Below are 72089 nucleotides of genomic sequence, written 5' to 3'. Positions count from 1 at the left end.
GTTCTGCAGGTGGGGACCACAGACCACTTCTCAGTTCCTATGCTTCCTGGCTGATGTTTTGGTCACTTTTGAATGCTGGCAGTGCTTTCACTCTAGTGGTAGCATGAGACGAAGTCTACAACCCACACAAGTGGCTCAGGTAGTGCAGCTCATCCAGGATGGCACATCAACGCAAGCTATGGCAAGATGGTTTGCTGTGTCTGTCAGCGTAGTGTCCAGAGTATGGAGGCGCTACCAGGAGACAGGCCAGTACATCAGGAGACGTGGAGGAGGCTGTAGGAGGGCAACAACCCAGCAGCAGGACCGCAACCTCCGCCTTTGTGCAAGGAGGAGCAGGAGAAGCACTGCCAGAGCCCTGCAAAATGACCTCCAGCAGGCCACAAATGTGAATGTGTCTGCTCAAACGGTCAGAAACAGACTCCATGAGGGTGGTATGAGGGCCCGACGTCCACAGGTGGGGGTTGTGCTTACAGCCCAACACCGTGCAGGACGTTTGGCATTTGCCAGAGAACACCAAGATTGGCAAATTCGCCACTGGCGCCCTGTGCTCTTCACAGATGAAAGCAGGTTCACACTGAGCACGTGACAGACGTGACAGAGTCTGGAGACGCCGTGGAGAACGTTCTGCTGTCTGCAACATCCTCCAGCATGACCGGTTTGGCGGTGGGTCAGTCATGGTGTGGGGTGGCATTTCTTTGGGGGGCCGCACAGCCCTCTATGTGCTCGCCAGAGGTAGCCTGACTGCCATTAGGTACCGAGATGAGATCCTCAGACCCCTTGTGAGACCATATGCTGGTGCGGTTGGCCCTGGGTTCCTCCTAATGCAAGACAATGCTAGACCTCATGTGGCTGGAGTGTGTCAGCAGTTCCTGCAAGAGAAAGGCATTGATGCTATGGACTGGCCCACCTGTTCCCCAGACCTGAATCCAATTGAGCACATCTGGGACATCATGTCTCGCTCCATCTACCAACGCCACGTTGCACCACAGACTGTCCAGGAGTTGGCGGATGCTTTAGTCCAGGTCTGGGAGGAGATCCCTCAGGAGACCATCTGCCACCTCATCAGGAGCATGCCCAGGCATTGTAGGGAGGTCATACAGGCACGTGGAGGCCACACACACTACTGAGCCTCATTTTGACTTGTTTTAAGGACATTACATCAAAGTTGGATCAGCCTGTAGTGTGGTTTTCCACTTTAATTTTGAGTGTGACTCCAAATCCAGACCTCCATGGGTTGATAAATTGGATTTCCATTGATTATTTTTGTGTGATTTTGTTGTCACTACATTCAACTATGTAAAGAAAAAAGTATTTAATAAGATTATTTATTTCATTCAGATCTAGGATGTGTTGTTTAAGTGTTCCCTTTATTTTTTTGAGCAGTATATTTCAAGGCCTACCTTCAAACTCAGTGCCTCTTTGCTTGACATCATGAGAAAATCAAAAGAAATCAGCCAAGACCTCAGAAAATTAATTGTAGACGTCCACAAATCTGGTTCATCCTTGGGAGCAATTTCCAAATGCCTGAAGCTTCCATATTCATCTGTACAAACAATAGTATGCAAGTATAAACACCATGGGACTACGCAGCCGTCATACCGCTCAGGAAGGAGAGACGTTCTGTCTCCTAAAGATGAACGTACTTTGGTGTGAAAAGTGCAAATCAATCACAGAACAACAGCAACAGACCTTGTGAAGATGCTGGAGGAAACAGGTACAAAGTATCTATATTCACAGTAAAACGAGTCCTATTTCGACATAACCTGAAAGGCCGCTCAGCAAGGAAGAAGCCACTGCTCCAAAGCCGCCATTAAAAAGCCAGACTACGGTTTGCAACTGCACATGGGGACAAAGTTAGTACTTTTAGGAGAAATGTCCTCTGGTCGGATGAAACAAAAATACAACTGTTTGGCCATAACTGTTTGGCCATAATAATGATTATGTTTGGAGGAAAAAGGGTGAGGCTTGCAAGCCGAAGAACACCATCCCAACCGTTAAGCATGTGGGTGGCAGCATCATGTTGGGGGTGCTCTGCTGCAGGAGGGACTGGTGCACTTCACAAAATAGATGGCATCATGAGGTAGGAAAATTATGTGGATATATTGAAGCAACATCTCAAGACATCAGTCAGGAGGTCAAAACTTGGTCGTAAATGGGTCTTCCGAATGGACAATGACCCCAAGCATACTTCCAAAGTTGTGGCAAAATGGCTTAAGGACAACAAAGTCAAGGTATTGGACTGGCCATCACTAAGCCCTGACCTCAATCCTATAGAAAATTTGTGGACATAACTGAAAAAGCGTGTGCGAGCAAGGAGGCCTACGTACCTGACTCAGTTACTCCAGCTCTGTCAGGAGGAATGGGCCAAAATTCACCCAACTTATTGTGGGAAGCTTGTGGAAGGCTACCCAAAACGTTTGATCCAAGTTAAACAATTGAAAGGCAATGCTACCAAATACTAATTGAGTGTATGTAAACTTCTGACTCACTGGGAATGTGATGAAAGAAATAAAAGCTGAAAGAAATCGTTCTCTCTACTATTATTCTGACATTTCACATTCTTAAAATAAAGTGGTGATCCTAACTGACATAAAACAGGGAATGTTTACTAGGATTAAATGTCAGGAATTGTGAACAACTGAGTTTAAATGTAGTTGGCTAAGGTGTATATAAACTTCTGACTTCAACTGTAGATTGGGACTTTTGTCAATGTAATTGTCTGCATCATTTCCAATCCCCCATATATTTTTTTGTATACAGTGAGGGAAAAAAGTATTTGATCCCCTACTAATTTTGTACGTTTACCGACTGACAAAGAAATGATCAGTCTATAATTTTAGTGGTAGGTGTATTTGAACAGTGAGAGACAGAACAACAACAACAAAAATCCAGAAAAACGCATGTAAGAAATGTTATAAAATGATTTGCATTTTAATGAGGGAAATAAGTATTTGAGACCTCTGCAAAACATGACTTAGTACTTGGTGGCAAATCCCTTGTTGGCAATCACAGACGTCAGATGTTTCTTGTAGTTGGCCACCAGGTTTGCAAACATCTCAGGAGGGATTTTGTCCCACTCCTATTTGCAGATCTTCTCCAAGTCATTAACTTCTTTGGGATAGGGGGCAGTATTTTCACGGCCGGATAAAAAAACGTACCCGATTTAATCTGGTTACTACTCCTGCCCAGAAACGAGAATATGCATATAATTAGTATATTTGGATAGAAAACACTCTAAAGTTTCTAAAACTGTTTGAATGGTGTCTGTGAGTATAACAGATCTCATATGGCAGGCAAGAAGCTGAGAAGATTCCATACAGGAAGTGCCCTGTCTGACAATTTGTTGTCCTTCTGTTGCATCTCTATCGACATTACAGCATCTGTGCTGTAACGTGACACTTTCTAAGGCTTCCATTGGCTCTCTAAAGCCGCCAGAAAGTGGAATGGGGTGTCTGCTGTCTCTGGGCAAAGTACAGGAGCAGAGTTTGTAAAAGGTCAGCCTGGTGACAGTGAGACTGGAGATGCGCGGTCATGAGAACTCGCCATGTTTTTCTTTCAGTCTTTCAATGAATACAACGTTGCCCGGTTGGAATATTATCGCTATTTTACGAGAAAAATAGCATAAAAAAATATTTTAACCTGTTGGGTCTAGGGGGCAGCATTTGCACGTCTGGATAAAAAAAATGTACCCGATTTAATCTGGTTACTAATCCTACCCAGTAACTAGAATATGCATATACTTATTATATATGGATAGAAAACACTCTAAAGTTTCCAAAACTGTTTGAATGGTGTCTGTGAGTATAACAGAACTCATTTGGCAGGCAAAACCCTGAGACATTTTCTGACAGGAAGTGGATACCTGATGTGTTGTATTGAGTTTAAACCTATCCCATTGAAAAACACAGGGGTTTAGGAATATTTTGGCACTTCCTATTGCTTCCACTAGATGTCACCAGCCTTTACAAAGTGTTTTGAGTCTTCTGGAGGGAGATCTGACCGAACAAGAGCCATGGAACGGTGATGTCCCATTAGACACCTGGCGCGCTACTTCATGTTGGGTACCCTCGTTCCAATACGTTATAAAAGGCTATGCATTCGTCCACCTTGAATATTATTCATGTTCTGGTTAAAAAAGGCCCTAATGATTTATGCTATACAACGTTTGACATGTTTGAACGAACGGAAATATTTTTTTCCCCTCGTTCATGACGAGAAGTCCGGCTGGCTTACATCATGTGCTAACGAGACGGAGATTTTTGGACATAAATGATGAGCTTTTTTGAACAAAACTACATTCGTTATGGACCTGTGATACCTGGAAGTGACATCTGATGAAGAGAATCAAAGGTAATGGATTATTTACATAGTATTTTCGATTTTAGATCTCCCCAACATGACGTCTAGTCTGTATCGCAACGCGTATTTTTCTGGGCACAGTGCTCAGATTATTGCAAAGTGTGATTTCCCAGTAAGGTTATTTTTAAATCTGGCAAGTTGATTGCGTTCAAAAGATGTAAATCTATAATTCTTTAAATGACAATATAATATTTTACCAATGTTTTCTAATTTTAATTATTTAATTTGTGACGCTGACTTGACTGCCGGTTATTGGAGGGAAACGATTTCCTCAACATCAATGCCATAGTAAAACGCTGTTTTTGTATATAAATATGAACTTGATAGAACTAAAAATGCATGCATTGTCTAACATAATGTCCTAGGAGTGTCATCTGATGGAGATTGTAAAAGGTTAGTGTATCATTTTAGCTGGTTTTATGGTTTTGGTGACCCTGTCTTTGACTTGACAAAACATTACACACAACTCTTGTAAATGTACTGTCCTAACATACTCTAAATTTATGCTTTCGCCGTAAAACCTTTTTGAAATCGTAAAACGTGGTTAGATTAAGGAGATGTTTATCTTTCAAATGGTGTAACATAGTTGTATTTTTGAAAAATTTGAATTTTGACATTTATTTGGATTCAAATTTGCCGCTCTTGAAATGCACCTGCTGTTGATGGAGTGCACCACGGGTGGCACGCTAGCGTCCCACCTAGCCCCAAGAGGTTAAACAGCGTTTGACATGCTTCTAAGTACGGTAATGGAATATTTTGAATTTTTTTGTCACGAAATGCGCTCGTGCGTTACCCTTCGGATACTGACCTGAACGCACAAACAAAACGGAGGTATTTGGATTTAACTATGGATTACTTGGAACCAAAACAACATTTGTTGTTGAAGTAGAAGTCCTGGGAGTGCATTCTGACAAAGAACAGCAAAGGTAATCCAATTTTTCTAACAGTAATTCAGAGTTTAGGTGACCGGGTGGAACAGGGTTCCGCTAGTGGGACGTCTGTCCTCAACAGGTTAAGGTTTTGAGGCTGACGTTTGGCAACGCGAACCTTCAGCTCCCTCCACAGATTTTCTATGGGATTAAGGTCTGGAGACTGGCTAGGCCACCCCAGGACCTTAACCTCTTGGGGCTAGGTGGGACGCTAGCGTGCCACCCGTGGTGCACTCCATCAACAGCAGGTGCATTTCAAGAGCGGCAAATTTGAATCCAAATAAATGTCAAAATTCAAATTTTTCAAAAATACAACTATTTTACACCATTTGAAAGATAAACATCTCCTTAATCTAACCACGTTTTACGATTTCAAAAAGGTTTTACGGCAAAAGCATAAATTTAGAGTATGTTAGGACAGTACATTTACAAGAGTTGTGTGTAATGTTTTGTCAAGTCAAAGACAGGGTCACCAAAACCATAAAACCAGCTAAAATGATGCACTAACCTTTTACAATCTCCATCAGATGACACTCCTAGGACATTATGTTAGACAATGCATGCATTTTTAGTTCTATCAAGTTCATATTTATATCCAAAAACAGCGTTTTACTATGGCATTGATGTTGAGGAAATCGTTTCCTCCAATAACCGGCAGTCAAGTCAGCGTCACAAATTAAATAATTAAAATTAGAAAACATTGGTAAAATATTATATTGTCATTTAAAGAATTATAGATTTACATCTCTTGAACGCAATCAACTTGCCAGATTTAAAAATAACCTTACTGGGAAATCACACTTTGCAATAATCTGAGCACTGCACCCAGAAAAATACGCGTTGCGATACAGACTAGACGTCATGTTGGGGAGATCTAAAATCGAAAATACTATGTAAATAATCCATTACCTTTGATTCTCTTCATCAGATGTCACTTCCAGGTATCACAGGTCCATAACGAATGTAGTTTTGTTCAAAAAAGCTCATCATTTATGTCCAAAAATCTCCGTCTCGTTAGCACATGATGTAAGCCAGCCGGACTTCTCGTCATGAACGAGGGGAAAAAAATATATTTCCGTTCGTTCAAACATGTCAATCATTAGGGCCTTTTTTAACCAGAACATGAATAATATTCAAGGTGGACGAATGCATACTCTTTTATAACGTATTGGAACGAGGGTACCCAACATGAACTCGCGCGCCAGGTGTCTAATGGGACATCATCGTTCCATGGCTCTTGTTCGGTCAGATCTCCCTCCAGAAGACTCAAAACACTTTGTAAAGGCTGGTGACATCTAGTGGAAGCAATAGGAAGTGCCAAAATATTCCTAAGCCCCTGTGTTTTTCAATGGGATAGGTTTAAAGTCAATACAACACATCAGGTATCCACTTCCTGTCAGAAAATGTCTCAGGGTTTTGCCTGCCAAATGAGTTTTGTTATACTCACAGACACCATTCAAACAGTTTTAGAAACTTCAGAGTGTTTTCTATCCATATATAATAAGTATATGCATATTCTAGTTACTGGGTAGGATTAGTAACCAGATTAAATCGGGTACATTTTTTTTTATCCAGACGTGCAAATGCTGCCCCCTAGCCCCAACAGGTTAATGTGCTTCTTCTTGAGCCACTCCTTTGTTGCCTTGGCCGTGTGTTTTGGGTCAGTGTCATGCTGGAATAACCATCCACTACCCATTTTCAATGCCCTGGCTGAGGGAATGAGGTTCTCACCCAAGATTTGATGGTACATGGCCCCGTCCATCGTCCCTTTGATGCGGTGAAGTTGTCCTGTCCCCTTAGCAGAAAAACACCCCCAAAGCATAATGTTTCCACCTCCATGTTTGATGGTGGGGATGGTGTTCTTGGGGTCATAGGCAGCATTCCTCCTCCTCCAAACACGGTGAGTTGAGTTGATGCCAAAAAGCTCCATTTGTTTTCTTGGTGACTATGGTCCCAGCTGCCTTGAGATCATTGACAAGATCCTCCCGTGTAGCTCTGGGCTGATTCCTCACCGTTCTCATGATCATTGCAACTCCACGAGGTGAGATCTTGCATGGAGCCCCAGGCCGAGGGAGATTGACAGTTCTTTTGTGTTTCTTCCATTTGCGAATAATCGCACCAACTGTTGTCACCTTCACACCAAGGTACTTGGCGATGGTCTTTTAGCCCATTCCAGCCTTGTGTAGGTCTACAATCGTGTCCCTGACATCCTTGGAGAGCTCTTTGGTCTTGGCCATGGTGGAGAGTTTGGAATCTGATTGATTGATTGCTTCTGTGGACTGGTGTCTTTTATACAGGTAACAAGCTGAGATTAGGAGCACTCCCTTTAACCTCTATGGGCTAGGTGGGACGCTAGCGTGCCACCCGTGGTGCACTCCATCAACAGCAGGTGCATTTCAAGAGCGGCAAATTTGAATCCAAATAAATGTCAAAATTCTAATTTTTCAAAAATACAACTATTTTACACCATTTGAAAGATAAACATCTCCTTAATCTAACCACGTTTTACGATTTCAAAAAGGTTTTACGGCGAAAGCATAAATTTAGAGTATGTCAGGACAGTACATTTACAAGAGTTGTGTGTAATGTTTTGTCAAGTCAAAGACAGGGTCACCAAAACCATAAAACCAGCTAAAATGATGCACTAACCTTTTACAATCTCCATCAGATGACACTCCTAGGACATTATGTTAGACAATGCATGCATTTTTAGTTCTATCAAGTTCATATTTATATCCAAAAACAGCGTTTTACTATGGCATTGATGTTGAGGAAATCGTTTCCCTCCAATAACCGGCAGTCAAGTCAGCGTCACAAATTAAATAATTAAAATTAGAAAACATTGGTAAAATATTATATTGTCATTTAAAGAATTATAGATTTACATCTCTTGAACGCAATCAACTTGCCAGATTTAAAAATAACCTTACTAGGAAATCACACTTTGCAATAATCTGAGCACTGCGCCCAGAAAAATACGCGTTGCGATACAGACTAGACGTCATGTTGGGGAGATCTAAAATCGAAAATACTATGTAAATAATCCATTACCTTTGATTCTCTTCATCAGATGTCACTTCCAGGTATCACAGGTCCATAACGAATGTAGTTTTGTTCAAAAAAGCTCATCATTTATGTCCAAAAATCTCCGTCTTGTTAGCACATGATCTAAGCCAGCCGGACTTCTCGTCATGAACAAGGGGAAAAAATATATTTCCGTTCGTTCAAACATGTCAAACGTTGTATAGCATAAATCATTAGGGCCTTTTTTAACCAGAACATGAATAATATTCAAGGTGGACGAATGCATACTCTTTTATAACGTATTGGAACGAGGGTACCCAACATGAACTCGCGCGCCAGGTGTCTAATGGGACATCATCGTTCCATGGCTCTTGTTCGGTCAGATCTCCCTCCAGAAGACTCAAAACACTTTGTAAAGGCTGGTGACATCTAGTGGAAGCAATAGGAAGTGCCAAAATATTCCTCAGCCCCTGTGTTTTTCAATGGGATAGGTTTAAAGGTAATACAACACATCAGGTATCCACTTCCTGTCAGAAAATGTCTCAGGGTTTTGCCTGCCAAATGAGTTCTGTTATACTCACAGACACCATTCAAACAGTTTTAGAAACTTTAGAGTGTTTTCTATCCATATATAATAAGTATATGCATATTCTAGTTACTGGGTAGGATTAGTAACCAGATTAAATCGGGTACATTTTTTTTATCCAGACGTGCAAATGCTGCCCCCTAGCCCTAACAGTTTAAAACCTGTTGAGGATAGGGGGCAGTATTTTCACAGCCGGATGAAAAACGTACCCAAATTAAACTGCCTACTACTCGGGCCCACTAGAATATGCATATTATTAGTAGATTTGGATAGAAAACACTCTGAAGTTCCTAAAACTGTTTGAATGATGTCTGTGTGTATAACAGAACTCACATGGCAGGCAAAAACCTGAGAAAAATCCAACCAGGAAGTGGGAAATCTGAGAATTGTAGTTCTTCTTTTGAATCGCTATCGAAACTACAGTGTCTGTGGGGTCAAGTTGCGCTTCCTAAGGCTTCCATTGGCTGTCAACAGCCTTTAGAAAGTTTTTCATCTTTCTCCTGTTACTGGGCAGAGAATAGTAGCTCAGTCAATGAGTGGACTGCCTGAAGACAAAGGGCTTGGTTATGCGCGAGCCCGCGAGAGCGCCGTTCCTTCTTTTTCTCCTGGAATGAATACACTATTGTCCGGTTGGAATATTATCGCATTTTTAGACTAAAAATACCCTAAAGATTGATTGTAAACAACGTTTGACATGTTTCTACGAACGCTAATGGAACATTTTAACTTTTTGTGTCTCGATTTGCGCTCGCGCATTATGCCTTTGGATAGTGATCTGAATGCACAAACAAAACGGAGGTATTTGGACATAAATATGGAGTATTTCGAACAAAACGAACATTTCTTGTGGAAGTAGGAGTCCTGGGAGTGCATTCCGCCGAAGATCAGCAAAGGTAAGGAATGATTTATAACACTAATTTAGAGTTTTGTTGCGGGTAGCTGTATAGCTTGCACTGATGGTTAACCTCTCTAGGCTAGGCGGGACGAATTCGTCCCACCTACGTAACAGCCACTGCTATCCTGTGGCGCGATTTTCAAAACCTTAAAAATCCTATTACTTCAATTTCTCAAACAAACAAGTATTTTACAGCCATTTAAAGACAAGACTCTCGTTAATCTAACCACACTGTCCGATTTCAAAAAGGCTTTACAACGAAAGCAAAACATTAGATTATGTCAGCAGAGTACCAAGCCAGAAATAATCAGACACCCATTTTTCAAGCCAGCATATAATGTCACCAAAACCCAGAAGACAGCTAAATGCAGCACTCACCTTTGATGATCTTCATCAGATGACAACCCTAGGACATTATGTTATACAATACATGCATGTTTTGTTCAATCAAGTTCATATTTATATCAAAAACCAGCTTTTTACATTAGCATGTGACGTTCAGAACTAGCATACCCCCCGCAAACATCCGGGGAATTCGCTAACATTTTACTAAATTACTCACGATAAACGTTCACAAAAAGCATAACAATTATTTTAAGAATTATAGATACAGACCTCCTCTATGCACTCGATATGTCCGATTTTAAAATAGCTTTTTGGTGAAAGCACATTTTGCAATATTCTAAGTACATAGCCCAGGCATCACGGGCTCGCTATTTAGACACCCGGCAAGTTTAGCACTCACCATAATCATATTTACTATTATAAAAGTTTCATTACCTTTTGTTGTCTTCGTCAGAATACACACCCAGGACTGCTACTTCAATAACAAATGTTGGTTTGGTCCAAAATAATCCATCGTTATATCCGAATAGCGGCGTTTTGTTCGTATGCGTTCCAGACACTATCCGAAATAGTAAAGAAGTGTCACGCGCATGGCGCAATTCGTGACAATAAAATTCTAAGTATTCCATTACCGTACTTCGAAGCATGTCAACCGCTGTTTAAAATCAATTTTTACGACATTTTTCTCGTAGAAAAGCGATAATATTCCGACAGGGAATCTCCTTTTCGGCAAACAGAGGAAAAAATCCCAAAGGCGGGGGCGGTCGGGGTCACGCGCATAAGCTAGTGTCTCTTGATCGGCCACTTGAGAAAGGCGATAATGTGTTTCAGCCTGGGGCTGGAATGACGACATTCTGTTTTTTCCCGGGCTCTGAGTGCCTATGGACGACGTGGGAAGTGTCACGTTAGAGCAGAGATCCTTAGTAAATGATAGAGATGGAAAAGAAGTTCAACAAATGGTCAGACAGGCCACTTCCTGTAAAGGAATCTCTCAGGTTTTGACCTGCCATTTGAGTTCTGTTATACTCACAGACACCATTCAAACAGTTTTAGAAAATTTAGGGTGTTTTCTATCCATATGTAATAAGTATATGCATATTCTAGTTACTGGGTAGGAGTGGTAACCAGATTAAATCGGGTATGTTTTTTATCCAGCCGTGTCAATGCTGCCCCCAGCCCTAACAGGTTAAGCTATGTACTCAGAATATTGAACAATGTGCTTTCTCCGTAAAGTTATTTTGAAATCTGACACAGCGGTTGCATCAAGGAGTAGTGTATCTATAATTCTTTAAATAATTGTTATATATTTTGTCAATGTTTCTGATAAGTATTTCTGTAAATGAATGTGCTCATTCACCGAAGGTTTTGATGGGAATACATTTTCTGAACATCACGCGCCAATATAAAATGCTGTTTCTGGATTTAAATATGAACTTGATCGAACAAAACTATTGTGTAACATGATGTCCTATGAGTGTCATCTGATGAAGATTGTCAAAGGTTAGTGCTTCATTTTAGCTGTATTTTGGGTTTTTGTGACACATCTCCTTGCTTGGACAATGGCTGTGTGGTTATTGTTTGTCTATGTACTGTCCTAACATAATCTAATGTTTTGCTTTTGCTGTAAAGCCTTTTTGAAATCGGACAATGTGGTTACATTAAGGAGAAGTGTATCTTTAAAATGGTGTAAAATAGTCGTATGTTTGAGAAATTGAAATTATTCGATTTTTGATGTTTTTATATTTTGCGCCCTGCTGTTCCATTGGATGTTGGCTAGGCATTCCGCTAGCGGTCCTCAATTAAGAGTGTGCTCCTAATCTCAGCTCGTTACCTGTATAAAAGACACCTGGGAGCCAGAAATCTTTCTGATTGAGCTTTTCTCTCAAAAACAAGGACATTTCTAGGTGACCTCAAACTTTTGAATTGTAGTTTGTATATATATATATACAGTACCAGTGAAAAGTTTGGACACGTTCTCATTTAAGGGTTTCTCTTTATTTTTACTATTTTCTACATTGTATAATAATAGTGAATACATCAAAACTACGAAATAACACATATGGAGTCATGTAGTAACCCAAAAAAGTGTTAAACAAATCAAAATCTATATTACATTTGAGATTCTTGAAATTAGCCACCCTTTGCCTTGATGACAGCATTGCACACTGGCATTCTCTCAATGTCACGACTTCCACCGAAGTCGGCTTCTCTCCTTGTTCGAGCGGCATGCGGCGGTCGACGTCACCAGCTTTCTAGCCATCGCCGCTCTATTTTTAATTTGATCCATTTGTTTTGTCTTGTTCCCTGCACACCTGGTTTTCATTCCCCAATCACACTGCATGGTATTTATTCCTCTGTTCCCCCTCATATCTTTGTGTGAAATTGTTTGTGTTATGTGTTTATTGTTGACGCACCAGACTGGTTTGCTTATACCGTGTTGTTCAAGAAGATGTTTATTGTGAAACATAAATTATTGTGACTGTTTTGCGCTTTTTGCACTTTTGCCTATGGGCTGGAGGTTTTGACGCAGTTGCGTCTGTCTGTTGGTTTCTCCTGCCTCAATAAAGTGTGCGCCTATACACTACTCTCTGCTCTCCTGCACCTGACTTCACTACCAGTACGCACACACCTGACACTCAACCAACTTCACCTTCCACAACCTTCCATGAGGACAAATCTCTGCAGCACTCTACCAATCAGGCCTTTATGGTAGGGTGGCCAGACGGAAGCTCTGGTCTGATGAAACCGAGATTGAACACTTTGGCCTGAATGCCAAGTGTCACGTCTGGAGGAAACCAGGCACCGCTCATCACCTGGCCAATACCATCCCTACGGTGAAGCATGGTGGTGGCAGCATCATGCTGTTGGGATGTTTTTCAGCAGCAGGGACTGGGAGACTAGTCAGGATCGAGGGAAAGATGTATGGAGCAAAGTACAGAGAGATCCTTGATGAAAACCTGCTCCAGAGCACTCAGGACCTCAGACTGGTACGAAGGTTTACCTTCCAACAGGACAACAACCCTAAGTACACATCCAAGACAATTCAGGCGTGGCTTCGGGACAAGTTTTTGAATGTCCTAGAGAGGCCCAGCCAGAGCCTGGACTTGAATCCAATCGAACATCACTGGAGAGGCCTGAAAATAGCTTTGCAGCAACGGTCCCATGCAACTTTACAGAGCTTATAGGATCTGCAGAGAAGAATGGGAGAAATCCCCTGCATACAGGTGTGTCAAACTTGTAGCGTCATACCCAAGAAGACACAATGCTGTAATCACTGTCAAAGGTGCTTCAACAAAGTACTGAGTAAAGGGTCTGAATACTTATGTAAATGTGATATTCCATTATTATTTGTTTTATAAATTAGGAAATATTTCTAAAAACCTGTTTTTGCTTTGTCATTATGGGGTATTGTGTTTAGATTGATGAGAATAAAAAACAATTTAAGTTAACCTCTTACATCTAGACATTCCGCTAGCGGAACACCTGCTCCAATATCCAATGATGGGCGTGGCGCGAAATACAAAGTCCTCGAAAATCCGAAAACTTCAATTTTTCAAACATATGACTATTTTACACCATTTTAAAGACAAGACTCTCTTTTATTTAACCACACTGTCCGATTTCAAAAAGGCTTTACAGCGAAAGAAAAACATTAGATTATGTCAGCAGAGTACCCAGCCAGAAATAATCAGACACCCATTTTTCAAGCTAGCATATAATGTCACAAAAAACAAAACCACAGCTAAATGCAGCACTAACCTTTGATGATCTTCATCAGATGACACTCCTAGGACATTATGTTATACAATACATGCATGTTTTGTTCAATCAAGTTCATATTTATATCAAAAAACAGCTTTTTACATTAGCATGTGACGTTCAGAACTAGCATACCCACCGAAACTTCCGGTGAATTTACTAAATTACTCACGATAAACGTTCACAAAAAACATAACAATTATTTTAAGAATTATAGATACAGAACTCCTTTATGCAATCGCTATGTCCGATTTTAAAATAGCTTTTCGGTGAAAGCACATTTTGCAATATTCTGAGTAGATAGCTCGCCATCACGGGCTAGCTATTTTGACACCCACCAAGTTTAGCCCTCACCAAACTCAGATTTACTATAAGAAAAATTGGATTACCTTTGCTGTTCTTCGTCAGAATGCACTCCCAGGACTTCTACTTCAATAACAAATGTTGGTTTGGTTCCAAATAATCCATAGTTATATCCAAATAGCCGCGTTTTGTTGTGCATTCAAGACACTATCCGAAGGGTGACGAAGGGTGACGCGCCCGACGCGTTTCGTGACAAAGAAATTCAAAATATTCCATTACCGTACTTCGAAGCATGTCAAACGCTGTTTAAAATCAATTTTTATGCGATTTTTCTCGTAAAAAAGCGATAATATTCCGACCGGGAGTCGTTGTTTTCGTTCAAAGACTGAAAATAAAAACATGGTGTCGGCTCGTGAACGCGCCCCCAGTCTCATTGTTCTCTGATCGACCACTATCCAAATGCGCTACTGTTTTTCAGCCAAAGACAGCAGAGTCATCATTCACCGTTCTGCCGCCTTCTGAGAGCCTATGGGAGCCGTAGGAAGTGTCACGTTACAGCAGAGATCCTCAGTTTTCAATAAAGAGAGTGTAGAAGGCCAAGAAATGGTCAGAGAGGGCACTTCCTGTAAGGAATCTTCTCAGGTTTTGGCCTGCGAAATGAGTTCTGTTATACTCACAGACACCATTCAAACAGTTTTAGAAACGTTGGAGTGTTTTCTATCCAAAGCTAATAATTATATGCATATTCTAGTTTCTGGGCAGGAGTAATAATCAGATTAAATCGGGTACGTTTTTTATCCGGCCGTGAAAATACTGCCCCCTATCCATAACAGGTTAAACAATTTTTGAATAAGGCTGTAACGTAACAAAATGTGGAAAAAGTCAAGGGGTATGAATACTTTCCGAAGGCACCTTATATCCGACAATACCTTTTCAATTCTATGCGCTGCACATTTTTCTACCTAAGGACCAGCCTGGATCATCTAACAGAAACCTCAAATCCAAAAACAAAAGCCTTCTCAGCTCATACACACCACCGTCAGGTTATCACTGAGTTTCCGCTCTCCTCTCTCTGTCACCCATTGAGGTGAATAGTGTACTCCGTCATGGAACAACGTGTTTGCACACAAATCAGGTTTGTTTCTTCTGAGATTCCTCCATTCTGTCTCGCCATTAGATTTCACAGTTTATTTAGCATTTTCTACTGTTTGTTTTGCTGGTGTAATTTGTTGTTTTGGCCGCTCCCGATCTGGCTAACCAGCCAGTAGAAAAAAATAACAGAGAAAGCTACTTTGATTGCTGCTTGTCAGAAACTGGCAAGCCTTATCACAGGATGGGTGGATGGATAGATGATGGGTGAGTGGGTAGATGGGTGTGATTGTGAAGCGTGTTGGGATTGATTCAGGGCAACGTGTGTGTGTGGACATACGTGTGTGTGCATGCATGCTTTTATGTACGTGCGGGCGTGTGTGTGTATGCTCGTGTGTGTGTGTGTGTGTGTGTGTGTGTGTGTGTGTGTGTGTGTGTGTGTGTGTGTGTGTCGGGGGGGGTGTGAGGGACAGTCTGTGGATGGGAATGATTAATGGGCTCCTCCAGCATGAAGGAGTCACATCCTGGGCCCCATAGGCTGAACAGGAACACAGGGACACGCTACCCCTCCCTCCATCCTTTCCCGTCTCTTCCTCGCTTACTCCCTCCAAACCCTGCTTGTTTTCACACCTGCTTGCGGCCTTGACCACACTGCACACTGCTGAGAAGTTTCTTTCTCGCTCTCACTCTTACTTTCTTTCTTTCTTTCTCTATCTCTCTCTCTCTGATCCGTGCATCTGTACTGTGATAAAATGGGGCAGCACCGCAGAGAATGGTCCGTAATGAAAGCGGAAAAGAAAAGGGGGCTTGAGGGGGCGAGTGCAACGGAGCAAAAGTGTACAAATGTTTATGTTTGAATTGACAAATCAAGATGTGAGGTAATTGATGATTGATGAGGATTATCCCAAGGCTTTGACGCCCTGAGTTGTCAGGGTGAGGCGGGGCGGAGGGTGGTGTGTGTGTGTGTGTGATCAGAAGGCGAGGGGAGCCTAAGGGGCGGAGATGGAGAGCAGCTATGGTGTTCAAGGTTTTAATAGTGGTTTTCTCTAAGGACTCAGTGAGCTCAGAGCTCCAGGTGTCCTGTCGGATTGACTGTAGTTTCTGGTCTGGGTGACTGAGAGGGGTTGAAAGTGGGAAGTGTGGGGGTTTTGGGTGATTGGCGGTGGGTGTAAGGGTGGTTATGAGTGGAAGGTTTTGGATGACTGAGGGGACTGTAAGGGCAGAGGAGTGGTGGGTTTTGGGTGACTGGAGCCTGGTGTGTAAGAGGATTGGTTTCAGTAACTCTGACTGATCGACAGACCCGTTGTGGCATGTGTCACATGTGTTGTAGGAGGGGACAGGGACTGCGGCTGGCCTGAGTGGCTGGTCTTCTGTCACGTATGGGCAATCCTTCTGGCATGCTGCCACAGGTAGAAACATATGCTTGTTTGTTAGTTTGTGTGTGTGTGTGTGTGTGTGTGTGTGTGTGTGTGTGTGTGTGTGTGTGTGTGTGTGTGTGTGGAAACTGAGGTAGTGTGATTAATGAGTGTTCCAACTTCAGGGGACAGCCATGGCAGGGTGTGACAAATAAACACTGTAGACCTGCATCCTTTCTCTCAACACGACGCACGCATGTACACACACACACACACACACACACACACACACACACACACACACACACACACACACACACACACACACACACACACACACACACACACACACACACACACACACACACACACACACACACACACACACACACAGTTCCATTAAACCGGTCCTGACAGTGAAACACCTGTCTTCTGTGCCAACAACAGCATTGGCTGGCATCCATTTATCTATCAGACTAATCATGAAGCATTGAAACAGCACTTCCCTTTTCATCTGGGCTTGATCCTAATCAGAGCCAACTGTCTGAGTCATGTGAACAGTTACACACACACACAAACACACACACATTCATATACAACCACACACACACACACAGAGAGCGAGACAGACATACACACACATACATACACACAAAGTGTGCATGCTACTATGTGCATGTGTGGGTAAAGACTCAGCTTTGTGAGTTCTGCTGATAACAGCAGTAAGACGGGGGAGACTGTTCAAAGAAGTTCAGCACCATGCGTGGCTCTCCTTCAATCCACTTTATAGTTTCTCCAGAAGAATTATCCCCACTGTGATAGCTATTATTAGTGGTGTAAAACCTAGCCTATGCAAACGAACTCTGACAGGACAAATGAAAGTCATCAAAAGTGCATTCTCGCTTTCTCTCTCTCTCTCTCTCTCTCTCTCTCTCTCTTTTCCACTCTCTTTCACTCTCTCTCTCTCTTTTCCACTCTCTTTCACTCTCTCTCTCTCTTTTCCACTCTCTTTCACTCTCTCTCTCTCTCTCTCTCACACTCTCTCTCTCTCTCTCTCTCTCTCTTTTCCACTCTCTTTCACTCTCTCTCTCTCTTTTCCACTCTCTTTCACTCTCTCTCTCTCTCTCTCTCTCTCTGTCTCTCTCTCTCTCTCTCTCTCTCTTTTCCACTCTCTTTCACTCTCTCTCTCTCTCTTTTCCACTCTCTTTCACTCTCTCTCTCTCTCTCTCTCTCTCTTTTCCACTCTCTTTCGTTCTCTCTCTCTCTTCAGTTTGTAAAAGGAAGAAGGGGATTTAAAGTCCCTGAAAAGCTCTGAAGAGAACATTGAGAAGCAGAGAATTAAAGAGGGGGACAATAAAAAGACTGCTATATGTAGTTGAAATGAGCTCAGAGCTCTGCTCTAAAGTATCCATTCACCGCAGAAATACTTGGAAACAGAACTTTTCCTTTAGATAAAGAGAACCAGCTTTGTCCATGTCCATTCCTACACAAATGAATCATCATATTCTCTGCTAGAGTTAGGAGGGCTTAAATCGCATGTCTTGACCTTTAGCTACAGAAGTGCAATAGTTGACATTCTAATACCAACAACCATTTACCCTAGCAACCTTTTGTCTTTAATGTTCTCCTTGCAAAGGGCAAGTCTAACTGTTAATGACGTGGTGTGTTATGACACAATAATATATCCCACACCATGTAAACCAACCCCAGGGTCGTAAATATAATGCATGCTCTCATCTTTAAGTATGGAGGCCATGTTGCATTGACACACACAAACACACACACACACACACTTGCACACACACATATAGAAGTGAGCGCATGCATGGATTCCTGCTCTGCTGTACTGGTACAGTCCACATGCCATTCCAATGCGATGAGGGGGGGATTGATATCTGGGGGGCACATAATCATCAGACTCGAGGGCCTCGGCTGTCCCACTTTCTTTCCCCTCTGCCAGTGCCATGAGGCCCAGACACTGCCTGCCTGACATCCCTGGAAAGACGAGAGAGGGAGAGAGAAGACGGAGAGAGAGAATGGGGAAGGGACAGAGAGTGAAGGGAGGAGAGCAATGGAGATTGAGAGAGTGAAAGAAAAGGGAGAAGCAGTGGAGGTAGAGAGAGAGAGGGAGGGGAGACGGATATAGAGACTGGGGACTAGCACTAGTTGTGGTTATTCCTGGGGTCTGACGAGTGTTTTGGCAGCTCTGCAGTCTGCTCTTATCTCCATTCAGTCCCTGCTCAGACCTCTGCACTCCTCAGCGATAATGGCCTCATATTAGGACTGAGCCCTGGGCACAGGGAGGCAGACATGCAGGGCTGGGAAAGGTTAGCAACTACAGGAGGGATAGCAGCTTGGATGACCACATTCGGAAGGAATATCCCCTGTTGCTCAGCAGGGGAGGGTGGAAAGGAAGAGAAGATGACACACCCCATCACACACTCACAGACAAGAGTAAATATAGATGCACACAAAGACACACTAACATTTTATAAACATGCCATCTACAGTTGGATGGAGCCTGTGAGCCTACATAGAGAGCAGTAGCAGTAACAGCTGTGTGTCCAGTGGGCCTGCAGCCACTGTCTCTCCACTGGTACTGGCACATTAGCAGACAGACAGACAAACTTGCAGGCAGACAGATAGTGCCCCCTGCCTCCCCCCTAATCTGGCCTAATGCCTTCACAGTACTGAAAGAGGATGTGTTCGCAATGGCACCCTATTCTGTATATAGCGAACTACTTTCCACCTTGTCCCCCATGCTGTTGACCCATTCATTCAGTATCAAATCCTTATTATAATCAGCATGGACAAAGAGTGACACACACACAGCTCTGCCCAGAGTAGGTATTGGTCACATGCAACTCATGGAGTGCAGACCCCTTGTACCTCCCACCCACGAGCACCTGTTCAATCTAACACCCAAGAGACTCTCTCTGTGTCTCTCTCTCTCTCTCTCTCTCTCTCTCTCTCTCTCTCTCTCTCTCTCTCTCTCTCTCTCTGTCTCTCTGTGTCTCTGTGTCTCTGTGTCTCCCTCTCACACACACACATGCACACACACCCCACCGAAGCACCAAGCTGTCCCACTGTGATAAGCTCAGTGGCATTTTCATCAGCGGACCGCTTCTCCGCTCTGATTGGACCATTATCATAAGAAAGACTTTCTGGATCGAGGAAGCCTCTGGACGCTGATTCATGTTCAAAATTGGGATTAGTTAATCTGTCCCCTCAAATCCCCTCAAACACACGAGGAACAAACATTCAACAGATAGATAACCACCACAGCTTTGGTAGAGAGGAGAAGGGGAGGAAGAGGGGAGAAGGGGAGGAAGAGGGGAGAAGGGGAGGAAGAGGGGAGAAGGGAAAGTGTGTAGATATTTCAATATTCCACCCATGTCCATTTCTATTTTTTTCTCTTTCTCTCTGCCTTTTTAATGTCTCTGTCTGTGTGAGCTTCTTTCAATCTCACTTACCCACTCCTTTCTCTCTGCCTTTTTAGCTAGCCAAAAACAGTGGGGTACTCCCCTTGTGAAATGATATGTTGAGAGAGAGAACTGTGAGTTTTTGAAGGAAAATATGACAGTAGACAGACAAACCCTGTTGTTTTGTCATTGCTTGACATCTGAAATGTTATCTTTCTCCACAAACCGGGGAGTGTTTGATGTGGCAGAGAGAAGTAGAGGGGCTCCATACGAGCAACAAAAGCCAAAAGAGAATAAGGATTTAACTCCCAGATGAAAAGAAGAATAGCATCTCTGAAAACGATCTTGATCTGTTCTGTTGTTGGTTTAAAATTCTCTGCTATGAGGCTGACCACTTTGTTTTCAGAAGGAGAAACGGGTTGTAATGCAAATCTAACAGACCCAAAGGAAACCAAACACCACCAACATCCTTGAGTCAGAAGAAAGAAGAGAGAAAAAGAAGAGAAATAAGGAATGATACTGAAGATGAAAGGGACTTCTACAATCAACGTACACCTCCATTTCTCCCTCCCTCCCTCCGTCCATCCATCCCTTCCTTCTACTCTCACTGACATGAAATGGCCTGTCTCACGTCAATTGAGCACAAAGCAGTCCAATTTCCAGGTAGGTAAATGAGAGATTATTTAAATGCTGACCCTAAACTCTGCCTGCATCCCAAATGTCACCATTTCCCTATTTACCCCATAGGGCTCTGGTCAAAAGTAATGCGCTATATAGGGAATAGGGTGCCATTTGGGACACATATCCTGTCACATGGCCCTGGCTGAGGAGGAGATCTCAGAGGGTTTTAATTTCCCTCATGCTGAGGGAGCTTTAGCTAATCAGTCTTCTCCTCATTTCTCCTCTCCACAACTTCAAAGTTCAACGTGATTTAGCTAGAGATGATCTTCAGCTCTGCAGAGCCAATTTGATTTGTGCTTTAGCTACTTTCGTTTCTAGACAGGCTGGGTAGATAAATGAACAAAGCGTTTTGAATCCCTAGACTGAATGACATGTCTGTCCATTGTACTGTACACGTGTGGTATTAAAGTTTAGTTAGTTTGGCTGAGCAGCACAGGGGAAAATTATAATTGAGTTGTAGAAAGAAAGATCAGGATTTAATGCAATAGACCCACTTGGTTTAACAAGTTGCAATTCACACTCAAGCTTCTTTTATATGAAAGTCACTTTGTGACAACATGCTATCAGTATGGTGAGAACCTGATTTGATAAAATAATGTATGCCATTTAGCAGACGCTTTTATCCAAATCGACTTACATTCAGGTGTTCATACATTTTACATAGGGGTGGCCCCGGTAATTGAACCCAGAATCCTTACATTGCAAGTGCCATGCTCTACCAACTGAGCCACAAATAAAGTATAATTAATGTCCTGTATGACTATTATTGCTAAGCATAATGTACTCTGACTGTGCTATCTCTCCCCTATAGTGTAATAGTGCTTCACTCCTGCCCATAAGAACAGCTGTAATTGTTACACTCAAAATTATTAGACCATCCTATAAGACCATTAAGCATAATATATTTCCACTAAGAACTATCTTCCCATAGTGTATTGGTGCTTCACTCCTTCCCATAACCACCCTCTCCATTCCCATAACCACCCTCTCCCTGGAGCGAGTGGAGGGAGAGAAATGAGCTTCCCTCCTCGCTTTATTGATTCCAGAGGTTATTAACACATAGTCAAAAAAGTAATCACCTTATTAGGAGCAGATTGCAGCGCCAGCGCCTTCCTGCCTGACTGCCAAGATGCATCCCAAATGATACCCTATTTCCCATAGGACTCTGGACAAAAGTAGTGCACTACGTAGGGGATAGGGTAACATTTGGGACAACACACGCTCTGCTCACTCTACACTCAACCTCATGTTCTTACAGTAAATGAGAAAATCACCATATTATTCTGAGGAAAGATAATCGGTTACATTAACGAATGCAGCAAGAGGCCTTGTTACACCAATGTAATTAAAGTAGGAGAGAACAGGGAATCATGATTATCACTTGATTCATGAAAATTACCCTTTAATTATTCCTACCAGTGTTTACATCATTAAAACGATGTAATCCGAGGGTGATATTAATGTCGAGTTAAATTGGGAATGCAAATTGATGGAATTATGGATTCTTAATCACATGTAACTTAACAGGGAATTATTAATTATTAGTAAAACTATTCGGCCTATGCTTAGTTCACATATTGTAATTTAAGGAATTCATTTATACGGTGGTGGGATCCATTAGAGGACTTATGGAGAATGATGAAGAACCTTGATTTACTGTAAATGTTCAACATGTCTCCTCGGGTCCTAGAATTGTAGTGTGTCAAATCATATTCATACCCGCCCCACAGACACACACACACACCCCAGTGCACATGAAAAACGTGAACATTCCCTGTCTCTCCTTATAATCTCCCTTCGTATGTCTCTGCACTTTGACACAATGGCCACAAAGAGAGGCCCATCTTCACCTTTACTGCAGCCTCAGAAAAAGGGCCAGACCAAGCAATCAACCCACCATTAACGCCTCAGCTGTGCTCTCAGATATACAGTTGAAGTCGGAAGTTTGCATACACTTAGGTTGGAGTCATTAAAACTTGTTTTTCAACCACTCCACAAATTTCTTGTTAACAAACTATAGGTTTGGCAAGTCGGTTAGGACTTGGTGCATTACACAAGTACATTTTCCAACAATTGTTTACAGACAGATTATTTCACTATTCCAGTGGGTCAGAAGTTTACATACACTAAGTTGACTGTGTCATTAAACAGCTTCGAAAATTCCAGAAAATGATGTCATGGCTTTAGAAGCTTCTGATAACCTATTTGACATAATTTGAGTCAATTGGAGGTGTACCTGTGTATGTATTTCAAGGCCTACCTTCAAACTCAGTGCCTCTTTGCTTGACATCATGGGAAAAGCAAAAGAAATCAGCCAAGACCTCAGAAAAAAATTGTAGACCTTCACAAGTCTGGTTCATCCTTGGGAGCAATTTCCATATGCCTGAAGGTACCACGTTCATCTGTACAAACAATAGTACGCAAGTATAAACACCATGGGACCACGCAGCCGTCATACCGCTCAAGAAGGAGACGCGTTCTGTCTCCTAGAGATGAATGTACTTTGGTGCGAAAAGTGCAAATCAATCACAGAACAACAGCAACAGACCTCGTGAAGATGCTGGAGGAAACAGGTACAAAGTATCTATATCCACAGTAGAACGAGTCCTATATCGACAGAACCTGAAAGGCCGCTCAGCAAGGAAGAAGCCACTGCTCCAAAACCGCCATAGGAAAGCCAGACTACGGTTTGCAGCTGCACATGGGGACAAAGATCGTACTTTTTGGAGAAATGTCCTCTGGTCTGATGAAACAAAAATAGAACTGTTTAGCCATAATGACTGTTGTTATGTTTGGAGGAAAAAGGGGGAGGCTTGCAAGCCGAAGAACACCATCCCAACCGTGAGGCACGGGGGTGGCAGTATCATGTTATGGGGGTGCTCTGCTGCAGGAGGGACTGGTGCACTTCACAAAATAGATGGCATCATGAGGGAGGAATATTATGTGGATATATTAAAGAACATCTCAAGACATCAGTCAGGAAGTTAAAGCTTGGTCGCAAATGGGTCTTCCAAATGGACATTGACCCCAAGCATACTTCCAAAGTTGTGGCAAAATGGCTTAAGGACAACAAAGGCAAGGTATTGGAGTGGCCATCACAAAGCCCTGACCTCAATCCTATGGAAAATTTGTGGGCAGAACTGAAAAAGCTTGTGCGAACAAGGAGGCCTACAAACCTGACACAGTTTTACCAGCTCTGTCAGGAGGAATGGGCCAAAATTCCCCCAACTTATTGTGGGAAGCTTGTGGAAGGCTACCTGAATCATTTGACCCAAGTTAAACAATTTAAAGGCAATGCTACCAAATGCTAATTGAGCGTACGTAAACTTCTGACCCACTGGGAATGTGATGAAAGAAATAAAGCTGAAATAAATTGTTCTCTCTACTATTATTCTAACATTTCAAATTCTTAAAATTAACTGGTGATCCTAACTGACATAAGACAGTGAATTTTTATTCTGATTAAATGTCAGGAATTGTGAAAAACTGAGTTTAAATGTGTTTGGCTGAGGTGTATGTAAACTTCCGACTTCAACTGTAGGACAGACACTTCAAAAAATCATTTTTTTGGGGGGGGACTATATGTTGTTCCATGTAGTGAATCTGTTTTTCAATGCATTTGGATGGGCTAATAGCAGTAAGGCCAAAGCATTTTTTTAATCAAATAATTATTTAAAATATATATTTTTACTTTTCAAGGGGTCTTAAAATTCTAAATGAAATAGCTAAATGATCCTTGGTATTACCTTCTTAAAACAATTCCATATAGCTTTGTAGAACCCCCCTCTCCCGCCTTAGACAGTTCTTAGAGTCTTATGGGTTAATGTCGAGTTAAATTGGGAATGCAAATGAATGTAATTGAGTATTCTTAATCACATGTAACTAAACATAGAATTAATTATTGTTCGTAAAACTATTAGGTAAATGCTTAGTTCACATATTGTCATTTACAGAATTAATATTTACGATAGTGTGATCTACTAGAGGACACACACCCCAGTGCACATGAAAAATCTGACCATTCCCTGTCTCTCCTTATAGAGGTAAGCCCAGAGCTTTATTTAATCTCCCTTTGTATGTCTCTGCACTTTGACACAATGGCCACAAAGAGAGCCCCATCTCCACCTTTACTGCAGCCTCAGAAAAAGGGCCGGCCCAGGTATTCAACCCACCATTAACCCCCCAGCTGGGCTTTGAGAGGGCAGAGAATGGAGGGGTTACACCATTAGCTCCCTATAGTACATCCATCCACCCATCCCTCCACATCCCTCTACCCAACGCCACCCCTTCAACAGACCAGCACCCTTTTGTTCCATTGTCCTCAGAGTGACGGATTCTGGTAACAAACAGAGGGCAAGAAAAAAAAAATAAGGGTCCAGGGTTGGGTGTTTGATTGGCAACTCAGCTCTGCAACCTGTCAACACAGGGAATTAATGAATAAGAAGGCAACTTCTTAAAAAGACCAGGCCTGGCCTGAAAACAAGGGTACGTCCTGAAAGGAAGAGGACAAGACTGACCACTGATATAATCAGAATGATAAAGAATGAAGTCCTGAGTCCTGATTCGTCTTCTCTCTGGTGGTTCATCCTGATCTGGGACTGTAATAAATGAAAGCAGAGGGAGGAGAGGGGAGGAGGAGAGTAGGTAGAAGGCCAGGTTTAGTTAACCCAGGGTTTCCCAAACTCAGTCCTAAAGGCTAGAGCTGCCGCTTTCAAGGACTGGTACACTCATCCCGCTACGACCTCCGACAAGCAATCAAACAGGCAAAGCGTCAGTGGAGGACTAAGATCGAATCTTACTACACCAGCTCTGATGCTCGTTGGATGTGGCTGGGCTTGCAAACTAACACAGATTACAAAGGCAAACCTATCCGCAAGCTTCCCAGTGGTACAAGTCTACCAGATGAGCTAAATGCCTTCTATGCTCAAGCTCTTCTATGCTCGCTTCGAGGCAAACAACACTGAACCATGCATGAGAGCACCAGTAGTTCCGGATGACTGTGTGATCTCGCTCTCCATAGTCGATGTGAGTAGGACCTTTAAACATTTACAAAGCCGGGGGCCAGATAGATTACCAGGACACGTACTCAGAGCATGCGCTGAACAGCTGGCGTTTGTCTTCCCTGACATTTTCAATTTGTCCCTGACCCAGTCTGTAATACCTACATGTTTCAAGGAGACCACCACAGTCCCTGTGCCCAAGAACGCCAAGGTAAACTGACTAAATGACTATCGCCCTGTAGCACTCACATCTGTAGCCATAAAATGCTTTGTAAGGCCGGTCATGGCTCACATCAACACCATCATCACAGACACACTGGACCCACTCTAATTTACATATTGCCCCAACAGATCCACAGATCACGCAATCTCCATTGCACTCCACACTGCCATCTCCCATCTGGATAAGAGGAACACCTATGTGAGAATGTTGTTCATTGACTACAGTTCAGCGTTCAACACCATAGTGCCCTCCAAGCTCATCACTAAGCGCAGGACACCTCCCTCTGAAACTGGATCCTGGACTTGCTGATGGGCCACACCCAGGTGGTGAGGTAGGCAACAAGACATTCGCCACGCTGACCCTCAACACGGGGGCATTCTTAGTCCCTTCCTATACTCACTGTTCACACATAACTGCGTGGCCGCGCACGACTCCAACACCATCATTACGTTTTCTGACGACATGACTGTGGTAGGCCTGATCACCGACGATGATGAGACCGCTTATAGAGAGGTAGTCAGTGACAATAACCTCTCCCTCAGCATCAGCAAGACAAAGAAGCTGATCATGTACTACAGGAAACAAAGAACTGAGCACACCCACATCAACATTCATTTACAGGAGCTCTAGTGGAGTGGGTCGAGAGCTCAAAGTTTCTCAGTGTCCAAATCACTAAGGAATTAACATGGTCCACACACACCAACACAGTCGTGAAGAAGGCACGACAACGCCTCTTCACCTCAGGAGATGGGCCCTCAGATCCTCAAAAAGTTATACAGCTGCACCATCAAGAGCATCTTGACTGGCTGCATCACCGCTTGGTATGGCAACTGCTTGGCATCCGACCGCAATGTGCTACAGATAGTAGTGTGCGTATGGCCCAGTACATTACTGGGGCCAGGATCTCTGACATCCAGGACCTCTATACCAGGTTGTGTCATAGGAAGGCCCTAAAAATTGTCAAAGACTCCAGTCACCCAAGTCACAGTCTTTTCTCTCTGCTCCCGCACAGCAAGCTGTACCGATGCACCAAATCTGGACCCAACAGGACACTGAACAGTTTCTACCCCCAAGCCATATGACTACTAAGTAGCTAACCAAATTGCTACCCGGAAAATGCATTGACCCGCTTTGCACTAACTCTTTTGATTCAACACATATGCTGCTGCTACTGATTATTACATATCCTGTTGCCTAGTCGCTTTACCCCTACCTATACAGTGCCTTCGAAAAGTATTCAGACAACTAGACTTTTTCAACACACAATACCCCAGAATTGCAAATGTATTAAAAATAAAAAACAGAAATACCTTATTTACATAAGTATTCAGAAAATGTGTTATGTTGTGGCTTTACTTTCATTAATCTGATGACTGTTATTTATTTAATCCACTAACTATGTTTAATTGTTACCTGAATAAATTAATCATGTAACAATTAAATCATTAGGATTTGGGGCACCACAGAATAGGTTGTTTAACCTGTTATGGCTAGGGGGCAGTATTTTCACGGCCGGATAAAAAACGTACCCGATTTAATCTGATTATTATTCCTGCCCAGAAACTAGAATATGCATATAATTATTAGCTTTGGATAGAAAACACTCCAAAGTTTCTAAAACTGTTTGAATGGTGTCTGTGAGTATAACAGAACTCATTTGGCAGGCCAAAACCTGAGAAGATTCCATGCAGGAAGTGCCCTGTCTGACAATTTCTTGCCCTTCTTGATTATCTCTATCCATTACAGAGGATCTCTGCTGTTACGTGACACTTCCTACGGCTCCCATGGGCTCTCAGAAGGCGGCAAAAAGCTGAATCGTGGCTTTGCAGGCTCTGGCTGAAAAAAAGTAGCGCGTTTGGATAGTGGCTGGTCACAGTACTGTGAGACTCAGGCTCGTGTCCGAGTCGACCCCATGCTTTGTTTTCTTTCGTCTGTTTACCTAAACGCAGATTCCCGGTCGGATTATTATCGCTTTTTTTACGAGAAAAATGGCATAAAAATTGATTTTAACCTCTATGGGCTAGGTGGGACGCTAGCGTGCCACCCGTGGTGCACTCCATCAACAGCAGGTGCATTTCAAGAGCGGCAAATTTGAATCCAAATAAATGTCAAAATTCAAATTTTTCAAAAATACAACTATTTTACACCATTTGAAAGATAAACATCTCCTTAATCTAAATTTAGAGTATGTCAGGACAGTACATTTACAAGAGTTGTGTGTAATGTTTTGTCAAGTCAAAGACAGGGTCACCAAAACCATAAAACCAGCTAAAATGATGCACTAACCTTTTACAATCTCCATCAGATGACACTCCTAGGACATTATGTTAGACAATGCATGCATTTTTAGTTCTATCAAGTTCATATTTATATCCAAAAACAGCGTTTTACTATGGCATTGATGTTGAGGAAATCGTTTCCCTCCAATAACCGGCAGTCAAGTCAGCGTCACAAATTAAATAATTAAAATTAGAAAACATTGGTAAAATATTATATTGTCATTTAAAGAATTATAGATTTACATCTCTTGAACGCAATCAACTTGCCAGATTTAAAAATAACCTTACTGGGAAATCACACTTTGCAATAATCTGAGCACTGCGCCCAGAAAAATACGCGTTGCGATACAGACTAGACGTCATGTTGGGGAGATCTAAAATCGAAAATACTATGTAAATAATCCATTACCTTTGATTCTCTTCATCAGATGTCACTTCCAGGTATCACAGGTCCATAACGAATGTAGTTTTGTTCAAAAAAGCTCATCATTTATGTCCAAAAATCTCCGTCTTGTTAGCACATGATCTAAGCCAGCCGGACTTCTCGTCATGAACGAGGGGAAAAAATATATTTCCGTTCGTTCAAACATGTCAAACGTTGTATAGCATAAATCATTAGGGCCTTTTTTAACCAGAACATGAATAATATTCAAGGTGGACGAATGCATACTCTTTTATAACGTATTGGAACGAGGGTACCCAACATGAACTCGCGCGCCAGGTGTCTAATGGGACATCATCGTTCCATGGCTCTTGTTCGGTCAGATCTCCCTCCAGAAGACTCAAAACACTTTGTAAAGGCTGGTGACATCTAGTGGAAGCAATAGGAAGTGCCAAAATATTCCTCAGCCCCTGTGTTTTTCAATGGGATAGGTTTAAAGTCAATACAACACATCAGGTATCCACTTCCTGTCAGAAAATGTCTCAGGGTTTTGCCTGCCAAATGAGTTCTGTTATACTCACAGACACCATTCAAACAGTTTTAGAAACTTTAGAGTGTTTTCTATCCATATATAATAAGTATATGCATATTCTAGTTACTGGGTAGGATTAGTAACCAGATTAAATCGGGTACATTTTTTTATCCAGACGTGCAAATGCTGCCCCCTAGCCCTAACAGGTTAAACAGCGGTTGACATGCTTCGAAGTACGGTAATGGAATATTTAGAAATCTTTTGTCACGAATTGCGCCATGCTCGTGACCCTTATTTACACTTCGGATAGTGTCTTGAACGCACGAACAAAACGCCGCTATTTGGATATAACGATGGATTATTTTGAACCAAACCAACATTTGTTATTGAAGTAGCAGTCCTGGGAGTGCATTCTGATGAAGAACACCAAAGGTAATCAAACTTTTGTAATAGTAAATCGGAGTTTGGTCAGGGCTAAACTTGGTGGGTGTCTAAATAGCTAGCCGTGATGGCTGGGCTATCTACTCAGAATATTGCAAAATGTGCTTTCACCGAAAAGCTATTTTAAAATCGGACACCTCGATTGCACAAAGGAGTTCTGTATCTATAATTCTTAAAATAATTGTTATGTTTTTTGTGAACGTTTATCGTGAGTAATTTAGTAAATTCACCGGAGGTTTGCGGGGGGTATGCTAGTTCTGAACGTCACATGCTAATGTAAAAAGCTGGTTTTTGATATAAATATGAACTTGATTGAACAAAACATGCATGTATTGTATAACATAATGTCCTAGGGTTGTCATCTGATGAAGATCATCAAAGGTTAGTGCTGCATTTAGCTGTGGTTTTGTTTTTTTGTGACATTATATGCTAGCTTGAAAAATGGGTGTCTGATTATTTCTGGCTGGGTACTCTGCTGACATAATCTAATGTTTTGCTTTTGCTGTAAAGCCTTTTTGAAATCGAACAGTGTGGTTAGATAAAGGAGAGTCTTGTCTTTAAAATGCTGTAAAATAGTCATATGTTTGAAAAATGGAAGTTTTTGGATTTTTGAGGAATTTGTAATTCGCACCACGCCCTATCATTGGATATTGGAGCAGGTGTTCCGCTAGCGGAACGTCTAGATGTTAGAGGTTAAAGAGTTGCCAACTCCCGAATTAAACTCTACAAGGTTTATATCTATTTCATCAATAAACAGTCATCTTATTAATCATTACCTCTTATCATACCATCATTCTGAACAGTTGTAACCTGGTGCATCTGCAAAAACCCCAGCCTTACTCATGATTCAGTGCAACACTAATTGGTTTAATTATTTATTAGCTAGCTAACAGAAATGAGAAAACAGGATAACATACACACTTAATACATGAGACAAAGGTCCCTAGCGGACTTTTACAATATGTTGGCTTTCCCCACCACGACATGGAGAGGGAGAGGGAGAGAGCGAAAAAGACACTTATCACCAATACATTTCAGAACTATTCTCACATTAACCTCTATGGGCTAGGTGGGACGCTTGCGTCCCACCTACTCAACAGCCAGTGTAATCCCGTGGCGCGTTATTCAAATTCCTCAAAAATGCAAAAACTTCAATTTTTCAAACATATGACTATTTTACACCATTTTAAAGATAAGACTCGTTAATCTAACCACACTGTCCGATTTCAAAAAGGCTTTACAACGAAAGCAAAACATTAGATTATGTCAGCAGAGTACCCAGCCAGAAATAATCAGACACCCATTTTTCAAGCTACCATATAATGTCACATAAACCCAAACCATAGCTAAATGTAGCACTAACCTTTGATGATCTTCATCAGATGACAACCCTAGGACATTATGTTATACAATACATGCATGTTTTGTTCAATCAAGTTCATATTTATATCAAAAACCAGCTTTTTACATTAGCATGTGACTAGCATGTGACTAGCATTCCCACCGAACACTGCCGGTGAATTTACTAAATTACTCACGATAAACGTTCACAAAAAGCATAACAATTATTTTAAGAATTATAGATACAGAACTCCTCTATGCACTCGATATGTCCGATTTTAAAATAGCTTTTCGGTGAAAGCACATTTTGCAATATTCTCAGTAGATAGCCCGGCATCACAGGGCTAGCTATTTAGATACCCAGCAAGTTTAGCACTCATCAAAGTCACATTTACTATAAGAAAAATGTTATTACCTTTGCTGTCTTCGTCAGAATGCACTCCCAGGACTTCTACTTCAATAACAAATGTTGGTTTGGTTCAAAATAATCCATAGTTATATCCAAACAGCGGCGTTTTGTTCGTGCGTTCAAGACACTATCCGAAAGGGTAAATAAGGGTGACGAGCATGGCGCAATTCGTGACAAAAAATTCTAAATATTCCATTACCGTACTTCGAAGCATGTCAACCGCTGTTTAAAATCAATTTTTATGCCATTTTTCTCGTAAAAAAGCGATAATATTCCGACCGGGAATCTGCGTTTAGTTAAACAGATGAAAGAAAATAAAGCATTCGGTCGACTCGGGCACGCGCCTAAGCCCATAGTACTCTGATCGGCCACTTGCCAAAAGCGATAATGTGTTTCCGCCAGAGGCTGCCTCGATATCGTTCAGCTTTTTCCCGGGCTCTGAGAGCCTATGGGAGCCGTAGGAAGTGTCACGTTATTGCAAAGATCCTCAGTCTTCAATAAAAAGAGCCAAGATGAAACACAATTTGTCAGACAGGCCACTTCCTGCATGGAATCTTCTCAGGTTTTGGCCTGCCATATGAGTTCTGTTATACTCACAGACACCATTCAAACAGTTTTAGAAACTTTAGGGTGTTTTCTATCCAAAGCCAATAATTATATGCATATTCTAGTTACTGGGCAGGAGTAGTAACCAGATTAAATCGGGTACGTTTTTTATCCGGCCGTGTCAATACTGCCCCCTAGCCTTAACAGGTTAATCATATAGTTTGCACACAAACCACTGCCCGTTTAGAATAAGAAATCATTAATCTATTTACGTGTGGGTGCCTTTGTCCGGTCAGAACAGCCCTCTTTAGGAAGGTTTTTGGCCTTTCAGTGGCAAGCTGTATGGCTCTGATTGTCCGAAAGGGGTCTCCCTTTTCCCGTCTCTTACACTGTTGTTCACTCTGGAAGACAGCCAGCTGTATCAACAATTCCCATTGGAGATGATAGTCGGAGAATACGGTGATTTGAGACTCGTAGTAGGATGGGATGGTTTGAAGCGTAGTAGAATGGTCCCTGTTAGAGTCACTTTCCTCGATATCTGACTCAAGATAGCTAATGAGCTGTCTTAGTGATTGTCTGGGAGGTGAGCTTCTCGCCTACACATTGTGTTGACTATTCAGGATTCAGGCCCACGATGGACATGAGCTGCAGCTCGCCATCTCTCTGGTCTAAAGGAAGGTGAGTTTATTTCTTCACCTTGTGTTGAGGTTCAAAGTTCTATCCATTTCAAACATGTAGCTACTGACTCACGTTTCCAGGTCTGATGTTAATTTCGTTGGCAATGCTTTTTATGCACTCTTGTCAAAAGGGGATTGTTCCGTCAGTCTGACACGCTCTCTGACCTAATTCGGGGCGTTGCTACTTACTATGAACAGTTCATAGCAGATAGATTACTTTACCATCCTAAAATCCCATTCCAATCTTAACAAAAATCCTTTCATCATTGTTCATATCATATTCACAACGCATTGGATGGAAACTTGACAGATATACTTTCCAAGTTACAGTATTTCATCCATACAATTTTTTAAGGACATCCCAAAATGAAAACCCATATGACATCAGTTTTTTATAGCTTCCCACTGAATATTCCCCACTTTGTTGTCCTAGAAATATTGTTCCAGTATCCACTTTTGACCAACCTAGAGTTTCGGCGGGAAAACTATCTGTGAAACAAAGGCATTCCTTTGGTTGATACTAAAGGGAGAGAAAGAGCCCCCCTTCTCTTGTAATTTACAACAATGTGTGAACTGTCAAACCGGCCCATTTCCCTCCTCCCCTTTTCTGTGGGTGAGAGAAGGTCTGGTTATTGTCAATCATTGCCAAGCTGATCTGACCCATTGTGATGCTCACAGGACAGTCATGACAGCTGTGAGACTAGAAATGGAGCTCAGGTACATCCTGTTTCCATTGATCATACTTGAGCTGTTTTTACAACTTGATTGGGTCCACCTGTGGTAATTTCAATTGGCTGGACATGATTTGGAAGGCACACACCTGTCTATATAAGGTCCCACAGTTGACAGTGCATGTCACAGCAAAAACCAAGCTATGAGGTTGAAGGAATTGTCCGCAGCGCTCTGAGGCAGGATTGTGTTGAGGCACAGATCTGGGGAAGGGTACCTAAGCATTTCTGTAGCACTGAAGGTCCCCAGGAACGGTGGCCACCATCACTCTTAGATGGTAGAAGTTTGGAACCACCAAGACTCTTCCTAGAGCTAGCCTCCCAGCCAAACTGAGCAATCAGGGGAGAAGGGCCTTGGTCAGGGAGGTGACCAAGAACCCGATGGTCACTCTGACAGAGCTCCAGAGTTCCTCTGTGGAGATGGGAAAACCTTTCAGAAGGACAACCATCTCTGCAGCACTCCACCAATCAGGCCTTTATGGTAGAGTGGCCAGACATAAGCCACTCCTCAGTAAAAGGCACATGACAGCTCGCTTGTAGTTTGCCAAAAGGCACCTAAAGACTCAGACCATGAATAACAATATTTTCTGGTCTGATGAAACCAAGATTGAACTCTTTTGCCTGAATGCCAAGCGTCACGTCTGGAGGAAACCTACGACCCTAAGCACACAGCCAAGACAATGCAGGAGTGGCTTCGGGACAAGTCTCTGAATGTCCTTGAGTGTCCCAGCCAGAGCCCGGATTTGATCCCGATCAAACATCTGTGGAGATACCTGAAATTAGCTGTGCAGCAACACTCCCCATCCAACCTGACAGAGCTTGAAATGATCTGCAGAGAGAAAGGGAGAAACTCCCCAAATACTGGTGTGACAAGCTTGTAGCAACATACCCAAGAATACTCGAGGCTGTAATCGCTGCCAAAGGTGCTACAACAAAGTACTGAGTAAAGGGTCTGAATTATTATATAATGGCATTTTTTTCCCTTTTTTATTTTGTATAAATTTGCAAACATTAAAAAAAAAACCGTTTTTGCTTTGTCATTATGGGATATTGAGTGTAGATTGATGAGGGGATACCAGAGGTGTGGACTCGACTCACATGACTTGGATTCGAGTCAGACTTGAGCCTTTTGACTCGAACTGACTTGACGTAAGCCCAAATATAAAAAATGATGCTATTAAAAAAGTGTGCAGCACAGCAACTCTTCGTTTAACAGATTACAGTTTGAATCAGACAGCAGCCAATCAAATTGTGCCAGTGGAGAAAAAGTTGTGCATGGCAGTGCAGAGGAACGTCGGCGGGTAAATTCAGACGGAGTCCTTGGAAAGCTGATACCAAAATTATTATTTTTGAATATAAAGACTACGCTGTAGTCAACAAAAAACGGATTGCAACTTCAAAAAATGCGAGAAGAAAATGACAGACGGAGGCGCAACAACTTTCGACATTTGAAGCTGCACAAAGAATGGTAAGTCGTGGCTAATATAGCCGATAGTTATATATAACTTTGCTAGTGTAGCATGTTGGCTAACGTAACATTAAATCATTGAGCCTCCACACAGTCAGTCAGTGCGGGAACATGATCATTGCACCAAAAATTTAGCTATAACTGGCTAGGCAGTTGGTAGCCTAAATCCTGCCTGATGTTACTGTTACTGATACTTCCTAAAACCATTGACATATGTTAGCCTACTGTAACCACACACAGAGAGGGTGTGTGTGCGTTAAGGTTGGGCAATTGTGTACAAGCCTACATCGCCCGATTGCGCCCCATCGCGGTGCTGTGCTACTGCCGCTGCTCAATTCTTTTTTTCCCCCTTTTTTTCAGTTTAATATGCTTACCTCTTACAGATTTGAACAATACCAGATGAACAAAAGTGTCACAAGTGAACCACAACAGTCTCCAATCTCACAGTTCATGGAGACCCATGTAGGGCAGTACAGCATGAATCATCCACAGCAGAAAGCTATCAACAATGCAATACTGTCTGACCTGTTTATCGATTGCAACTTGCCTCTGTCTATTGTGGAAAACAAGAGTTTTTGTCACTTTCTGTCAGTGGTTGACAGTAAGTACAGCCCAGTGTGTCGCAGAACATTGACATCAAAAGTAAAGAATCTCGCTACAGAGAGACGTTCAAAACTGAAACTCAGTTGAGCAACACAGACCATGTTTCAGTCACAGTGGACATTTGGTCTGACCGAAAGATGAGGGGGGTTCCTTGGTGTCACTGTGCACTGTATGGAGAAAGATGAGGAGAGGATACAGGTCAAGTCCAATCTCTTGGCCTGTGACCGCTTCAAAGGCGCACACACAGCCAAAAGAATCTGTGAGCAATTTGAGGCCAAATGTGATGAGTACAGCATTAAAGATAAATTGGACTATATCTTTAGTGACAATGCTGCCAACATGAGAAAAGCATTCACGGTGTGCTTCCCCATTGAACAAGAAGATGAAGTACATGACGAAGAACACCTTGATGACCCAGAGCTCTGGAATGACCTAACCCTGGAAGACCAGCAAACAGTGGATTCTGCTATTGAAAAAAAAACAGCGCTTGCAGTGTTTTGCCCACACTCTCCAGCTGGTGGTGGGAGATGGCTTGAAAGAAACAAAGTGATGACTCCTCTTTCAAAGTTATCAAAAATCAGCTCACTGCTGCATACAAGCACAACGTTCAAAGGGGTGTTTGACGCTGAATTTTGGGAAAGAGGCATCCTGCTGCTGTCAACACAAGATGGAACTCAACACTGAAACAAGTGAAGGCGTTTATCCAATGTGACCATCTAAAGCTCTGTCATGTTCTAGAAAAGAATGGGCACAAGGAGTTGTTGTTCACAGTACAGGAGTGGAATAAGTTGAAGGAGTTGGTGGACATCCTGAAGCAATTTGGAGAAGCAACAGATTAGACACAGGGTGAGAAGATTGTCGCAATCAGTTCTGTTGTTCCCTCGGTCCTGTCCCTGAATCACCACCTGGAGCAGCGGAAGCCTCAAGTCCATTTCCTGAGCGGCCTGGTCAGAAGTCTCCAGGCATCCCTGAACAAAAGATTTCTTGGACTCTTCATCAATGTGAAAATGGCCAGGACACAATATGAAATCACTGCTCCCTTTTCAGATCCAGTCTACCTCAAAGCAGCTGCCTTGTGTCCATCTTTTCCTCTGATGTGGGTGGAGCACCATGTGCTGGTCAAGGAGGAGGTCAAGGAGGAGGTGGCACAAAGAGTGGAAGGTAAATATTATTGACTTTAATGTAAGTTTATCTCATTTAATCCAATTGACTGCAACAATAATACTTTTTCAGTTTAACCCACTGCATCACCAATACTCTAATACCGGCCTTTTAAGTTCTGCTATGCTTTTACAAGTTTTGCCAGAACTGATTCTGCAAGATGCTCTGCAGGGACTGAGCAAGCTGTGCCTCTTGTTGATGAGGAAGAGCGAGAGGACCATAGTCTTGGACAAGAAGAAGGGCTGTTTGCAGCATACTGTAAGAGGCAGAAGAAAGCTGTTGGGACCACTCCAGCACTACAGCTAAGTCACTACCTTGACATATGCGAAGGACAGAATGCCCTCTTGTTCTGGGCAATGAACATGAAGGCTCTTCCTTCACTGTCCCGAGAGGCCATCGGGGTCTTGGCAGTGCCTGCCTCCAGTGCTCCGGTGGAGCGTGTCTTCAGCCATCATACTGCAGCCTCATCGTGCACAAATTACTGACAGACTTTTATCGAATTTGGTCTTTCGCAAATGCAGTGCATCATAGGGGCCTGAGATAAGAGAAAAAAATGAAACTGTTAATGCATTACACACGCACGCACACGCACACACACACACACACACCCATGCACAAAGCGAGGTCCATACAGAAATGGTTTGTCAAGATCGGTGTGGAAGAACTTGACTGGCCTGCACAGAGCCCTGACCTCAACTCCATTGAACACTTTTGGGATGAATTGGAACACTGACTGCGAGCCAGGCTTAATCTCCCAACATCAGTGACCGACCTCACTAATGCTCTTGTGACTGAATGGATGCAAGTCCCCACAGCAATGCTCCAACATCTAGTGGAAAACCTTCCAAGAAGATTGGAGGCTGTTATAGCCACACACACACACACACACACACACACACACACACACACACACACACACACACACACACACACACACACACAGTCTCCATGTTCAGGTTTTATCTCCCATCTTTGGGATCTGTATTTTTTTCTCAGACATTCAGGCCAGTGTTCAAATTGTAGGTCTACTTGAAGTTCAGTAGCAGTTGATTTGATGTACCTTTTAATAAATTATTGTAACTTTATGGCAGGACTGTTTTAAGTGTCTAGAGTATATCTGGAGAGAGCACTAGAATATTTTGTTTTTGTTTTCATATTGTTGTCATATTGTCTTTCTCATGGATACCCATGTATTTCTATGGAAATATAAAGTTTATTTGGAAAGTAATAAATACATATATTTTTAAAAGCATTCATGATTTGCGTACATTTAATATGCTAACTATTACTCTTGTTAAAAATATGAAATGGTATTACATTTGATGAAGAGGACATCATGACTTGTTTAGGACTCAAAACTCAAAGTTTAGGACTTGAGACTTGGCTTGGGACTTGTCGGTCTTGACTTGAGACTTGACTCGGACTTGCCTGTCTTGACTTGGGACTTGAGTGCTAAGACTTGAGACTTACTTGTGACTTGTAAAACACCTCTGCTGAATACTTTCCGAATGCACTGTTTGTACATATCTACCTCAATTACCTCGTACCCCAGCACATCGACTCGGTACTGGTACCCCGTGTATACAGCCAAGTTATTGTTACTCATTGTGTATTTATTCCTCATGTTATTATTCTTTATTTATTTTTCTCTCTACATTGGTGGAAAGGGCCCGTAAGTAAGCGTTTCACTGTTAGTCTACACCTGTTGTTCACAAAGCATGCGACTAATAACATTTGGTTTGATTTTGATTTTAAGTCAATGGAGAGTTCACTTTAAAATGTTCATGTTTTAAGTTTTATTAGTCGTATATACAGGATACACATGGTATACACCGTCCAAAGAAATGCTTGCTTGAAGGTTCCTTCTGGACAATGCAACAACAATAAGAAATAATAAAAGATAAGAATACGAACAAAAAGTAAATTGCTCAGTAGAATAGAATAAACATTTTAGCATAAGTATAATACAGGAAGGCACAATTTATAGTCCAATGTTTACACGTGTTTTGAGGAGTGTTTAGCAATCATAATAAGAGTCTGGTAGCAGCAGTTGTGATGTGTATGTAGCATGTGTGTATATGTCTGTGTGGGGGTGTGCATGAGTGAGTGCATGTATGTTTGCTAAGGTGTGGAGAATCAGAGCAGGTGGTCAGTCCAGTTCAAGTTTTCAGCAGTCTGATGGCTTGTAGATAGAAACTGTGTCTGAACCTGTTGGTATCAGACCTCGTGTTCCAATACTGTCTGCCCCATGGTAAAGTAGGAAACAGCTCATTGCTGGGGTGTGTGCGGTCCTTGATGATACTCTGGGCCTTCCTCAGGCACCGTTTCGAGTAGATGTCCTGGATTAGTGGGAGCACGGTCCCAGTGATCTACTAGGCCGTCTTCACCACCATCCTGGAGGTCCTTGCAGTTGTCGACGGATGGTGCAGCGGTAGTTTTGGAGAGGAACCGGGGTAGCATGCCGAATTTCTTCAGCCGCCTTAGGATGTAGAGACGCTGTTGCGCCTTCTTGACAAGAGTGGTGGTGTTGTTGGTCCATGCCAAGTCCACAGGGATGTGGACGCCGAGGAACTTAAAACTGCTGACTGTCTCTACTGCAGTTCCGTTGATGTGGATCGGAGCATTTTCCCTCCATTGCTTCCTGAAGTCAACAATCAACTGCTTTGTTTTGCTGACGTTAAAGGAGAGGTTGTTGTCTTGGCACCACAATGCAAGTTCAGTTACCTGCTCCCTATAGACTAACTCATCGTTTTTGGTTATCAAGGCTACAACCGTAATGTCGTCAGCAAACTTGATGATGGAGTCGGGGTCGTGCAAAACAACAGTAGTATCCCTCTTTCTCTCCCTATTTCACAAGCACACGTGTGTACACACACCACAGACATACACACAAGTGGGTGTGCATGGATGTTTCATGGTAGGATGGGGTATGCAAAATTGGTAATCTTTGAGCACTTTCTGACCACTTCTTCCATGGAAAAACATATAGCCGCAGGAAGTAGTTTGGGGGTGGGAGTGCTGCAATTGTTTTGCCGGGGGTCCGCTAATACAGGACCAGTAAAGGCCCAGTGCACTACTTTTGCACTACATGTATTTGAGTGATTACCAGCACATGTAACTTGAGTCTGACAATTATCTGCACAAAACAGTTAATCTGATAATACTTGTGTGATATAAAAATACTTGCTTGATATACATTTTCCAGTTTCTTGAAATACTTAGCAAATGCAATTTATTTCTTTGTGAAAACTGAAATGGCCTATTTATTCATTTTATGAAGTGTAACTTAAAGTAGTGAGTGCATCCATTTTTATACTTTTTCATACTGGTCCGCCGTGGGAATCAAACCCATGGTGCTAGCTTTACAAGCACCATGTGCTACCAGCTGAGCCACATCATCACAGCAGCATCATAAACCACTTCATGTCTCAATGTACATAATTAATTTATTGTGCATTGTTTTTCTTCGTGGTGATAGAAAGTCTACAGGTACAAACCTAGATGACCAGCCTATGTAATGTACATTTACATTAAGTGGTTTGTAAGGAACAAGCTTCCTTTAGATTTTTGGGGAAAATGTGTTGTTTCATGTAGTGCATCTGTTAATCAGTGCGTTTGGATGGGTTAATAGTAGTGAGGCCAAATGTATTCTTTCATCAAATAATTTGTTTAGATATTTTTGGGGTACTTCAAGGGGTCTTAATGATCCTTGGTATGACCTTCTTAAAACAATTCCATATCATTTACATACATTTACATCATTTAGCAGACGCTCTTATCCAGAGCGACTTACAAATTGGTGCATTCACCATATGATATCCAGTGGAACAACCACTTTACAATAGTACATCTATATCTTTTTTGGGGGGGAGGGTAGGGGGGGAGGGTTAGAAGGATTACTTAATCCTATCCCAGGTATTCCTTCAAGAGGAGGGGTTTCAGGTGTCTCCGGACGGTGGTGATTGGCGTCGTGAGGGAGCTTGTTCCACCATTGGGGTGCCAGAGCAGCGAACAGTTTTGACTGGGCTGAGCGGGAACTGGGCTGAGCGGGAACTGTGCTTCCGCAGAGGTAGGGAGGCGAGCAGGCCAGAGGTGGACGAACGCAGTGCCCTTCGTTGGGTGTAGGGACTGATCAGAGCCTGAAGGTACGGAGGTGCCATTCCCCTCACAGCTCCGTAGGCAAGCACCATGGTCTTGTAGCAGATGCGAGCTTCAACTGGAAGCCAGTGGAGTGTGCGGAGGAGCGGGGTGACGTGAGAGAACTTGGGAAGGTTGAACACCAGACGGCTGCGGTGTTCTGGATGAGTTGTAGGGGTTTAGTGGCACAGGCAGGGAGCCCCGCCAACACCGAGTTGCAGTAATCCAGACGGGAGATGACAAGTGCCTGGATTAGGACCTGCGCCGCTTCCTGTGTGAGGCAGGGTCGTACTCTGCGAATGTTGTATAGCATGAACCTACAGGATCGGGTCACAGCCTTGATGTTAGCGGAGAACGACAGGGTGTTGTCCAGGGTCACGCCAAGGCTCTTAGCACTCTGGGAGGAGGACACAATGGAGTTGTCAACCGTGATGGCGAGATCATGGAACGGGCAGTCCTTCCCCGGGAGGAAGAGCAGCTCCGTCGTGCTGAGGTTCAGCGTAAGGTGGTGATCCGTCATCCACACTGATATGTCTGCCAGACATGCAGAGATGCGATTCGCCACCTGGTTATCAGAAGGGGGAAAGGAGAAGATTAATTGTGTGTCGTCTGCGTAGCAATGATAGGAGAGACTATGTGAGGATATGACAGAGCCAAGTGACTTGGTGTATAGCGAGAATAGGAGAGGGCCTAGAACTGAGCCCTGGGGGACACCAGTGGTGAGAGCACGTGGTGCGGAGACGGATTCTCGCCACGCCACCTGGTAGGAGCGACCTGTCAGGTAGGACGCAATCCAAGAGTGAGCCGCGCCGGAGATGCCCAACTCGGAGAGGGTGGAGAGGAGGATCTGATGGTTCACAGTATCAAAGGCAGCAGATAGGTCTAGAAGGATGAGAGCAGAGGAGAGAGAGTTAGCTTTAGCAGTGCGGAGAGCCACCGTGACACAGAGAAGAGCAGTCTCAGTTGAATGACCAGTCTTGAAACCTGACTGATTAGGATCAAGAAGGTCATTCTGAGAGAGATAGCAAGAGAGCTGGCCAAGGACGGCACGCTCAAGAGTTTTGGAGAGAAAAGAAAGGGATACTGGTCTGTAGTTGTTGACATCGGAGGGATCGAGTGTAGGTTTTTTGAGAAGGAGTGCAACTCTCGCTCTCTTGAAGACGGAAGGGACGTAGCCAGCGGTCAAGGATGAGTTGATGAGCGAGGTGAGGTAAGGGAGAAGGTCTCCGGAAATGGTCTGGAGAAGAGAGGAGGGGATATGGTCAAGTGGGCAAGGTGTTGGGCGGCCGGCCGTCACAAGTCGTAAGATTTCATCTGGAGAGAGAGGGGAGATAGAGGTCAAAGCATAGGGTAGGGCAATGTGAGCAGGACCAGCGGTGTCGTTTGATTTAACAAACGAGGATCGGATGTCGTCAACCTTCTTTTCAAAATGGTTGACGAAGTCATCCTCAGAGAGGGAGGAGGGGGGGAGGGGGAGGAGGATTCATAAAGGAGGAGAAGGTGGCAAAGAGCTTCCTAGGGTTAGAGGCAGATGCTTGGAATTTAGAGTGGTAGAAAGTGGCTTTAGCAGCAGAAACAGAGGAAGATGATGTGGAGAGGAGGGAGTGAAAAGATAAAGAGAGTATAGTCTATACTACATACAATGGGTTAATGGGTTAATAGGGAGCACCCCTAGAATGAGATTGTGGATCATGTGGATCGGTGAGGAAAGGGCTGATCTTGATTTGTTAGTGGGGGTTCTTCCCTTGCTCTCCACACCTCTCTTTCTCTTCCCTTCCACTCCACTCCACTTCTCTCTCTTTCCCGTTCCTTTCTTCTCCACCCCTCTCTTTTGATCTTTCCTTCCTTTCCACTCTTCTCTTCCTCTCCACTCTCTCTTTGTCTTCCCCTCCTCTCCTCATCATTCCTCTTTCTCTTCCCTTCCTTTCCACCCCTCTCTTTTTATACTCTCTTCCTCTCTACCCCTCTCTCTTTATACTCTCTTCCTCTCTCTCTTTATCCTCTCTTCCTCTCTACCCTCTCTCTTTATCCTCTCTTCCTCTCTCTCTTTATCCTCTCTTCCTCTCTACCCTCTCTCTTTATCCTCTCTTCCTCTCTACCCCTCTCTCTTTATCCTCTCTTCCTCTCTACCCCTCTCTCTTTATCCTCTCTTCCTCTCTACCCCTCTCTCTTTATCCTCTCTTCCTCTCTACCCCTCTCTCTTTATCCTCTCTTCCTCTCTACCCCTCTCTCTTTATCCTCTCTTCCTCTCTACCCCTCTCTCTTTATCCTCTCTTCCTCTCTACCCCTCTCTCTTTATCCTCTCTTCCTCTCTACCCCTCTCTCTTTATCCTCTCTTCCTCTCTACCCCTCTCTCTTTATCCTCTCTTCCTCTCTACCCCTCTCTCTTTATCCTCTCTTCCTCTCTACCCCTCTCTCTTTATCCTCTCTTCCTCTCTACCCCTCTCTCTTTATCCTCTCTTCCTCTCTACCCCTCTCTCTTTATCCTCTCTTCCTCTCTACCCCTCTCTCTTTATCCTCTCTTCCTCTCTACCCCTCTCTCTTTATCCTCTCATCATCTCCACCCATCTCTTTTTATCTTCCCTACCTTTTTTATGCAACTTTGAAGGACACAATAAAAACCATTTCAACAGACACATGGTACACAGTGTATAAATGGTCTATGTTCAGGCTGGGTTCTCCATGTCTAATGTAGACCAGGTAGGGGTTAAGCCTGCAGTTAACACTAATCTGTACCCATTGCATTTGCTCTTATGTGCTGTACTATAATGCAAACATCATGTACAGGCTTGTACCACAGCACTGCTTATTGTTATTGTGGTATTTAACCAGCGGTGGAACAAGTACTTAAACGTCATACTTGAGTAAAAGTAAAGATACCTTGATAGAAAATGACTCAAGTAAAAGTGAAAGTCACCCAGTAAAATACTTATTGAGTAAAAGTCTAAAAGTATCTGGTTTTAAATGTATGATGGCTCTCTGATGACGCAAGCAAGTCTAGTGCTCTGATATGGAGATGCACTGAATCATTCTACATCTCTTTTTATTTCTCACTTCCTCTCCTCTCTGTTTCTCATCCTTTCCTCTCCATTCCTCTCTCTTTCTCTTCCCTTCCTCTCCATTCCTCTCTCTTTCTCTTTCTCTTCCCTTCCTCTCCACCCCTCTCTACTTCCCTTCATTTCCATTCCTCTCTTTATTCCCCTTCCTCTCCACTCCTCTCTATATCTTTCCTTCCTCTCCACCCCTCTATTTCCCTTCCTCTCCATACCTCTCTCTTTCTCTTCCCTTCCTCTCCACTCTTCTTTCTTTCCCTTCCCTTCCATCCCTCTCTATTTCCCTTCCTCTCCACTCTTCTTTCTTTCCCTTCCCTTCCATCCCTCTCTATTTCCCTTCCTCTCCACTCTTCTTTCTTTCCCTTCCCTTCCATCCCTCTCTATTTCCCTTCCTCTCCACTCTTCTTTCTTTCCCTTCCTCTCCAACCTCCTCTCTCTTTCCCTTCCCTTCCTTTCCACCCTCTCTATTTCCCTTCCCTTCTACCCCTCTCTATTTCCCTTCCTCTCCACTCCTCTCTCTTTTAAAAACAAATTCTGTAACTTTTTAGGACACAATGAAAACCATTTCAACAGACACATGGTACACATCATATTATTTTTTTATTTGCAGGCCATGTGATCTCCAACTGGTTTGTTCATGTCTAATGACCAGGTAGGGGTTAAGCTAGTGGACTAAATTCCACTCCATGGTGAAGGGTGTGTTTGATAAACTTCACCAACGGCGTGGAGTCGAGACCAGGCTTTGTGGAATCTAGCTCTGACTACATCGATTTGTCCAAAGTCAATAATAATTTATAGATTAGATTAGATTCAACTTTGTCATTGAACAAGTACAGCATAACAAAATGCAGTTAGCATTTTGCAAATAAAAGAGTGCAAAAAATGTATAAGTAAAACAATTAAGTGCAATGTATGTTATTAAGTGGGATGTATAAATGTGCAATGAAGGCAAATGGCAAGTATAAATGGCAAGTCTTAATGTGAGATGAATGCAAATTGAAAGTGCAAGGAGGCATGCAACTGAAATGCAGGGATAGCAGCAATGAGGTTACCGAGGTAGACATGTACAACTGAATAATGTCTAGGCTCCTATTTTTTACACTTCCTGTCTGATTGATGTGCCCAAAGTAAACTGCCTGTTACTCAGGCACAGGTGCCAGGATATGCATATAATTGGTAGCTTTGGATAGAAAACACTTTGAAGTTTGTAGAAATGTTAAAATAATGCATGAGACTATAACACAATTGATATGGTAGGAGAAAATCCAAAGAAAAACCAACTGTTTTGCAAACAGAGGAATATTTTCAAAAAGTAAGTGATTATTTAATCGCTATTTGTGATTTTATGAAGCCTGTGCTGGTTGAAAAATATGTTGATGTGGGGCGCTGTCCTCAAACAATCTCATGGTATGCTTTCGCTTTAAAGCCTATTGTAAATCGGACAATGCCGTTCGATTAACAAGAATTTAAGCTTTTAACCGATATAAGATAATTGTATGTTCCAAAATGTTTAATATCCATCATTTTTATGATTATTTATTTGAATTGCGCGCCCTCCAATTTCACTGGAAGTTGTCGCTAGCGGGAGGCCTATCCCAGAGAGGTTTTAATCAGACGTTGCTAAGCAAAGTTAGAGTCTAGTAGTACCGTGAAGAGTGCAAAGAGAGTAGTGTAACAAGGTCCCTGAGAGGCAGTACTAAGCGGTGGGCGGGTGGATATGGCTAGTGCTGTGACACAGAGTTCAACAGGGTTACAGTAGCCGGAAAGAAACTGTTCTTGAGCCTGCTAGTGCGGGAACGTAGAGACCTGTACCGCCTGCCTGATGGAAGAAGGGCAAACAGTTTGTGGCATGGATGTGAAGGGTCCCTGATGATGCCGCGCGCCCTACGCAGACACCGCTTGCGCTGGAGGTCTATGATGGCAGGGAGCTGGGCACCAGTGATGTGCTGGGCGGTTTTCACCACCTGTTGCAGGGCCTTCCGGTCGGCCACGGAGCATCCGCCAAACCACACTGTGGCACAGTTAGTCAGAATGCTCTCGACCGTGCAGCGGTAAAAGTTCACCAGGATCTGGGAGACAGGTGGGCCTTCTTCAGCCTCCTCAAAAACTAGAGGCGCTGCTGCGCCTTTTTGACCAGGGTTGAGGTGTTGATGGTCCAGGAGAGGTCATCGGAAATGTAGGAACCCAGGAATTTGAAACTGGGCATATGCTCCACCTCAGTGCCATCATTGAGAACTGGGGCATGGCTGCAACTTTTAGACTTCCTGTAATCCACAATGACCTCCTTGGTTTTCTTTGCATTGAGGGCCAGGTTGTTGTCAGCGCACCATGCAGCCAGGTGCTTGACCTCCTCCCTGTAAACTGACTCGTCATTGTCACTGATCAGCCCTACCACCATGGTGTTGTCTACGAACTTGACGATGGTGTTGGAACCGTGTACAGGAATGCAGTCATGGGTGAAGACGGAGTACAGGAGGGGGCTCAGCACGCAGCCCTGTGGCACACCGGTGTTCAGGTTCAGGGTTGAGGAGGTGAAGTTGTCTAACCTGACAGACTGGGGTCTGTTGGTTAGGAAGTCTAAAGTCCAGTTACAGAGAGAGGGTCTGATCCCTAGGTCATGGAGTTTGGTGACCAGCCTAGAGGGAATGACCATATTGAATGCTGAGCTAAAGTCTATGAACAGCATTCTCACATAGGTGTTGGTTTTGTCCAGGTGGGTCAAGGCAGAGTGTAAAGGTGTGAAACACCCACCTTGTACTTACTGTGTGTTTGTCCTCCATAGTTGTGTGCCTTTCTTTGTTTGCTGAAATTCATACTTTTTCTATAAACGTTAATCAAACACAAACATTGGCTGTTTGCTCATTGCTGTTGCTCTAAGATGGCAACTCAGTGCAAATGTGCAGGTGCCAATTGAATCTCAACAAGAAAACAGTTAGCTGTGATATTTGATTAACGTTTATTAAAAAAGTATGGACTTCAGCAAACAAAGAAAGGCACGCAACTACAGAGGACAAACATAGGTACAAGGTGGGCATTTCATATTTTTTTTTTTTTAAGTATTGACTATGGGCAAATCGATGTAGTCTGAGCTAGATTCCACAAAGTCTGCTCTCGGCTCCACTCCATTGGTGAAGTTTGTTAAAAACTTCCTTCCACTAAGGTTAAGCCTGCAGTTAACACTAATCTTTACAAATTGGTATTTGGTATTTTATTAGCATGCCCATTAGCTGTTGCAAAAGCAGCAGCTACTCTTCCTGGGGTCCACACAAAACATGAAACATAATACAGAATGACATAATACAGAACATTAATAGACAAGAACAGCTCAAGGACAGAACTACATCCATTTTTTGAAAAGGCACACGTAGCCTACATATCAATGCATACACACAAACTATCTAGGTCAAATAGAGGAGAGGCTTTGTATATCAGCCCTCTGATTACAATGAAGAGCAAAACATGCCGCTCTGTTCTGGGCCAGCTGCAGCTTAACTAGGTCTTTCCTTGCAGCGCTGGACCACACGACTGGACAATAATCAAGATTAGACAAACTAGACCCTGCAGAACTTGGAGTGTGGTGTCAAAAAAGCGGAGCATCTCTTTATTACGGCCAGACCTCTCCCCATCTTTACAACCATTTAGTCTATATGTTTTGACCATGACGGTTTACAATCTAAGGTAACACCAAGTAATTTAGTCTCCTCAACTTGTTCAACAGCCACACCATTCATTTCCAGATTCAGCTGAGGTGTAGAACTAGAACCCATTGGATTTGCTCTTATGTGCTGTACTATAATGCAAACATTATGTACAGGCTTGCAGCACACTGCACAGCACACTCCTGTTTAGAAATGTTGGTATTTAATCAATTGTGAAAAAAGTACTTAATTTTCATACTTTAGTAAATAGTAAAGATACCTTGATAGAAAATGACTCAAGTAAAAGTGAAAATACCCAGTAAAATACTACTTGATTAAAAGACAAAGTATCTAGTTTTAAATGTTCTTAAGCACAATAGTGGAAAAAGTACTAAATTATCATACTGGAGTAAAAGTAAAACTCCTTATATTAAGCAACCAGATAATTTTCTTGCTTTTGTCATTTACGGCCAGACAGGGGCACAGTCCACTTTCAGAACAACTGTAATGGTTACAACAATAATCATCTGGGCTGATTTAAAGGAAAATACCATTTGTGTGTGTGCATGTGTGTGTGTGTGCATGTGTGTGTGCATGTGTGTGTGCGACACCATACAAAGCTGAACATTGACAGAGGATCAGCCACTACTCACCTTTTAAGTAGGCAGCCTTGCACAAGCCTTGGCTTGTGCGAGCTGGAACGCACAAGCTCCAAATAATTTATCTCTATTTTCCACACTTTTAGTACGTATTGCACAATTTCTACACAACAGTTTGTGCAAAACTAAAAAAGGCAATAAAGTAGGTGGCAGGTAGCCTAGCGGTTAAGAGCATTGGGCCAGTAACCAAAAGGTTGCTGGTTTGAATCCCTGAGCCAACTAGGTGAAAAATCTGTCAACATACCCTTGCGCAAGGCTCCTTGTAAGTTGCTCTGGATGAGAGAGTCTGTAAAATAAACTTCTCCACCTGTAAAAATACTATAGAATACTATACTTCACACTGTAGTATCCCTCAGTCATGTGTGTTACTTACTATAGAATACTATAGTAAATACTGCACTTTTTAACTATAGTAAATACTATATAATTACATCTATCTACAAGTTATGTAAAATGTACTCTTTTAGTATTTCTCTGGTAGGTTTCCTCAAGTAGAAAGCCTCCTTCTATGTCAAAGATAGTAAAAAAAAAAACACTATAGTAAATGCTACAGTAACACCAGCAAAAACAATACAGCAAAAACTACAGTACTGTACATAACAGTCTGCAGAAACACTACAGCTTATACAACAGTATACTACAATCCGCAAAAACAGAACATTAATTACTACAGTATGTACTACACATTTCTTTACTAGAGTATTTATACTATAGTTAACTGTAAATACTACAGTATGCTACAGTCTGCAAAAACACTACAGTGAATAATACAGTATGTAAATATATTAATACTACAGTATTTAGACCATAGTATAATATAGTATTTTTTATTTTGGTTACACTGGCTGATTACTAAAGGTTTCTGTTGTGTGTAGAATCAGTGAACAACCATCAGAGCTAGGCTATACCCTCTGACAGAACAATCAGAGTAAAAATCTTGTTGGTGCTTAATCAAATCCTGATGGTAATAAATGTTACACTGCAAGGCCCATTGCGTCTAATTGGCTCTTAATTTGACATCTACAAATCATGAGTGGCATGGGGTGGTTGGGTTTGCGCCAGGTAAGGGGGAGGTTTAGGCAGAGGTGAGGTGAGACTGAGTAATTGAGGACCCCTCGGTCTATGCGTCATGGTCCTCTCAAACAAGGCTACATGTTTAGGACCTTATTTGACTCAGTCTGGAGTAATAACTCACACACACTATGGAACAAGCCAGAAAGAAGTGCCTCCTTTGTATGGCATGTACCTGCCTGTGTAGCTTTTATTTTCATTTAATGATGCTCATTTCGTTTTCTTTCATTCCTACATCTATCACCCACAGAGCACTTCAATCCCATGACGTTTAACATTTAACTACTGCTCCCTTTCATTTCTCATAAGTGCAAATTGTTTGCGGCTTTTTATGATAGTTTTATGATGGTGCCAACTTTCCAGTGTTTGGACTGACTCATCACAGCAAGCCATGGCAAGGAGGATTGATTGATGAGGCTCTAGAACCACTGGAACACCACAGCATTCTAAGTGGGGTCCCTAGACGGCTGTTACATTCTGTGGTTTGGGGTAAAGATGACAAACATTCTGAATACAGAATCTATCAAACGCATTACAGTATACAGAGCACCTTGCTTATTTTTAGGAACATCTGTGCCTTGTCCCTAGGGTTAAGAAGGAGATTTTGCATTTGACCATTAATGTATTGTTTTGTTGTAACGGGGGTTCCAACATTTCAGTAGAGTTTCTCTGAAACAAAAGTATATTGTGAACCCTGTATCCTTGTGAGAGACAGAGAGACTCTCAAATAGCCAATGTTCTCCACAATGTTTGAATTATAGCATGTGAAAGTACTTGTCCTCCTATCGAGAACGCTGGGAAAATCCGAAAGAGAAAAAATGGTAGGTGAATAATATTAGCTATAGAATAAGTCTGTTAGACCAAAATCAATCTCCCATTACCTCCTCTTTACTGGTCATTTATCAGAGCCATTCTCCACCACTCTGTATACCAAATGGCACCCTATTCCCTATGTAGTGCATTACTTTTGACCAGGGCCTATAGGACTTCAAAAACACCACAAGGACCAGAGGATGAAATAGAGAATAGCCCTTTCATCTGTTAATAGGGACCGGACCAATTGTTCCCCCCTCTCAGCCCAATTGCCCCCCACCCCCTCCTCTCTCTCCGTTATACATGTAATTGAGGCCCGGGTTTGCGGTGGAAGTGTAGGCCTGGGGAAAGACAGAAGGAGAATTCCTATATCCTTTCTGGCCATATGAAGGTAATTCACTACACCCTGAAACTTTCTATTGGGATGAATGCACCCTCCCACCCTTCCCCCCTCCCACCGTCTCTCTTCCCCCAACCCTGCTGCTCCCACTTCCCTTTATCCCTTTCTTAAAGACAATGTGTTTTTACAACAAGTAATTACAGGGTTAATGGCTGATTTGATGGGCCTGTGAAAAGAGGTGTAATGTCATTGTCAGGCCTTGGTGGAAAAAGAGTAGTGAGTTCAGTTGGTTGAGCTCTCAAGAGGTCGGTAGGGATTAGGGTACTTGTGGCCTCTCATGAGCAATGGTGGAAAGAGGATTCCCCTCTTTTATTCTGCTTTTTTCACATTCTCATTCAAATGTCTCTTAGTTATTTAACTCAGTTGTCTTATGGAAGGATGTGTTATTTGCATTTGCATGTACTGTTGTTTTTCTTTTTTATTAACATGAAACACTTGATATCGAAATTAATAAGTGTACTGGAGAATTTTGAAATGAAGGCACACAACTACAGTACAGATTTATACAGTATTCTGTATTCGTAAACTGTTGTCATGTTGTAACATGTTACACAGCTATTGGGCTGCTTTATATAGCTACAGATGAATAGCATACATTATAACATTATACATCACAATTTAAATTATATCATCACCAAAGATTTGGTTGGTGGCCCAACTTTTTTTTATCTCCATTGATCAATACGTAAAGAGTAATTTAAGAAGTTGAATGAGGAACCACTTTGGCCACCCTGTAGACTAGATATCATAGCCATGCATTTCAGGAATATTGTCAGGCATTGCATGCATTTGATCAAAGATACAAATGTACAGTGCCTTCGGGAAGTATTCAGACCCACATTTTGTTACATTACAGGCTTATTCTAAAATGGATGAAAAAATAAATAAATTTCAGCAATCTACACACAATACCCCAAAATGACAAAGCAAAAATAGGTTTTAAGAAATTTTTGCTAATTTATAATAAAAAAACGGAAATATCACATTTACATAAGTATTCAGACCCTTTACTCAGTACTTTGTTGAAGCACCTTTGCAAGCAACTACAGCCTCGAGTCTTCTTGGGTATGGCGTTACAAGCTTGCCACACCTGTATTTGGGGAGTTTCTTTCATTCTTCTCTGCAGATCCTCTCAAGCTCTGTCAGGTTGGATGGGGAGCGTTGCTGCACAACTATTTTCAGATATCTCCAAATATGTTCAATCGGGTTCAGATCCGGGCTCTGGCTGGGTCAATCAATGACATTCAGAGACCTGTCCCGAAACCACTCCTGTGTTGTCTTGGCTGTGTGCCTAGGGTCAATGTCCTGTTGGAAGGTGAACCTTCACCCCAGTCTGAGGTCCTGAGAGCTCTGGAGCATGTTTTCATCAAGGATCTCTCTGTACTTTGCTCCATTCATATTTCCCTCGGACCTGACTAATCTCCCAGTCCCTGCCACTGAAAAACATCCCCACAGCATGATGCTGCCACCACCATGCTTCATCGGAGGGATGGTGCCAGGTTTCCTCCAGATGTGACACTTGGCATTCAGGCCAAAGTGTTCAGTCTGGGTTTCATCAGACCAGAGATTCTTGCTTGTCATGGTCTGAGAGTCTTTAGGTGCCTTTCAGCAAACTCCAAGCGAGCTGTCATGTGCCTTTTACTGAGGAGTGGTTACCGTCTGGCCACTCTACCATAAAGACCTGATTGGTGGAGTGCTGCAGAGATGGTTGTCCTTCTGGAAGGTTCTCCCATCTCCACAGAGGAACTCTAGAGCTCTGTCAGAGTGACCATCGGGTTCTTGGTCATCTCCCTGACCAAGGCCATTTCTCCAAATTGCTCAGTCTGGCCGGGCGGCCAGCCCTTGGAAGAGTCTTGGAGGTTCCACACTTCTTCCATTTAAGATTGATGTAGGTCACTGTGTTCTTGGGGGATCTTCAATGCTGAAAAATTTTTTGGGTACCCTTCCCCAGATCTGTGCCTCGACACAATCCTGTCTCGGAACTCTACGGACAATTCCTTCGACCTCATGGCTTGGTTTTTGCTGTGACATGCATTGTCAACAGTGGGACCTTTAATAGTCAGTTGTGTGCCTTTCCAAATCATGTCCATTCAGTCGAGTTTACCACAGGGTGGACTCCAATCAAGTTGTAGAAACATCTCAAGGACGATCAATGGAAACAGGATGCACCTGAGCTCAATTTAGAGTCTCATAGCAAAGGGTCTGAATGCTTATGTAAATAAGGTATTTCTGGGGTGTTTTGTATTAAATTTGGCAACATTTCCAAAAATCTGTTTTCACTTGTGTGGGGTATTGTGTGTAGATTGCTGAGTTTTTTATTGTTTATTTAATCCATTTTAGAATAAGGCTGTAACGTAACAAAATGTGGAAAAAGGCACTGTACATACATCTTTCATTTTTTTATTTAACCTTTATTTAACTAGGCACTTACATGCATGTCTGAAATACATTTAATGCATTACATGCATTTTAGCAATGATGCAAATGTATTTACGTAACGGTAAATATACTGAAATGTTATTTTGTTTTGTATGGGAAATCATCTTGGCTAACCGTGGGGCAAAACAATTTAGTTATTTACTTAGCTACTCACTTTTCTTTGCTAGAAATGAAGGCTGTCTCCAAATGAGTAAGGTGAACATGAGTGCAGTGACCTCTCTGAGGCGGTTACAACTTTTGCTTGGTGGGGCACAGCCGGTAGCTCCACATGGTATAGGAGGAAGAAAAGAGAAGAACACATGACAGACACAAACCCAAACGACCCTGCCTATGCCAGCTCTCCATCCACCTGCCATCTCTAGAACCCATCTCCTCTAGAACCACCCTAATACCAGAGACTTCCCGCTGAGAAACACCATGGCAACCAAATAACCTACTATTGATTGGCAAGCTGTTACAAATTAGACATTAGACAGCTTCATAAACACAGTCATTAGCATATAAAGAGATGAGCGGAGGGGACAGAGGGGAGAAGGGAGATCATTTGGGGACATCCTAAAGTTCCCTTAGGCCTTTTGTAACGATCGCTGAGGGCCCACCAGGGTCCCTGAACACACACAGGCAGCCACAAGGTGCCCAGACCAGACTCTGTCCTCACAGTCGTTTATCTGTCTACCTGCAGGCTATTGGAAGGAGGGTGAGTAGTGAGGCAATGACAGGGGCCACAGCTGGGAGACACTGCCCTAGGCCAGATAGGGTGCAGCTCAGGTCAACCCTAACCCCAGCCATAACAATAACCCTAGATTCATGTCCACATCCCTGTTCAACAGTGAGTGTAACCAAAACCCTATACCTAACCATAAGCCTAACCTTAGCTCGGAAGATAGAAGATGGTGCTGCGGTGGATAGGTGCCGTCTTACGGGCTACTGACCAATTATGCTATTTTATGTTTTCTTTTACACTGATCTTTTTTTACATAATATTTCCTCCATCATTTCCTATGACAGAAAACAGCTTCTAGACAGTATAACATTGATCACTAACCTTGATTTGGATGAAGATTTCTACTTTAAAAAGTCGGCAGCTAAGGACGTACTGCTTATTCTGAACGAGGTCCTAATCCTCGGGATTTGAAAGAGAAAGAGACGGCTAAAGAGAGGCAAATGAGTGGGCTCCTTGACAAGACTACATTGTCGAGTTAAGAAACCGCCTCTATCATCCTTTCTATTGGTGAAAGTACAATCACTGAAGAACCAACTGGACGAGCTCAGTTCAAGACTATCCTATCAACAGGACTTGAACTGTAATATCCTATATTACCCAGAGTCGTGGCTGAACAAAGACATGGATAATATACATCTAGCTGGTATTTCTACAGCATTTTTTAATCTTTATTTAACTAGGCAAGTCAGTTAAGAACAAAGTGTTATTTTCAATGACAGCCTAGGAACAGTGGGTTAACTGCCTTGTTCAGGGGCAGAACAACAGATTTGTACCTTGTCAGCTCAGGGATTCAAACTTGCAACCTTTCAGTTACTAGCCCAACACTCTAACCACTAGGCTACCTTGCCACCTGAGAATTTCTTGTGCGTGTTCTCTGATGTTGAGGAAGTCTCAAGGTTTTGCTTGCCTGAGTTAGAATACCTCATGATAAGCTGCAGACCATACTATTTACCAAGATAGTTTTATATATATTTCGTACTAAGACCACACTCAACGAGGTGTAAAGGGCCATTAGCAAAAATGAAATGTACATCCAGAGGCAGAGCTCCTAGTGGCTGGTGATTTTAATGCAGGGAAACTGAAATACGTCTTACCTCATTTTTACTAGCATGTCACCAAGGCAACTAGAAGGGATAAAACTCTAGATAACCTTTACTCCACACACAAATGCATACAAAACTCTCCTTCACCCTCCATTTGACAAATCTGACCATAACTCTATTCTCCTGATTCCTGCTTACAAGAAAAACTAAAACAGGAACTACCAGTGACGCGCTTAGCAGATGCTAAGCTACAGTACTGCTTCGCTAGCACAGACTGGAATATGTTCCTTGATTCATCCGATAACATTGAGGAGTCAACCACATCAGTAAAGGGCTTGATTAGAAAATGCATCGACGATGTCGTCCCCACAGTGACCGTACATACATATTCCAACCAGAAAACATTGCATACATCCTTTTCAAGGAGCGGAACACTTATCCAGACGCTTATTAGAAATCCCACTACGACCTCAGGTGAGCCATAAAACATTCCCTCTGCAACTGGATCCTGGACATCCTGACGGATCACCCCTAGGTGGTGAGTGTAGGCAACAACACATTGACCACGCTGACCCTCAATACAGGGGCCCCTCAGGGGTGCGTGCTTAGTCCCCTCCTTTACCCCCTGATCAACCATGACCGCATTGCCGCCCTCGCCCTCGAACACCATCATTAAGGTCTCTGGCGACACCGGTGGTTGGCCTGATCACCAACGACGATGAGACAGCCTATTGGGAGAAGGTCAGTGACCTGGAAGTGTGGTGCCAGGACAACAAACTCTCAATCAACATAAGCAAGACATAGGAGCTGATCGTGGCTACAGGAAATGGAGGGCCGATCACGTCCCCATCCACATCAACTGGGCTGTAGTGTAACGGGTCAAGTGCTTTAAGTTATCATGGTCCAAACACACCAACACAGTCATGAAAAAGGAAGGCTGAAAAGATTTTGCATGAGCCCTCAGATCCTCAAAAAGTTATACAGCTGCCCCATTGAGAGCATCTTGACTGGCTGCATCACTGCTTGGTATGGCAACTGCCTGGCATCCAACCGCAAGGCACTATAAGAGTGTACTGCGTACGGCCCAGTACATCACTGGGGCCGAACTCCCGGCCATCCAGGACCTCTATACCAGGCGGTGTCAGAGGAAGGCCATAAAAATTGTGAAAGACTCCAGCCACCAAAATCATAGACTGTTCTCTTTGCTACCACACGGCCAGTGCCGGCTCCAGGCATAAGTGACTTAAGCGATCTTTTAGGGCTCCAGTCCTCTAGGCCTCCCCCAAAATTAACATTTATTTTTATTTTTTAGGAACTCAGTCGGGGTCTCAACTTACTGTTGAGAGTTAAATTAGTAGAATACAAGTTCAAAATGTGGTTGTGCATCAGCAATTTTTCTCTTGTTATGTCAGTCACTGACAGTCACTCAATTAGCAATGTAAGCTAATAATTTTGAGATTGGTAAATTAGTCTAGCCAGCTATTTAACTTGTAATAATCATGACCGAATACCGACCGGTCATGCAGGGCACGTGCCCAGGAGCCCTGACCTCCAGGGGGTCCCCATTGATTTGGTCACTCACTCTCACTCAGATATCATTAACATGGCATAAGTCATGGCAAAATGTGTAGAATTGCAGGACGTTAGCTTTAACAGTGAAACATTTTCTCTCCACCCCATGACAAAATGGGTAGAATTGCAGGAAATTAGCCGTAAAACCGCAGAACTATTACCGCTGCCAAATGGCAAAATGAGTAGAATTGTATGACAGTTTTCATAAAATTACGAATATGTCTCTCCGCCTCATGGCAGAATGTGTAGAACTGCAGAAAACGTACTTTAAAACTGCAACATTCGTTCAGTTAGATTAGTAGAATACACAATGCGCAAGTTCAAAATTTGGTTGTGCACAAGTAATATTTCTCTGTTATTGTGACATTGGTAAATTAGTCTAGCCAGATATCCCTAACCCCATTGATTTTGTTAGTCACTCTCACTCAGATATCATGACATGGCAAAATGTGTATAATTGCAGGAAATTAGCTTAAAATAAGACTACTAAATAGTTAGTCCGGGTAGTTATTTGGTTAACTATTTAACTATCTGCATTGACCCATTTTGCCCTACCTATTTTGACTCATCACATACAGTAAGCTGCTACTGTTTATTGTCTATCCCTTGAGTTTTGAAAATATTTACTAAATAAACTAAATAAAAAAATAACACAATAACACAGTAACACAATAAAATAGCAATAACGAGGCTATATACAGGGGGCACCGGTACTGTGTCAGTGTGCGGGGGTACAGGTTAGTCGAGGTAATTTGTACATGTAGGTAGGGGTAAAGTCACTATGAATAGATAATAAACAGCGAGTAGCAGCAGGGTAAAAACCCACCTATTGTACAGTGCCTTCAGAAAGTATTTACACCCCTTAACTTTTTCCAAATGTTGTTGTGTAACAGCCAGAATTGTGTAACAGCCAAAATTAAGAAATTTTTGCTAATTTATAATAAAAAAACGGAAATATCACATTTACATAAGTATTCAGACCCTTTACTCAGTACTTTGTTGAAGCACCTTTGCAAGCAACTACAGCCTCGAGTCTTCTTGGGTATGGCGTTACAAGCTTGCCACACCTGTATTTGGGGAGTTTCTTTCATTCTTCTCTGCAGATCCTCTCAAGCTCTGTCAGGTTGGATGGGGAGCGTTGCTGCACAACTATTTTCAGATATCTCCAAATATGTTCAATCGGGTTCAGATCCGGGCTCTGGCTGGGTCAATCAATGACATTCAGAGACCTGTCCCGAAACCACTCCTGTGTTGTCTTGGCTGTGTGCCTAGGGTCAATGTCCTGTTGGAAGGTGAACCTTCACCCCAGTCTGAGGTCCTGAGAGCTCTGGAGCATGTTTTCATCAAGGATCTCTCTGTACTTTGTTCCGTTCATCTTTCCATCGATCCTGACTAGTCTCCCAGTCCTTACCGCTGAAAAACATCCCACAGCATGATGCTGCCACCACAATGCTTCACCGTAGGGATTGTGCCAGGTTTCCTCCAGATGTGACACTTGAATTCAGGCCAAAGTGTTCAATTGTGGTTTCAGACCAGAGAATCTTGTTTCTCACGGTCTTAGAGTCCTTTAGGTGCCTTTTGGCAAGCTCCAAGTGGGCTGTCATCTGCCTTTTACTGAGGAGTGGCTTCCGTCTGGCCACTCTACTGTAAAGGCATGATTGGTGGAGTGCTTGCAGAGATGGTTGTTCTTCTGGAAGGTTCTCCCATCTCCTCAGAGGAACTCTGGAGCTCTGTCAGAGTGACCATGCCCCGATTACTCAGTTTGGCTTGGCGGCCAGCTCTAGGAAGATTCTTGGTGGTTCCAAACTTCCATTTAAGAATGATGGAGGCCACTGTGTTCTTGAGGACCTGCAATGCAGAAAGGTTTTGCTACCATTCCCCACATCTGTGCCTCGACACAATCCAGTCTTGGAGCTCTACGGACAATTCCTTCAACCTCATTGCTTGGTTTTTGCTCTGACATGCACTGCCAACTGTGGGACCTTATATATGTCCATGTCATGTCCAATCAATTGAATTTACCACAGGTGGACTCCAAGCAAGTTGTAGAAACATCTCAAGGATGATCAATGGTAAGGCCTATAGGGTGGCGCGCAATTGTCCCAACGTCATCCGGGTTAGGGGAGGGATTGTCCGGGGGTAGGCAGTCATTGAAGGCAGTCATTGTAAATAAGAATTTGTTCTTAATTGACTTGCCTAGTTAAATAAAAGTTAAATAAAAAAGTATAAAATAAATAAAAACAGGATGCACCTTAGCTCAATTTCGAGTCTCATAGCAATGAATACTTATGTAAATAAGGTATTCCTATTTTTGTTATACGTTTGCCAACATTACTAAACCTGTTTTCACTTTGCCATGATGTGGTGTTTTGTTTAAATTGGTGAGGATTTTTAAAAATGTAATCCATTTTAGAATATGGCTGTAACGTAACAAAATGCGGGAAAAGGGAAGGGGTCTGAATACTTTCCAAATGCACTGTAAATTTACATTTTGTGTCACTGGCCTACACGCGATACCCCATAATGTCAAGAAGGAAATCTGCTTTTAGATTTTTTAAATAAAAAATAAAACGTTGAAATGTCTTGAGTCAATAAGAATTCAACCCCTTTGCTATGGCAAGCCTAAAGTTCAGGAGTAAAATGTTGCTTATCAAGTCACAATAAGTTGCATGAACTCACTCAGTGTGCAGTAATATTTTTTAACATGATTTATGAATGACTACCTCATCTCTGTGCCACACACATACAATTATCTATAAGGTCCCTCAGTCGAGCAGTGAATTTCAAACACATATTCAACCACAAAGACCAGAGAGGTTTTCCAATGCCTCGCAAAAAAGGGCACATATTGGTATATGGGTCAAAAGGAAAAAAGCAGACATTGAATATGCCTTTGAGCATGGTGAATGTATTAATTAAACTTTGGATGGTGTATCAACACACCCAGTCACTACAAAGATACAAGTGTCCTTCCTAACTCAGTTGCCAGAGAGGAAAGAAATCTCTCATGGAATTCACTATGAGGCCGGTTGTTAATTTAAAACAGTTCCAGATTTTAAAAGCTGTCAAAGGTTGTGTAGTTACAGTACTTCACAATAATACAATAATAACCTAAGTGGCAGAGTAAAAAGAAGGAAGCCTGTACAAAATACAAATATTCTACAACATGCATACTGTTTGTAATAAGGCACTAAAGTAAAACTGAAAAAAAAATGGTAAAGAAATTAACTTTATGTCCTGAATATGAGCTTTATTTTTAGGGCAAATCCAACACAACACATCACAAAATACCACCATATTTTCAAGCATGGTGGTTGCTGCATCATGTTATGGGTATACTTGTCATTGGCAAGAACTAGGGAGTTTTTCTTTTAGCATAGAAAGATACAGAATAGAGTTAATCATGTCTGCTTTATCCTAATCCTAGCTTCATCATGCTCCTCATCATCCTCATCAACATCATCATCATCACCATCATCGTCACCACCATCCTTGTATGGTAGCTAATATCCTGACAATATATCAATGGTCATTAGCCACATGTAAGGCAAGCTTACAGTTTAACCACTGTAACCGAGCATCCTGAGGTTAAACAACATTCAATCAATACATTCCCCTGTACGTCCACTAGATCAATTCTTATAATGAGTTTCAATGAGAACAGACATCGTTAAAAGGCTGTTTGTGTTAACGAGATGTACATCCCAAGGTCCCAGTACGTTTAAAGCCAGCTCAATACATCTGCTCTATGTGAATCTGATGGCCAATTATTATTGATCCAGAGGGTTCGGACATGGGTGGATTCACCGCCTGGCAATTCTGGCAAATGCCAGAAGGGCCGAATCATCTTTTATTAGGGTGGGCTGGTTGAAATGGACAAAAATGATATGTAAAAATAGAATGGACACAGCCAGATGCCCATGAGCCAGTTTTTTTGTGTGACCTTTGCACTATTTCCCTGTTGTCATGATCGTCTGTATTGATCATTTTGCTGACCAACGGGCAACAGCCCCCCCACCCCCACCAAGATGGGCCCGGCCTTGTTTTCTGATTGGCTGAGCTGAGGTGGAGCAAATGTCACATTCAAAGTCAAACGTGCATCATCAAAAAGAGTAAGACCCGCTCTGACTCTGTCAACCACTCAGTAAAAACAGAAAAATGGAATGGTAGTGCCGAAAAAGTTAGTGAGACGAAAAAAGGCCTCTTTAGGTCGATGCTGCTAAATGTGTGAAATTAACCGACTTATTTGCTAAAAGTTCTGGTTCTGCCGGTCCGAGCCCTGTGTCTGTGTCTGTGAGAAATGACAGATCGTCTGTTGTGGTGCAGTCGAGGTAGGAATAAAACTGAGAAAGATGATCACGCACACTGACACAGATCATGTAGCCTACTGCTGCCTACTGCTATTTTGTCTGTATATTGAATGAAAAATATTTCATATCTACTATAGTAGGCTAATTAGGGAAGGGGGATTTGGGGGAACATTTAAACACTAGGCTACTTGCAATATAGCCTCACAAGTCGTTAGATTGGCTTTTATAGCACCTACCCATTGGGCAAAATCTGGTTGAAAAGCCGTCAGTATGAGCATCCCCCTTTTGGGTTCCAGGTTCTACTTGGAACCAAACAGGTTCTAAATAGAACCAGAAACGGTTCTTCAAATGGTTCTCCTATAGGGAAAGCCAATTAACCTTTTCAGGTTCTAGATAACACCTTTTTTTCTAAGAGTGTAAGATCATGCAATCATGGGAAGCTGAATAGCATGTCTCTTGGGAAATCCAGTCTCTGTGAGACCTGATGCAGAGAAAAAACGTTACTGATCATCAGCAAAGCTAGTACAAACCTAGATCTTACAAAGCTGCTTAGTAGGAATCAATTCACATTGAAGCTCAAAGTATCAAACAGAAAAAAATTACATTTTGCACAGTCATTGACTGTTGATTTAAGGAGGGGGGGTTCTGCTCTCTCCTTTCCCTGGGATGTGTCAGAATAGGTCACTGGTAACTGAGTGGGTGGCCAAGCACTGCTGTAGAAGCCATGCATCAGGTTATTTGCATTTTTCAGGAAGTGTAAAGAGAGAGATGAATCATGATTACCCATCCCAAAGCAGGGATAGGAAAAATGTATCGTATTGTCAAATATAAAATCCCTGATGAATCAAGAAGAACTTCACATCCATTTTGGAGGGTACAGGTTTCAAGAATTAGGCTAGCTTACTCTCTCTCTCTCTCTCTCTCTCTCTCTCTCGCACACACACACACACACACACACACACACACACACACACACACACACACACACACACACACACACACACACACACACACACACACACACACACACACACACACACACACACACACACACACACACACACACACACACACACACACAATGTTTCCTATGTGTATTCATTGACCATCTCTCTCTCTCGCTCTCTCTCTCTCACATACAAACACACACACACACACACATAAACATGATTATCATCATCTCTCTCCCCCCTCTCTCTCACACAGAACACACACATACACGCAGCTAGCATGACATCTTCTCTCTCTGTCTCTCTCACACACACAAACACACACACACACACATAGAGAGAACACACACACATTTACTGTCATTAACTAAACAGATATCAACATGTCAAAACATTAGCTAACTTGATACAACACATAAAAATGTAAACTTACCATGCCCATAGAGAATTAGCCAGAGCGCTAATGTTAGCTAGCTAAAATTAGCCAGCTAAGTTAGCTTACGTTAGGAAATCTTTCCTTGACATTCTTCTCCCCCCAAAAACGCTGGTTTTCAGCGTAAAGAACATCAGAACAATCCTGTCAATATTGATGTAATCTGATGAGGTCTAACATGATAAATTATATCCTTGTCCGAGTCAGGAGGCATTACTCCAATTTTATGAATTGTAATGGTTCTAGTGTCTTATATGTAATAAGTGCATGCCCCACAGACACTATGCATATGTTTATATAGATAGGTGTCTATTAATTGAGTAGCATTTAGATAACTGGTAGGTAGTTCAAACAGATTTTAACCAAAAAATAGATATCAACCAAAATAAGACGTATTTTCATGACGTCAAAAAGACGTTATGGAAAAGACTTCTTAATCTGGTTGTGATCTAGTTATAAGACGTCCCAACCAGATTTCAGCCGGTCTTTATTACGTTGTATAGCCTTTGGGTTAGGTAAGGCAATAGCCATCTAGTAGACATATATACAGTTCTTTTTACTAAACACAAGTCATCATGTATTACAACAAAGGTCAATTAGGGACTGTCTGTGTATATTAATTGTGTTATTCATGTTTATTTGATTCTGAATTTCAGTCTCTTCAGCCCAGCGAGAGAGTTTATGAGGTGTAGTAACAAGTGACTCTGTGTCACGGCTGTCGTAGGAAGGACCAAAGTGCAGCGTGATTATCGTTCCACATTTTTATTGAACTGTGAAACTATGCAATTCATATAAATAAACTGAATAACAAAACAACAAACCGTGACGCAGAGGTGAAACAAACACTAACTCAAAGACAATCTCCCACAAACCCAGGTGGAAAAAAAACCCTACTTAAGTATGATCTCCAATTAGAGACAACGAGGACCAGCTGCCTCTAATTGGAGATCATCCCAAACAAAACCCAACATAGAAATACAAAACTAGAACCTGACAACATAGAAAAACTCAACTAGGACACCCCCTGTCACGCCCTGACCTATTCTACCATAGAAAATAACAGCATTCTATGGTCAGGACGTGACACTCTGGTGTCGGATTACAATACATAGCCAGCACACTGAAGGCTGGAAAGTCCCGCCAACCTCCCACTTATTCAATTCACTGAAAGGCCTGTCACTTCTTGGCAGAAAGATACACTGTCAAATAAAGCACAATGCTGGAAATCTATCCGCATCCACATAAACTAGTCCCAACATCATTCTTTGACAAACACAGAAGGTTGTATATTGAATTCAGAAAGAGCGGGAGAGAGAGAGACTGCCAGCGCCTTAATTAATGTAGCCATTGGCTACTGTCACAGGTGTCGTAGGGTAGAGTGGACCAAAACGCAGCAGGAATATGTGCACTCATCTTCTTTTATTAAATGGACAAAGAAGGTAAACCAAAAGAAACACGTACACAAAAAAAACACAACAACGAATAACAGGCCGGTAAGGCACAAAGCTATACACAGCACAATCTCCCACAAAAAACCCATGAAAACAAACTCCTAATTATAGGACCTTCAATCAGAAGCAACGATAACCAGCTGCTTCCAATTGAAGGTCCAACCCCAATAAACTAAAAATAGAAATAGACTAGACTAGACAGAACATAGAAATGCACTAACATAGAACAGTGCCCAAAACCCCCGGAATACATAAATCAAACACCCCTCTACATAGACACACACCCCGAACCACATAAACCAAATACCCCCTGCCACATCCTGACCAAACTACAATAACAAATAACCCCTATACTGGTCAGGACGTGACAGATACAGCCAAAACATTAACTAACTTGCAGCCTCTCTCTCTCTCCTTCTCTCTCTGTTTTCTTCAATTGAATTATATGTAGCCTAATATTTAAACACATATCTAAAATGGGCACTTGAAATTCACTAATTAGAAATATGTAGTTAGGCTGTTATAAGGCATTATATAAACCTAAGTTAGTCTATAAGGCATATATTCAGTGATTTTCTTATTTTTCTAATATAGGGTAACTTGGGGGAAAATATTTCGATATGTGTATAGTGGCTATCCTCAGGCAAAAACGTTTTGAAGGAAAATAAACCTGCAGAAATGTGTTTGTTTCTTTGTTAGTCAATAAAAACAGAAACTTTGGAAAGGGAGTGTTTTGCCCCATTATCGAAGTGGAACGCCCCCCTCTATGGGGCTAAATGTCCCCTGAAGATGAATGTGCTAAAATCCATTTTATATGTTTTATTTTTATATTTTTTTGTAATTGACTCGTAATTAAAAGCTGAAGTCTAGGTATCTTATTTGAATTAAATCATATATCGGAACACAATGACATTGCACATCTCGCTTTTAATCAGTGGTAAAAGTACTTAAAAGCACTTGAAAGTACTACTTAAGTAGTTTTTTGGGGTATCTGTCCTTTACTTTACTATTTGAATTTTTGACAAGTTCTACTTTTACAATACTACATTCCTAAAGAAAATAATGTACTTTTTACTCCATACATTTTCCCTGACACCCAAAATTACTTGTTACATTTTGAATGCTTAGCAGGACAGGAAAATGGTCCAATTCACGCACTTACCAAGAGAACATCCCTGTTCATCCCTACTGCCTCTGATCTGGCGGACACCCTAAACACAAATGCTTTGTTTGTAAATTAATGTCAGAGTGTTGTAGTGTGCCCCTGGCTATACGTAAATTTAAAAAAAGTTAAACAAAGTGTGCCGTCTGGTTTGCATAATATAAAGAATTTGAAATTAATTTATTTTTCATACTTAAGTACATTTACAACCAAATACTGATTGGACTTATACTCAAGTAATATTTTACTGGGTGACTTTTATTTTTACTTGATTCATTTTCTGTTAAGGTATCTTTACTTTTACTCAAATATGACTTCTGAGTACTTTGTACACCACTGCTATTAATATCATCACTATGATGAGGTTTTGATGTACAGATCCTCTTTTTATCTTTCCTGTCCAAATCATTCTAAAGTATCTCAAAATTGATAGTGTAACTCAAAGTTACTCATATTTGATTTGGACATCATTTGGAAAAGGCTAATATATAGTTGAAGTCGGAAGTTTACTTACACTTAGGTTGGAGTCTTTGAAACTAATTTTTCAACCACTCCACAAACTTCGGAGAGAATTACAGGAGGGGGGCATTTAACTCCAAACCATCCTATTTGTGTTTATTCATTCACAACTAGGATGTGTAACACTTTATTTTAAGGGTTGGTAATAAACCATTTATAAGGCATTTATAAATGGTGTTTGCCATTTATATATCATTACTGTCACATGAATGAATCATTTACTAATCATTAGCAAGTATTTTTGCAGTCCCTAATCTAAAGTGAGTGATATTTATACTTTATAAATACTTTGTAAATGTTTTGAGTGACTAGTGTAATTTCTCACAAAAAGATGGGCATGCCATTGGTAGACATTCCCGCTGTACCTGGTAAAAGAACAAGCACACAGCACAGGATGTTTAAGGGAATGCTGTATATATAGCTTAATAACATTTACAAATGTGGGATTAATGATGAATAAATGGTGAGCAAACGGTTTGTATATGCCTTATAAATGGTTTGTTATGGGTCATTAAAATAAAGGTTCACCCTAGGAGGTTGCCGGGCCCAGCACAGGCAGTGTGGTCCCTGGTCTTCAGGTACCAGTGATGCTAGGGTTGGTGGCACAGACTACTTAGCTGCTGCTGCAGCAGTTAAGTGTAGTGGACGTAGGGAGAAAACAGAGAGAGAGAGAGAAAGAGACACACACCCTGACACATGTACTATCAGTTTATTGATATTTAAGCTCTATATTATATATGTAATAGTAATTAACCCTTTGGATAAGGGGGACATGTTTGACAGCCAGGCACTTATATTTGCTATATAAGTAATTATACTTTCATAAGGTATTACGAGCCAATGGCTATCTATTAGGCATTTATTCAGTAATCTTTCTTCTTTATCTAATACATGTGTTTATTCATTCACAACTAGGATGTTGCTGGGCCCAGCACAGGCAGTGTGTTCCCCTGGTTTTCTGATACCAGTGCTGTGGGAAAAGATGCTAGGCTTAGCAGAGACAGCTCAGAGGTGAGTGTAGTGGAGGAAGGAAGAAAACAGAGAGACACAGATGTACTGCCGGTTCCTTAATTTGTTGGCTCTACAATATATGTAATAGCAATTAACACTTACAGACAGTGACAGACAGACAGAGTGACAACAGAGGAGAACAAGGAGAATTAGAGACATACAGACAGTGAATGACAGACCAACGGACAGACAGACAGTCAGACAAAGAGTGAGAGAGAGAGAGACAGCAGAGAAGATGTAGAGGCATACTCCACAACAGGGAGGCAATAACATAGGCAACTATAGTATAGCACTACAGTACCAACTCAGTGGCCTTGTGTCCACCCTGAGATTGGAAGGTTATGAGTTCAATCCCTGTCCGAGTCAAATCAAAGAATGTAAAAATGGGACCTGATGCCTCTCCACTTGGCACTCAGCATTAAGGAGATAGATTGGCGGTAAGGCCCAGCGGTATACTAGTATCCTGTCCAGGGGGTGTACTTTCACGCTTCAGAAACAGGAGATAAGCTCCTGCTCTTGTGAGCCATTCCGACTTGCACAAGCCAAGGCTACTTACTTACTTTTAGTACATTATACTGTAACAGTCCTCCTTTTTTAGACTAAACAGAAAACAAGTGCCTTTAAGATGACAGGCCTTTGGGTGAACGGGTGTCCGGCAAAAGAACACAGGCGGAAAACATCCCAGAGACACTAAAGAAGAGGGAGAAGGGAGAGGAGAGAGAAAGCTTTCCGAGGGGCAGAGAGAGCACGGTGCCCCAAAGTGCTTCAGACACTTGAAAGGCTTTGTCTGGTGGAGCGCTGGGGTAACCAATCCCCACTCAGGATGAGGGCCATTGGTCCAGGAAGTAAACAAGGCCATGGAAACAGAAGGAAGTGTTTAAGTCAGTGGAGGATGGGTGGGATGGATGGATGGATAAAAGAGGAGGGTTGTGGGAGATGAGGGGCGTTAATCAAGTGATGAAGAAGTTTGGCGGAGCAATGTGGAGGAAGAACGAGGGGGAGGAAGTGGGGAGGGAGAAGGAGGGGTGGAGAGGATGTGAAAGCTGAAGGACAGATAATTGATAACAGATGACATAGTCGTTAGTCTCAGGTGCAAGCTGAGCTACTCACCAGGATGTTGAAATCCTGAGCTAATTGCACAATGGGTAGCATAGGCCCTGACTGGGGATCTTTGTTACTCCAAGTCTGCATCCCAAATGGTACCCTATGCCCTATATAGTACACAACTTTTGACCATAGGGTTCTGGTCAAAAGTAGTGTACAACTGTATGTAAAGAAATAGGATGCCATTTCGGGACAGAAGCCAGGGTTCCATCTCCAGACAGCCGGCCAATTGACAAGTCATTATAATCCAATTGTCGGGACTGGGAGACAAAGACAAAGACAGGCAGCATCTGAGAATGGGCTTTGGTCATTTGTCAATGTCCAGTGTGTAGATGAATATGAATAGAAATATTGAATATGTAAATATTTTGCTCCAACATGAGGGTGAAAGTCTTCGCTTTGTAGAAGTTTTGAAGCTGGATTCTGCTGGAATACACATGCACAAACACACAGTTCAGAGAGAGAGAGAGAGAGAGAGAGAGAGAGAGAGAGAGAGAGAGAGAGAGAATGTTTTTCAAGTGACAGTGGGTGCCTAATAGTTAGAGCTAATCATTTCCCTATTAGCAGCTGCATGTTGCAGTCTGAGGTAGAGCAAGGGAGCCAACCCATATGTGAAAGGCTGCGTTGAGTACAGTATATTATGTTGTCAAGCAAAACAAACGTGTATATGGTGAATTGATGACAGAATTAATACACTATATTTGTTATTGTCGTTTTTCACATTCATGTATTTCCCGATTATTTTCTACACCCATCATAAATCCCCTCTATGCCTCCATCCTTCTCTCCTCTCTGTCCACTCCAGGGATAGCAGGAAGTCTCCAGATGGTTTAGCACTTGTCAGCGTGACCCTGTGACCCCAGATGCTGTCCAGATGCAGGTCAGTGGTGGGGTGCGGGCCTCTGTCCAACTGACTTATGGCCCATCGTAAAAACTCTCAACGGAAAGAAAGGAGAGAGCCGAACTCTAGACCCCACCTAGCAGAATGAGCCGCATGAAATCGCCGAAAGATTGAATTCCGGAGTTCCGAAGTTCAGCCTTTGCTTCGTAGGTTGTGCTTGGTCTGTTTTTTATGATGTCACCAGTGGTAAACTCAACACGTTAGTCTGAGACAAGCCACGTCACAAGGTGTTCTTACTCAATGTATGGTTAAGAAGTGGGGGCAGGTTAGAGTTTCCTAAAGGTTCCAAAGAGAACAGGAAAACACTGAGCTTTAGTATGGTATGAGTGTGAATAACAATTGCCATGTTCTAGCACATCTCTTGGAAAAAACAACAGATTACAAACCATTGACTAGTGGAGATTGGATTGGCTTTATGCAGACATTAAAAAGGACCTCAGTGTCACCTTTATCCTGCATAACATAACAAAAGCAGACTCTATCCAGTTATTGTGAATCCATACAGATATAATGCTGACTCTCCCAAAGGACACACTCCACTCCATGAATTGGCCTACGTAGCAGAAGCGACCATACCATCTGTCAAGTGAACAAGTGCTGCTGTTTAAATGTATAAGGTGCAGCGTCGAGTCGAGTCAGACTGCTCGTTTAAAGACATGTAACGTGGTTCTGTTTTTCTTTCGTAATTAACCACCGTGGTTTCAATGGGCCCCGAGCGGAGGATGACTGGGCTAATAGAAATAAAGTGTGTTTAATGGCCAATAGTGACAGGCTATACTATTTACCTCTTCAGACCCCTGCCGGAACACCCCTTCACCGCCAGCGTCCATTTTCTAAGCAACAGCTATAAAAGCCAATGAACCATAGGAATATGTTTGCCATATGGCCTTTGATTGTTAAGCGGAGAAATAGAAGGAGAGACGGAGAGAGAAGGTTTTAAGGGGTCTCGAGGTAGGGGGGTTGGGGCGGCCGAATTCCCCTGTTGCCGGGGCCATGCCGGGATCCTGTAAATGGCAGCGGTGTGAACATTATCCAGATGGACGGACGGAGTGTGTGTGTGCGTGTGTGTGTGTGTGTGTGTGTGTGTGTGTGTGTGTGTGTGTGTGTGTGTGTGTGTGTGTGTGTGTGTGTGAACTGCAGCTGCAACAGTTCCTGTGAAGAGGAGATCTCTTTATGTAGACTCTGAGGGCTCAGCCAACGGGGGGTTAAACAAACCAATAGCTCAGTACCATAGAAAAACAATCCACCCATTATGGTATTATTGAATCCGAATTCCAGTTCTAGTGATTACATTTCTATGCTCTGTAAAACACCGTTGTTTAAACCAATCAGACTAATCACAAGGGGGACACACATCTGACAGCTGCCTATCAACATCTGTGATTTTGAGTTATGGTCTACATTTAACCATTGAGTACGTGAGGCTATGTATGTGGGTGTGCGTTCGCATATACCCATGTTTGTAAGTACATGTAAGAAGTGTTTGTGTGTGTTCTTTTGGTTTTACTATACTTGTGAGGACCAGAAGTAAAAAACAAGGAACATTCTGACAAGTGGGGACATCCCAGCTAACAACAACTTTAGAGAATGTTCCCTTAAGAGTCTCATTAGGTCATTCATAGGAACGTTCCGGTGATGTGCAAGGGATGTTTCCAAGAGACCATTCCCTTAATGTCAAATAGAACTTACCGAGAACATGGTTACTGTACCAGGTTCTCAGAAAATAAGATGTTCAAGACACGTTTCATGGGAACATTGCAAGAACATTCAAGTGTCCAGTTCTCTGTGGACTAGGAGAATATTCCATCAATGTTCCACCAAAAATATACAGAATAGGGCTGCCATGTTCTCAGAACATAAGATGTTAATGTTCTAGACAGGTTTCATGGGAACTTAACAAAAACATGAATGTGTCCAGTTTGTATTTGTATTTATTAAGGAACCCCATTAACTGCTGCCAAGGGGGTCCAAACACATTAAGACACTTATATTACACATAAAACAAAATATGGAACAGTACATCATATAACACTGTCACACCACCACATATCCACAACACAAAATGTATGATACCAACAATATTACAATGTACGTGTGTGTAGAGTGCGTGTGCTAGCGCACGTGTGTGTATGCGTGTGTCTGTACCTGTGTGTGTGTCTCTTCACAGTCCTGCTGTTCCATAAGGTGTATTTGTATCTGTTTTTTAAATCTGATTCTACTACTGCATCAGTTACTTGATGTGGAATAGAGTTCCATGTAGTCATGGCTCTATGTAGTACTGTAAGCCTCCCATAGTCTGTTCTGGACTTGGGGATTGTGAAGAGACCTCTGGTGGCATGTCTTGTGGGGTATGCATGGGTGTCTGAGCTGTGTGCTAGTAGTTTAAACAGACAACTCGGTGCATTCAGCTTGTCAACACCTCTTACAAAAACAAGTAGTGATGAAGAAACTCTCTCCTCCAATTTGAGCCATAAGCGATAGACATGCATATCATTAGTATTAGCTCTCTATGTACATTTAAGGGCCAGCCGTGTTGCCCTGTTCTGAGGCAATTGCAATTTTCCCAAATCAATCTTTGTGGCACCTGACCACACGACTGAACAGTAGTCTAAGTTTGACAAAACTAGGGCCTGTAGGACCTGCCTTGTTGACAGTGTTGTCAAGAAGACAGAGAAGTGCGTTATTATGGACAGACTCCCCCCATCTTAGCTACTGTTGTATAAACATGTTTTGACCATGACAGTTTACAATCCAGGGTTTGTCCAAGCAGTTTAGTCACTTCAACTTGCTCAATTTCCATATTATTCATTACAAGATTTAGTTGAGGTTTAGAGTTTAGTGAATGATTTGTCCCAAATACAATGCTTTTAGTTTTTGAAATATTTAGGACTAACTTATTCCTTGCCACCCACTCTGAAAGTAACTGCAGCTCTTTGTTAAGTGTTGCAGTCATTTCAGTCACTGTAGTAGCAGACGTGTATACTGTTGAGTGATCCGCATTCATAGACACACTGGCTTGGCCAGTGGCATGTCGTTAGTAAAGATTGAAAAAAGTAAGGGGCATAAACAGCTGCCCTGGGGAATTACTGATTCTACCTGGATTATGTTAGAGAGCCTTCCATTAGAGAACCCCCTCTGTGTTATGTTAGATGGGTAACACTTTATCCACAACAGCAGGGGGTGTAAAGCCCTAACACATATATTTTTCCAGCAGCAGACTATGATCGATAATGTTAAAATCCGTACTGAAGTCCAACAAAACAGTCCCCACAATCTTTTTATCATCAATTTATTTTGTCATTTGTGTCATCAGTCATTTGTGTAAGTGCTGTGCTTGTTGAATGGCCTTCCCTGTAAGCTTGCTGAAAGTCTGTAGTCAATTTGTTTACAGTAAAATAGCATTGCATCTGGTCAAACACAATTTACTCAGGGTTGGTGACAAGCTGATTGGTTGGTTATTTGAGCCAGTAAAGGGGGCTTTACTATTCTTAGGTAGCAAAATTACTTTTGCTTCCCTCCAAGCCTGAGGGCACACACTTTCTAGTAGGCTTAGATTGAAGTTTTGGCAAATAGGAGTGGCAATATCATCCGCTATTATCTTCAGTAATTTTCCATCCACTTGTCATTGTTGATAGACAACAATAATTTGTTCACTTCATCCACACGTACTTTACAGATTTCAAAATGAAAGTGCTTGTCTTTCATAATTTGATCAGTTATACTTGGGTGTGTAGTGTCAGCGTTTGCTGCTGGCATGGCATGCCTAAGTTTACTAATCTTGCCAATAAAAAAATCATTAAAGTAGTTGGCAATATCAGCGGTTCTGTGATGAATGAGCCATCTGATTCAATGAATGATGGAGCTGAGTTTGCCTTTTTGCCCATAATTTCATTTAAGGTACTCTAAATCTTTTTGCTATACTTTTTTGTCCTTTATCTTTGTTTCATATTGTAGTTTCTTCTTCTTTTTGTTCAATTTAGTCACATGATTTCTCAATTTGCTGTATGTTTGCCAATCCGTTGGCAGACAGTCTTATTTGTCAATCCTTTTGCCTCATCCCTCTCAACTATACAATTTTTCAATTCGTCATCCATCCACAGGGTTGTAACAGTTTTTACATTCATTTTCTTAATGGGTTCATGATTATTAGTAACTGGGATAA

The sequence above is a fragment of the Salmo salar genome, chromosome ssa28 (genome assembly GCF_905237065.1).
Source record: "Salmo salar chromosome ssa28, Ssal_v3.1, whole genome shotgun sequence".
Lineage (NCBI taxonomy): Eukaryota > Metazoa > Chordata > Actinopteri > Salmoniformes > Salmonidae > Salmo > Salmo salar.
Note: the sequence above shows the minus strand (reverse complement) of the source record.